Consider the following 61856-nt stretch of genomic DNA (forward strand, 5'->3'; position numbering starts at 1 on the left):
GTCCCAGCCTCCTGGGTACCATGTTCACCATGCCTCGGTTGATCTACGTAATGGCAGAGGATGGGCTCCTTTTCCGAGGACTTGCCCGACTCCATGGCCGCAGAGGAACCCCCATCTGGGCCATCTTGGTTTCTGGAATGCTTGCAGGTGTATAAACAAAATCACTCCTTCTCTGATCAATTTTCTTGACTTGTATGTATCCACAGTCTCACTCTCTTCTCCCACCTCGTTTGTGCCCTGATTTTAGCGGTCCTGGCTCTACTCTTGGAGCTGATCGATCTTGTGTACCTTGTGTCAATTGGGACCCTGCTTGCTTACACCCTGGTGGCCTTTTCAGTTCTTGTCCTCAGGTAAGGATTCTCTACACCTTGCCTGGGGGTCTTTGACTCATGGGGATTGATGCAGAGATAATTCTCTTCTTCCTTCCTGCTATCTTTAAATGTCCTGCTATCATTAAGTTGGCAAATGGACAGATTAGTCTGGGTAATGTTGGATGAGTAGGGCTATCATTAATACTGCCTTGATATTTCTAATTCAGGTATCAACCAGAACAGAATTTCAGCAAGAATGAGAAAAAAGATGATGAAATTGATATTTCACAGTGGGAAGCAAGTCCTTCGGAACCTGCATCAGAAGCAGGAACTTCAAGGACTCTAAAGACTCTGTGGTTCCCTACCAGCACTACCCCCACTGTGAAATCTGGCCAGATTGTCTATGGATGTGCCTCCCTGCTTGGTGAGCAGTGGGACTTCTCTTTGGCTGTATTCCGCAATTGACAGCATGGAGAAGGCAGTGTGTTTTGGGCAATTGAGGAGTCTTGGAGATACGATGGCCCTTCCTGAGGTGGGCAGCCTGGGGAGGGGTGTGGCACAAGGTCCTGACATCTTTGTCTTCTGGGTCCAGCCTGTTCTCCTCCTTGACCCTTGCAGTTCTCCTGCTGATAATCCTGAGCCTGGTCCTGGCCCAGTGGCCCAGCCAGGTGTTCTCTGGAGACCCCGTGCTCACAACAGTGGCTGTGCTGCTGCTGCTGCTCATCACTGGGGTCATGGCCATCATCTGGAGGCAGCCCCAGGACCCCACTCCTCTTCACTTCAAGGTAGGTGACCTCATGTGCCCACAGTGTCCACCTTGAGTGAAGGAGGTCTGCGTCCTTTGCGGTCTAAGCGTCCTTCGCTGGACCAGGAATGACAGGAATTGCTAAAACCACTGGACTCTTCCCTGATCCACACTCAGTGCTTTATGCACACAATCTCAGTAGGCACTGAACACACAGGCTGAGTAGAATGGGAGTCTTCTGACACATATGGGGTGCAGTCTCCTTCTCAGACATCTGGGGTGTGTCCAGGGATGAACTGACTCTGCCCACAGGTGCCTGCTCTGCCTGTCCTCCCACTGGTGAGCATCTTGTGAACATCTACTTGTTGATGCAGATGAACACTGGGACCTGGGTCCTATTTGGCATTTGGATGGTGATTGGTAAGTGCCTTCCTTGGAAAATGAGTGACTGAACCCAAGTGTCTTCCTACCACCTCTCCCAGAAACTGTGTCAGACACTGAAATAGGAGGGCTAATGGGATTTTTAAGTGAGGAGAGCACCTACTTTTCTTTCTCATCATCTCATTTCCCTCCTAGGATTTGCCATATACTTTGGATATGGGATCCGACACAGCTTGGAGGAGAACAATGATCAACAGCCACCAGACTCCACCTCCCAAATGCTGGACCAAAACATGCCCAATGATGAATCAGGTTAACCATAAGAAACTGATACCGTATGGAATCCTTTCACACACTGGAGGTATCTTCCCATTCAAGGGTGACTTTGAGCCTCTATGGAGTCTGAAGGTGAAATGCAGTGACAGCCATGTGCCACCATATAGAATGACTTTACTGTTGAATAATTTTTAAGTAAACTTTTCAAAACATCATATGTATACAGAAAAGCACATGCTTCATAAGTGGGCAGCAAGATTAATTTTCACAAAGAAAGTACAACTATTAACTAAAAGTGAAAGTGAAGTCGCTCAGTCCTGTCCGACTCTGCGATTTTCCAGGCAAGAATACTGGAGTGGGTTGCCATTTCCTTCTCCAGGAGATCTTCCCAACCCAGGGCTTGAACCCGAATTGTAAGCAGATGCTTTACCATCTAAGCCACCAGGGAAGTCCTAACTATTAACTAAAGGAAGTAATAAAATATCAATGGGCATATAGGAGGCAGCTTCTTATGCCTATTTCCAGTGAAAACACAGAGATTGTGACCTGGAAAGAAATACAGGTAACCATACTTTGTGTCTAGAGTTGTGGGAATGACCAACTAAAATAGAGTGAAATGTCTGAAATACCATGTGTTCAGTTATAGGAGATGAGACATATAATCAAAGAATCTCATGTATATGTAATGTTTTATGTGCCCCAAGAGGGAGAAAATTTTATTTAGCAGATCTTATCACAGTGAATGTACAGTATTCATATGGAAAAAAAAAATTTTCCCAACTAATTAAAATGGAAAATTGGACTTTAAAGCCATGTCTGATCTATGAGTGGTGCATGTTATGTTGCAGGAGAAGGTAAATACAGAGAGAAACTGGGAAGAGGAGAGAGAAGGCTGGGAGGTGGTGAAGGGGTTCTGTGAGATGAGAAGGAGTTCCCTTCATTGGATCTCACTTTCAAATGAAAATCATGAAGTGACGGATGTAGGTGGGCATCTCATGGAAAGCCATGAAGGATTTTTAAAATGATTATTCTTGGTGTAGATCAGCTAGGAGGATAAAACAGTTGGCTGAAGCAGGTCAGGAGACACAGCAAATCATTAACAGTTTATTCCTCTAATATTCAAGAAAATTAGAGATACCAAGGGAACATTTCATGCAAAGGTGGGCTCGATAAAGGACAGAAATGGTATGGACCTAACAGAAGCAGAAGATATTAAGAAGAGGTGGCAAGAATACACAGAAAAACTGTACCAAAAAGATCTTCACGACCCAGGTAATCATGATGGTGTGATCACTCACCTAGAGTCAGACATCCTGGAATGTGAAGTCAAGTGGGCCTTAGAAAGCATCACTACGAACAAAGCTAGTGGAGGTGATGGAATTCCAGCTGAGCTACTTCAAATCCTGAAAGATGATGCTGTGAAAGTGCTGCACTCAATATGCCAGCAATTTGGAAAACTCAGCAGTGGCCACAGAACTGGAAAAGGTCAGTTTTCATTCCAATCCCAAAGAAAGGCAATGCCAAAGAATGCTCAAACTGCTGCACAATTGCACTCATCTCACATGCTAGTAAAGTAATGTTCAAAATTCTGCAAGCCAGGCTTTAGCAATACGTGAACCATGAACTTCCAGATGTTCAAGCTGGTTTTAGAAAAGGCAGAGGAACCAGAGATCAAATTGCCAACATCCGCTGGATCATAGAAAAAGCAATAGAGTTCCAGAAAAACATCTATTTCTGCTTTATTGACTATGCCAAAGCCTTTGACTGTGTGGATCACAATAAACTGTGGAAAATTCTTCGAGATGGGAATACCAGACCATCTGACCTGCCTCTTGAGAAACCTGTATGCAGGTCAGGAAGCAACAGTTAGAATTGGACATGGAACAACAGACTGGTTCCAAATAGGAAAAGGAGTACATCAAGGCTGTATATTGTTACCCTGCTTATTTAACTTATATGCAGATTACATCATGAGAAACACTGGACTGGAAGAAGCACAAGCTGGAATGAAGATTTCTGGGAGAAATATCAATAACCTCAGATATGCAGATGACACCACCCTTATGGCAGAAAGTGAAGAGGAACTAAAGAGGCTCTTGATGAAGGTGAAAGAGGAGAGTGAAAAGGTTGGCTTAAAGGTCAACATTCAGAAAACTAAGATCATGGCATCTGGCCCCATCACTTCATGGGAAGTAGATAGGGAAACAGTGGAAACAGTGTCAGACTTTATTTTGGGGGTTTCCAAAATCACTGCAGATGGTGATTGCAGCAATGAAATTAAAAGACGTTTACTCCTTGGAAGGAAAGTTATGACCGACATAGATAGCATATTCAAAAGCAGAGACATTACTTTGCCAACAAAGGTCCGTCTAGTCAAGGCTATGGTTTTTCCAGTGGTCATGTATGGATGTGAGGGTTGGACTGTGAAGAAAGCTGAGTGCCGAAGAATTGATGCTTTTGTTTTTTTTTTGCTGTTGTTGTTGTTACTTTATTATTTTACTATTATTATTATTTACTTTACAATATTATATTGGTTTTGCCATACATCAACATGCATCTGCCATGGGTGTACACGTGTTCCCCATCCTGAACCCCCCTCCCTCCTCCCTCCCTATACCATCCTTCTGGGTTATCCCAGTGCACCAGCCCCAAGCTTCCTGTATCCTGCATCAAACCTGGACTGGCGATTTGTTTCTTATATGATATTATACATGTTTTAATGCCATTTTCCCAAATCATCCCCCGCTCCACACACACAGAGTCCAAAAGACTGTTCCATACATCTCTTTTGCTGTCTCCCATACAGGGTTGTCATTACCATCTTTCTAAATTCCATTTATATGCATTAGTATACTGTATTGGTGTTTTTCTTTCTGGCTTACTTCACTCTGTATAATAGCCTCCAGTTTCATCCACCTCATTAGAACTGATTCAAGTGTATTCTTTTTAATGGCTGAGTAATACTCCATTGTGTATATGTACCACAGCTTTCTCATCCATTCATCTGCTGATGGACATCTAGGTTGTTTCCATGCCCTGGCTATTATAAACAGTGCTGCAATGAACATTGGGGTACACGTGTTCTTTTCAATTCTGGTTTCCTCAGTGTGTATGCCCAGCAGTGGGATTGCTGGGTCGTATGGCAGTTCTATTTCCAGTGTTTTAAGGAATCTCCACACTGTTCTCCATAATGGCTGTACTAGTTTGCATTCCCACCAACAGTGTAAGAGGGTTCCCTTTTCTCCACACCCTCTCCAGCATTTATTGCTTGTAGACTTTTGGATCGCAGCCATTCTCACTGGTGTGAAATGGTACCTCATTGTGGTTTTGATTTGCATTTCTCTGATAATGAGTGATGTTGAGCATCTTTTCATGTGTTTGTTAGCCATCAGTATGTCTTCTTCAGAGAAATGTCTATTTAGTTCTTTGGCCCATTTTTTGATTGGGTCGTTTATTTTTCTGGAATTGAGCTGTAGGAGTTGCTTGTATATTTTTGAGATTAGTTGTTTGTCAGTTGCTTCATTTGCTATTATTTTCTCCCATTCTGAAGGCTGTCTTTTCACCTTGCTTATAGTCTCTTTTGTTGTGCAGAAGCTTTTAATTTTAATTAGGTCCCATTTGTTTATTTTTGCTTTTATTTCCAATATTCTGGGAGGTGGTTCATAGAGGATCCTGCTCTGATGTATGTCGGAGAGTGTTTTGCCTATGTTCTCTTCTAGGAGTTTTATAGTTTCTGGTCTTATGTTTAGATCTTTAATCCATTTTGAGTTTATTTTTGTGTATGGTGTTAGAAAGTGTTCTAGTTTCATTCTTTTACAAGTGGTTGACCAGTTTTCCCAGCACCACTTGTTAAAGAGATTGTCTTTTCTCCATTGTATATTCTTGCTTCCTTTGTCAAAGATAAGGTGTCCATAGGTGCGTGGGTTTATCTCTGGGCTTTCTATTTTGTTCCATTGATCTATATTTCTGTCTTTGTGCCAGTACCATGCTGTCTTGATGACTGTGGCTTTGTAGTAGAGCCTGAAGTCAGGCAGGTTGATTCCTCCAGTTCCATTCTTCTTTCTCAAGATTGCTTTGGCTATTCGAGGTTTTTTGTATTTCCATACAAATTGTGAATTTGTTCTCGCTCTGTAAAAAATACCGTTGGTAGCTTGATAGGGATTGCATTGAATCTATAGATTGCTTTGGGTGAATTTATGCTTTTGAACTGTGGTGTTGGAGAAGACTCTTGAGAGTCCCTTGGATGCAAGGAGATCCAACCAGTCTATTCTAAAGGAGATCAGTCCTGGGTGTTCATTGGGAGGACTGATGCTGAAGCTGAAATTCCAATACTTTGGCCACCTCAGGTGAAGAGGTGACTCATTGGAAAAGACCCTGATGCTGGGCAGGATTGGGGGCAGGAGGAGAAGGGGACGACAGAGGATGAGATGGCTGGATGGCATCACCGACTTGATGGACATGAGTTTGAGTAAACTCCAGGAGTTGGTGATGGACAGGGAGGCCTGGTGTGCTGCGATTCATGGGGTCGCAAAGAGTCGGACACGACTGAGTGACTGAACTGAAGTGAACTGAACTGATTCATAAAATGGGTGGTTCCCACAGGGCAGGGAGTCAGTGAGTGGTTGTGAGCAGGGCAACAAGATGAGGAAGGGGTTTGGGAGATGACTGAGGGTCTGCTGTCTTTCCAGGGACAGGGGTACAACGTGGACACCCTCCAGGCTTTACATATTCCTCTCCCACACCCCATGCCTCCTCACTTTACTGCCCACATGAGCCTGGAAAAGTCACCTAACCTTCCCTCTAACCCTCTAAAAGCTTAGCAAAGAAGTGGAGAAATAAGACACAGGATGACTCCTTACATAATCTATGTAAGATTGGAATTTCAGAGCTGAGGTGTTTGTCTCTGTTGATGGAAAATTAAATAACAACCATGGTAAGAAAAAAGAAAAGAGAATTTTGGTTATTTCCATAACACAGAATTTTAAGATAATGTATTAAATTTTAAGATAACTTATGACTGATAACAATTTACTGCTGCTGCTGCTGCTGCTAAGTCGCTTCAGTCGTGTCTGACTCTTCGACCTCATAGACAGCAGCCCACCAGGCTCCCCTGTCCCTGGGATTCTCCAGGCAAGAACACTGGAGTGGGTTGCCATTTCCTTCTCCAATTCATGAAAGTGAAAAGTGAAGTTGCTCGGTCGTGTCCGACTCTTAGTGACCCCATGGACTGTAGCCCACCAGGCTCCTCCGTCCATGGGGTTTTCCAGGCAAGAGTACTGGAGTGGTGTGCCACTGCCTTCTCCAGCTAGGATATATCAAATCACTGTGGACTGTGACCGCAGCCATGAAATTAAAAGATGCTTGCTCCTTGGAAGAAAGGCTATGACAAACCTAGACAGTGTATTAAAAAACAGAGACATTACTTTGCCAACAAAGGTCCATCTAGTCAAAGCTATGCTTGGCAAAGAAGTAGAGAGATAAAACACAGGATGAGTCCTTACATAACCTATGTAAGATGGGAATTCCAGAGGTGAGGTGTTTGGCTCTGTTGATAGAAAATTAAATGGCAATTGAGGTAAGAAAAAGGAGAGTTTTGGCTATTTCCATGACATTTAATATTTCAAGATAATAATTAGAATTATGACTGATAACAATATGCTGAGACATATTAGGCTTTTTACAATTTCATATAGTTTTTTAGGAAAAAAAGATCGATAACATTTATCCTTCCATTATCACCTTAGAAGGTTCATCATCACTTACTTGACTGTGATAGCTATGTAATGATATTTGCCAATTTTCCTAATTATAATGGGTTCAATATATTTCTCTGAGATGTTGTGGGGGCTCACTGAAAAATCCCCAAATTAGCTAGAGGTCAAAAAAATATTTCACTTATAGTATTATTTGGGAGTGACTTCCCTGGTGATCCAATGCTCTCAAAGCACAGGGTTCAAGTTTGATCCCTGGTCAGGAAATTAGATCCCACATCATAATGCAACTAAGATTTACCATGGCCAAATAATTTGTGTGTGTGTATGTGTGTGTGTGTGGTAAAGGAATTTGATTTGGGAAGATTTTCAAAGATAGCACAACTTCTTTTTTTTTTTTTTTTTTTTACCCTGTCTGCAACTTGCAGAATCTTAGTTCCCAGACCAGGGGTATATAACCCAGGCCCCCCTGCTGTGAACCCCTGGACCACCAGGGAAATCCTCCACAAATTTTCTATAACTTCCTTTATTACACTCAGATTTTCAGTGTTCTGCTTCTCCCCTCCCCCATTTTAATGTCACTTTAGGACAAAATTACTTCCTTTCCCTTTAACAAAATACACGTTCATCCTTATAACTTAAAAAAAATTTCCTTGAACACAAATATATTTTCCTTATTAATTTCAGTAGTTTTAATGACACATATTAATCAGACTTCTTAACATTTGTGCTTAGTTGCTCAGTCATGTTTGACTCTTTGCAACTCCATGGATGGTAGCCCGCCAGGCTCCTCTGTCCATGGGATTTCCCAGGCAAGAATACTGGAGTGGGTTGCCATTTCCTTACCCAGAGGATCATTCTCAACTCAGGGATCAAACCCCCATCTCTTGTGTCTCCTGCATTGCAGGCAGACTCCTTACGCAGTGAGCCATTCGTAAAACCCCATAGCAATTCTAATTACTAGTGAAAACTAAATAAGTAATTGTGAACTGTTGGTTATATCAGTATTTCTTTTTAATTGAAGTAGACTTGTTTTACAGTATTATATTAATAATAGTTTCAGGTGCGTAGTTTCACCAATTACACTCCGTCAAAAGTTATTACACAATAAGGGTGACAATTCTGTGTACTCTACGACCTATCCTTGCTGCTTATCTATTGTATACATGGTATAATAGTTTGTATCTCTGAATCCCGTATCCCTAATTTGATCCTGCCTCCTTTCCTCTCTTTGGCCACCTGATGCGAAGAACCGACTCATTGGAAAGACTTTGATGCTGGGAGAGATTGATGGCAAAAGGAGAAGGGAGTGACAGAGGATGAGATGGTTAGATAGCATCACCAACTCAATAGACACGAATTGGGAGCAAACTCCAGGAAATAGTGGAGGACAGAGATAGTGCTGCAGTCCATGGGGTCGCAAAGAGTCAGACGCGACTTAGCGACTGAACAAAAACAACCTTCCCTCGCACCACTGGTAACCACTAATTTGTTTTCTGGATCTGTGAGTCTGTTTCTCCTTTGATACATTTACTTGTATTATACAAATGACAGTAACTGTAAGAATATTGAATCACTATGCCATACACCTGAAACTAATATAAACCAACTATATTTCAACAACCAAAGAACAAATAGACATCCATTCAGGAAGAAAAGCACCTTTTGAAAAAGTTGGGGTGGTTTTTCTGCCATACAAAGAAGTGAACCAGCTACATGTATACATATGTCCCCTCCGCCTTGAACTCCCCCCTCCCCCCATCCCACCCTCCAGGTCATCACAGAGCACTGAGCCAAGCTCCCTGAGCTAGACAGCAGCTTCCCACTAGCTATCAGCCTTACACACACTAGTGTACATATGTCAGTGCTACTCTCTCAGTTCGTCTCACCCTCCCCTTCCCCCACCTGGGCTCATATGTCTGTTCTCTCGCCCTGCGTCTCTGTTCCTGCCCTGCACACGGGCTCATCTTTTCTTAATTCCATCCATATACATTAATATATGATATTTGTCTTTCTCTTCCTCACTTACTTCACTCTGTATGACAGACTCTAGGTCCATCCGTATCACTACAAATAACCCAGTCTCGTTTCTTTGTGTGGCTGAGTGATAGTGCATTGTACCTATGTGCCACATCTTCTCTACCCATCACAGTTAGGTTGCTTCCATGTGCTGGCGACCGCAAACAGTGCTGGAATAAACATTGGGGTACTTGTGTCTTTCTGAATTGTTTTTCTCGTGGTATGCACTCAGTAGTGGGATTGCTGGATCATGTGGTAGTTCTGTTTTTTACGGAACCTCCGTGCTTTCTCCGTCGTGGCTGTATCAGTTTACATTCCCACCAACAGCGCGAGAGGGTTCCCTTTTCTCCACATCCTCTCCAGCATTTACTGTTTGCAGACTTATGATGATGGCCATTCTGATTGGTGTGAGGTGATACCTCATTGTAGTTTTGATTTGCATTTCTCTGATAATGAGCGATGTTGAGCATCTTTTTTTTCATGTGTTTGTTGGCCATCTGTGTGTCTTCTTTGGAGAAATGTCTGTTTAGGTCTCCTGCCCATTTTCTGGATTGGGTTGGAAAAGTACCTCTGTGACTGTGGTGGGACTTAGCTCCATGTGCCCAAAGAGCCCTGGGGGAGTCTTGTCTGTCTGTGCATCTGGGTCACAGGCTGGCAGACCTCACTATGGGCTGCAGAACCTGCAGAGCCAGGGAACCTGCCCGGACCCCTCTGGGGGCGGAGGCGTAACCTGGAGAACAGTAACAAAAGAGAAAATTCGCGGAAGGTCAGCCTTCACTAGGGAAGAGACTGGCACTCCAAAAAAGGATCAAAGAAAAAGTAGCAGAACCACCGCCCCACAACCCCCCAAACACACACACACACACACACACAAGGAAACATCTCACGGGGCTGATCTCCCATCACAGAAAAGGAAAGAGCCCAGTGAGTGTCCAGTTAGCCTAGTTCTGAGGACACTGCTGGCGACATCTGTGTCTCTACAGCAGCCTCCACAGTGCTGAGAGGGGACCTCCATGAGGAAGGAGAGGAAGGCTACTGGCAAAGAGGCCGATCAACATTTCAAAGGGCGTGAAAGGGATTGCTCTCAACAGGGAACCCAAACACATGCCTCCTTGAGCACCACAGCCGGGAATCTACCTCCTGCGTCCACAGGCACCCTCAGTGCCCCGAGTGCTTGACCCACACTTTCCCCCACTCTCCAGGGGCTCCTTGTGGGACTCTCCCCCTGCAGCCCCTAGGGGAGCCCGGGGAGACAAGGAGCGGGCTCAGAAAACCGCGCCCCCCCCCCACCCGCTCTGGGCGAGGGCGCCCGCAAACTGGAGCCCTAGCGCCACCTTCTGGAAATCCAGACACAGCTTTCCAGGAGGCAGCCTGGTGGGTTGTCAGAACAGAGAGACAGAAAAGCTAAGAGTTCTCCCACAAGACGGAGCAAGAAAAGTGGAGTAGGTACACCGCCATCGTTAAAAGAATACCCCAGCTGAAGGTAACCAGCAAAGATTGAAGATGTCTGCTACTTCAAATGAGAGAGCGCCAATGGAAAACTACAAAAAAAAGCATGAAACGTTAAAGAAACACGCCATCACAAAAAGAATATAACCTGTTTCCAATAAGCTACAACATGGATGAACCTGTGGACATTTTACTAGGTGAAACAAGCCTGATAGAAAATGAAATATATTGAATGACTCCCCTGAAGTACCTAACAATGGTCAGAGCGATAGAGACAGGAAGTAGAGTGGTGATGGCCAACAACTGTGGAGGAGAAAGGGGGAATTTTTGTTGAATGTGTACAGTTTTGGTTTGCAAGATGAAAAAAAGTTCTGGAGTTTGGTTGCCCAAAATGTGAATGTTCTTAACACTTCTGAATTGGACACTTAAAATGGTTAAAATGCTAAATTATACATTAGGTGTAATTTACTATAATAAACACCATCTCGGAACCACCCCCTGCGGGTAACCGCAGAAGAGTCAAGGGCTGATAACAACACTGCAGGTGTTTCCCAGCCCACCCCCACCCCAACAACCCAGGGGTGAGGACCGTCTTCTGCGCTCAGGACTCCCGGCTTGGGTTCTTGGAGATGTCCCAGCTCCAGCCCCGCACGGCTTAACCTCAGCCTCCCTGACTGACCCAGTGCTCCAGGCTCTGCTCCAAGGATCCAGTAAGTCTCGGGTCACCCTCTTCTGTGGGAGACTGGGCGCTGAGTTCGCATCGTCCCAAAGAGACCTCTGCAACCCCAGAGTGCAAGGGGTCATAGTAGCTCCAGCCTAAGGGTGGAGAAACCCGTTTTACAGATGAAAGCAGGAGCTGGTGTCTGCGCTGTGTGTGTGTGTGTGTGTGTGTGTGTGTGTGTGTGTGTAAGGAAGGGTGGGGCGAGATTGGATCATTGCCTTGAGGCTCTAAGACAATTTTTACTGTTGTTCATATAATATTAGAGATCACCCTTATATAAGGTTTATGATGTAGGGTTGGTGATCATGCCCTAGAATAGGTTTTATGATTTCAATCTCTTTTTACTCTGGGCCCTTCGAATCTATGGGTTCTTCCTCTTCTGCAGATATTGGGGTAACTGTAAGGGACTTGAACACCCAGATTTAGGTATGTGTAAAGAATAAACGCATAATGACTTACATTCATTCACTTCTGGGTTTGCTATGCCCAAGTTTTATTATTTATCATGGGCAGTACTTTTTTTTAAATGGTGGTAAAATACACAGAGAGCTTCCCAGGCGGCTCAGTGCTAAAGAATCTGCCTGCCAATGCAGGGGAGGCAGGTTCAAGATCCTTGGCCTGGGAACTAAGGTCCTACATGCCCGCAGCTCCTGAGCCCACAGGGCCTGGAGCCCGCAGGCCACCACTGAAGGGAAGCCCACAGGGAGCCTGCCACAAACAGTCTGCACGCTGCAACTAGGATCAGGGCCTGCATGCTAACTCGCTGCAGTAGTGTCCGACTCTTTGCGACCCTGTGGACTCTAACTCTCCAGGTTCCTCTGTCCATGGGATTCTCCAGGCAAGAATACTGAGGGGATCTTCCTCACCCAGGTATCAAACACGGGTCTCCTGCATTGCAGGCAGGTTCTTTACTGACTGCCACCAGGGAAGCCCCTAGGCTCAGAGACAGTTTGGCAATTGAGGCTCAGACGCTCCCCTGAGCTAAGGATAAGGAGGTAGGGATCTGAGGCCTCAACGGGGAGGAAAACAACTTACAGGAGGTCAGGGAACAGCTGCTTGCTCCTCCAGGCAGGCAAGTCCTTTTGAGATTAAAAGCTGTTCTCTGGTAATAGCTCTCTTCCTGGCGTAGGTCCCCTAATATAATTATTTTGAGCAGTTAAAGGAGAGACAGAGAACTTCTCCTGAGTCCGCTGGGTCTGAATCGCCTTCAGCTCAAAACAACCCATATCCAAAGTAGGACATTTTGGGGAGATGTGTTCTCCTCCTCCTCACATCTCTTCAAGTAAGTCTCCCAGTAACTTTGAAATATGTTAAAAGTGTTGTTTATGTGTGAAGAAACCAAAGTTCAGAGACAGACAACTCGCCCAATGTGTCCTTATATCACCCTCTTCCCCTCGTTCCATTGCTTCATGGAATTGGACTCCCAAGGCCAAGGGCGGATGGATATTCTTTTTTTTTTTTTCTTTTATTGAAGTAAAGTTGATGTCTAATGTTGTGTTAATTTCAGCTGTACAGCAAAGTGATTCAGTTCTGTATACAGTTTTCATATTTTAAAAAATATTTATTTGTCTGAGCCAACGCTTAGTTGTGGTGTATGGAATCTAGTTCTCTGACCCGGGGTGGGACCTGGGCCCCTTGATTTGGAGCGTGGAGTCTTAGCTCCTGGCCCACCAGGGAAGTCCTTCTTTTTCATATTCTGTTCCTATGGTTTATCGCAGGATACTGAGTAGAGTTTCCTGGTCTCCACGGTAGGACTGTGTTGTTTAGGATGACATTCCTGAGGACTTTGTGTCTCGCTTTCTCAGCAGATCGTACCCTCCTCAGCTGTGTCTAGGATGCTGCATCCGTATGTTCACCAGTTTGTTCAGAAGCTGGTCACGGGCGGCCGCTGGAGCCCATAGAGAAGTCTGACAGTCCCATGGCTCATCAGAACACTCCACATTTTCAATACGGGATCCGACACAGCTTGGAGAACAATGGGAGGGCTGGTGCCTTATGGACGGTGCCAATAAATAATTTCTCTGAGAGATAAGGACTGATACAGAATGGATTGAGTCAGACGACCTGAAATCTACCTGGGCCACATCTAATGGAAGTTCTCGGCTTAATTCTCACTTATGATCTTACGAATTCTGCCAGCTTTGTTATTTGTGTTTCTCCTGTTTCGCAAAATTGTTGTTCTTCCACTACTGGCCTCTGATAAAATGATGATGTGTAGTTTCATATGAGATCAGTGCCGGTAACGATGTAACTCTAAATGTTGGGAGAAGCAACAAGAGAGAGTATTTTCCTGGACCTATTTTCCTGGACCATAATGGTCATGAATTGCCTCCCAATGGTCATGAACTGCCTCCCAAACCGTTGTTGAATTTATGACCATACAGGAGCCCTGCCGACTGGAAACTGGCACTTGCCATCTACCTCTACAAGGATTAAATCAGGAGCTGCTGCAGCTGCTGACTTTCAACACCCGCTGAGAGGAGTTTAGGGCAGAGATAAGGAATGAAGCAGTCTGTGCACTGGGAAAACTGGCAGAACAGGCCATCAGGGAGTTAGACACTTTCAGAAGACTTTTTAAAATTTATTTTCAATCATAAGATTGTTTCTTTACAATGTTCTGTTGGTTTCTGCCGTACAACAACGTGAACCAGCCATAGGTATACATGTGTCCCCTCCCTCTTGAACCTCCCTCTCACCCACCCCCCATCCCACCCCTCTAGGTTGTCACAGAGCGCCGGGTTGAGCTCCCTGTGTTACGCAGCAACTTCCCATTAACTGTCTATTTTGCATGTGGTAATGTATATGATTGGGGGCTTCCCTGGTGGCTCAGATGGTAAAGGATCCGCCTGCAATGCAGGAGACCCAGGTTCCATCTCTGGGTGGGGAAGATCCCCTGGAGAAGAGAATGACAACCCACTCCAGTATTCTTGCCTGGAGCATCCCAAGGACAGAGGAGCCTGGAGGGTTACAGTCCACAGGGTCACAAAGAGTTGGACACGACTGAAGTGACTTAGCACACACAGCGCATATATTTCAGTGCTACTCTATCAATTTGTCCCACCCTTTCCTTCCTCCACTGTGTCCACAAGTCAGGAGAAGATCTTATGAGCCCTGATTCTTCCATCTTTGCATACGTAGACAAACACTGACATCACTAATGGTGGCACCTGCTTGGCTATTGGGGAGAAAACTACAGTTAAAAGTCAAAATGAAGTAGCTGCAGTGCAGACATCTGAGGAAATAGCTAGGTGACACTGGCTGTGATCTCAGACAAGTCCTTGCATTGCCAAAAACGAGTTTTCTGAGTTGCATCAGACTAGGATGCCACATCCATTCACAGAACAATGTCTGCTGGCAGCTAGTAACTGCAACCTTACTTTTTCAAGGTCTCTTCTTGTACGTAGAACATTGTTAGACAAGGAAATTGCTTTGGCCCCTTTAATTTTGTCTCAGGTGGTTTCTCGGAAGCTCAGTCATTAGCAACTGCTTGAAACTGCACTTTGGAACTCAGGGAAGGTCGTGGAGACTGGAGTCTGCCTACAAGAAACAGGGGACAGAAATAACACCCAGGAGCCCCATATGGCCCTGAGGCAGGATCTAGGTAAGCTCCAGGCTGGGCATTCACAATTAGATTCCTGTTTACATTTCCTGAGGAAGGAGGCAGGTGGGCACTTGGCTAGACATTTACAACCAGCCTCCTGTTGGCAACTTCAAGATGGAAATGACAAGAACAGAGTAAGTAGCTGGACTTTGTCTCCTGTGGACACCTAAGATAACAATCAGGGCAGGGCTAAACTCTATTTGATTAAAAGATCAAGGGGTCACATATTTCTTACCCTTGGGACTGGGAGACGCTGCACATCCCCAGAAAGGCTCCTTGGAGGTCAAAAAGAAGGGGGCACCATCCCATAATAGGTGATGTCAAGGACCCCTTCACAGGGCTCTGGACTAGAATCCATCCTGGAAAGAAGTTGCACATGTGTTTTGGGGAGGATCCTAGGGCAGGGCAGGTGTGGAAAAAGAAACGAAACAATTGGCCAAAGGTGAACAAATCTGGAAGAAATGCCCTGTGTGAATGACTTAACTGCCATCTGATGGGGCTCCTCCTCCTCAGGGGAAGGCCCACATCTCTTCTCTCCAGGTGTGTAATTCTGCCTCACTTTGGTCTGAACTGAACAAGCAGTTTCTCTGTGCCCTCTGGCTTGTTGGGCTGTGTCTTTAATCTACTTCGTACACTTTTTTTTTTTTTCTTTTTTAACAGCTTTTGATTCTTGAGAAATGAATATATCAATGGGGACGAGAGCCAGGGGAATCTTGTCTGTAGCCTCTGTCCCTTGGTGGATGAGCGGCTAGGAGTCCTGGTTTTCCCCCAGGCCACCTGGGTCCAATTCCTGGGCAGAGAACTAAGCCACTGCTCACGCCTGACTCTATCCGAGAATGTCTGATGCTGAGACCCAGGATTTCAAGGTAAACTGCAGGTCTCCCCAGGCTGCTGGCTGGAGACCTCTGAATCTCTCTCTCTCCCATGAGAACTTGCTTGCAGGGGATCAGCCCGGCTCCAACTTGAGGGTGGAGAGACCTGTTTTCTAGATGAAAACAGGAACTGGGATATATGAGTCTGTGTGAGAAGAGGTATGTGGTGGAGAGGGGTGATTGGATCAATGTCCTGACGATATAGGACTATTTTTGACTCATGTACAACCAACAGTTGGACTTCCCTGATAGCTCAGATGGTAAAGAAACTACCTGCAATGTGGGAGCCCTGGGTTTGATCCCCGGGTTGGGAAGATATTCTGGAGAAGGGAATGGCAACCCACTCCAGTATTCTTGCCTGGAGAATTCCATGGATAGAGGAGCCTGGAGGGCTACAGTCCATGGGGTCGCAGAGAATTGAACTCAACTGAGCGGCTAACACACACAACCAATAATTACCCTTATATAGTGGATGTGACATGTGGACCACTGATTTCAGTCTTCATTACACTGTCTGCCCTCCGTATCTGTGGGTTCCTCATCTGTATCACAGGGCAACTATAAGGAATTTGAGCATCTGTGGATTTCGGTATTCATGAGGGAAGCCTGTTTGGTGATTTATATTAAATCACTTTAGAGTTTTCTATATCCAGCAACTGTGAAGTCGGCTCTATTATTTATCATTGGGAGCAATTTTAGAAATACTGGCAAAATACACATAACAGAACTGACCACCTTAACCATCTTTAAGTGTATAGTTCACTAAAATTAGGTATATTTACATTGCTCTGCAACCAATCTCCAGAACTCTTTTCATCTTGTAAGACTGAAACTGTGTCTGTATTTAATGATAACTCCCAATTCCTCCTTCATCACAGCCCCTGGAAAACCACCATTCTACTTTTTAGATTCTTTGGCTGGTCTAATAATTATATTGACATGAGACAGATTAACAGATTTAGTTTGTTATGTTTGGGAGCCCCATGAAAACCCTGAGGCTCAAGACAGTTAGACAGTTCTGCTCATAGAGGCTACTCTGAGCTAAGGAGAAGAGGGTAAGGATCTGGGGCTTTGAGGGGAAGGAAGACAATGCAAGGAAGATGGGACGAGCAAATGCTTGGTGAACAAATGTGCAGACAAATCTTTCTGAGATGAAAACTTATCTGGTGATAGCTCTCTTCCTAGTATAGACCTCCCCCATCTGAATTATTAATATTTCAATCAGTTAAGGGAGAGGCAAGGAGATCCTTCTGTGTCTGCTGTGTCTAAATTGCCTTTAGCCCAAAATCCATGAGCCAAAGTGGCATATTTTGGGAAAATGGATTTTGCTCCACCTCACTTCTCTTCAAGCAAACTTTCCAGTAACTGAAACATGTGAAAAATCCTATTTATGTTTGAAGAAACTAAAACTCAGAGATGCAGAACTTGCCCCATGTGTCCTTGTATCACCTGCCCCTCATCACCCCATTGCTTCATGGAATTGGACTCCCAGGGCCAAGGGAGGGATGGACATTCTAGATGACTTTGTGTCTTTCTTTCTCAGCAGATCTGAGCCTCCTCAACTATGTCGAGGCTACTGTATCAGTATGTTCACCAGTTTGGTCAGAAGTTGGTCCAAAGGCGGCTGCTGGAGCCCATAGCGGAGCCTGAGAGTCCCACAACTTATCTGGACGTTCTAGACCTGGTCATCTTGGGTGTGGGCAGAAGCCTGGGAGCTGGCATTTACATTGTGGCTGGTGCAGTGGCCAAATACATAGCTGGACCAGCTATCATCATCTCCTTCCTGGTGGCTGCCCTGTCTTCTCTGTTGTCTGGGCTCTGCTATGCCGAATTATGGGCTCAGGTACCACGTTCTGGTTCTGTGTATCTCTACAGCTATGTCACCATGGGACAACTGTATGCCTTCATCACTGGCTGGAACCTCGTTCTGTCCTTATTTATTGGTAAGAGGATGGGGAGTGGGAAAATATGGGCTTAACATCTGGAAACTGGGAGACAGGATTGGGGTCTTCACTCTTTCATGAGCACTTAGTTATTGAACTGCAGAGGTGAAGTGTGTAATAATGGCAGGAAAACCCCACAACGTCATTCTACTTAGCTCTGTCCTGTTTGCCTTAAATGATGGACCAAGAACCCAAAGGACAAGGAAATGTAGGGAGTTCCCTGGATAAGAGAGAGGCATATCCCCCAGGCTCATCCCCTCAACAGATTGAAATCTTTGGTCAGTTGTCCTTGTAGGATTTTCCTTTACCCCTATGTTTGAATTTTCAACCCTCATCTCGTAGTTCCTCTGTTCCTATTTCACTGTGTTCTTTCCTCACATAATATTTATTTCCTCCTAGCATACTGAGTAGTTGACCTACTTTGTGAATTATCTGGGCCTGCTCTTCTCACCTCAAAAAGAGAAAATCTTTGAGATTAAGTATTTGGTCTTTTTTTTTTTAAGATATCCCATGGTACTAGGTAGAGGAGTACTTAATTTTGTTAATGAATATGCCTTCTTCTTTCTCCATGCAGCCACTGTCTGTGTGGCTAAGGTCTGGAGCTACAGCCTTGACAGCCTGATTGGGAACCACATCTCTCAGGCATTAGAGGGGACTTTCTCTCCGTATATGCCCTCTTTCCTGGCCACGTTCCCAGACTTTGTCGCTCTGGCCCTGGTGCTGGTGATGATTGGTGAGAAGGGGACAGAGACAGGATGAGAAGAGTGGGGTGTGGAGCAGGAGCTGGGGAGGGAAAGGCTTGGGTGGCAGAATGTGGGGGGTTAGGACTAGAAACAAAGGTGGCAGGAGAGGAGGACATACACGGCTTCTATCCTTGGCACCACTGACAATTTGGGCTGGATCATTCTTGGTGTGGGGGGCTGTCCTGTGCATTGTAGGTTTTGAAAAATCATTGTTGGGCATTGAGTAGCATCCTTGGTACCTTCTGCCACCCAGTCCCTTGGCAACTACTGGTCTGCTTTCTGTGTCTATGGATTTGATTATTCTGGATGCTTCATATTCCATCTTTACTACAGGAGTACTGGTTCCAGGAGCTCGTGTGTCATCCCTGGTTATCAAAGTGTTCAGAGGCATGAATGTTTTTGTTCCAATCTTCATGATCATCTCTGCCTTCATTAAGGGAGACCTGCACAACTGGCAGCTCACAGAAGAGGACTACAGATCGAACACATCTGAATCCAGTGACATCTATAGGACTGGAGGGTACTCTTGGCCATCAAAATGCACTTGGGTGGAAGTGAGGGCTGTGGGTAGAGCTGGGAACATAATGGGGACTAAGAGAGCTGGGCTGGTGGATCAGATAATGGGGATCCTGGAACCCAGGACTTGTGGTCTTGAGGAAGGATCCAGTAGAGGTGGCTGAACTCACCTCACCCACCTTCTTCCTCATTCCTTCTCTCACCATAGCTTGGGGCCTCTAGGTTCTGGAGGGTTTGTGCCCTTTGGCCTTGATGGGATTCTTCAAGGAGCAGCTCTATGTTTCTACGCATATTTTGATTTTGAAGTCATTGTCACTACAGGTAACATGGTCATGACATGTCCCATCAGAGGTGTGGGCACAGTTTGGGCTGCCCCTGGGCATAGGAGTTGGTAGAAGGTGAACCCAGATTTTGGAGGTGCAAAAGGAAAGAGGATTTTCTGATTTCATTCCAGTATGTTTTTCTGATCCAGTATTTCCTTCCATCCCGCAGGCAAAGAAGCCCGAAATCCTCAGCGTTCCATCCCCTTGAGCATGGTGATCTCCACCTTCATCTGCTTTTTGACGTATTTTGATCTCTCAGCGGCACTCACCCTCATGGTGCCCTACTACCAGATTCATCATTACAGTCCTTTGCCACAGGCTTTTCTCCATGTTGGATGGGACCCTGCCAGATATATCATGGCTGTTGTCTTCCTGTGTGCTCTTTTATACAGGTCAGTATCATGGTTTTCTCCCTCTCTACTGTCAGATTCTTAGGTATCCTGTCCCTTGTCATTGAGAGACAAGAGAGCAAGATGCATTATGACATGTAGACAGGGAAGAGATGCCTCACTCTGTACTGATGCTCTACATCCTCACACATGTTCCCATTTTGCCTTCCAGCCTCCTGGGCACCATGTCTGTCATGTCTCAGTTGATCTGTGAAATGGCGGGTGACAGGCTCCTTTTCTGGGATCTTGCCCAGATCCACGCCAGTACAGGCACCCCTGTCATGGCCATAACGGCTTCTGGATTTCTTGCAGGTAAGTAAACAAAGCCCACTCCTCCTTCTGGTCAAATTTCTTACCTTGGATGTTTATACTGGTTTTCACTCCCTCCCCACCTTGTTTTGTGCCCTCATTCTAGGGGTTACGGCATTACTCTTTGACCTCCTTGATATCGTTGAACTCATGATAATTGGGGTCCTGCTTGCTTATACCCTCGGGACATTTTCTGTTCTCATCCTCAGGTGAGAATTCACTACATGTGGGCTCAGGGTTTTAGACTCATGGGGATTGATGAGGAGGTAATTGTCTTCTACCTTCATGCTGCCTTATAATTGTCCTGCTGGGCTGAAGTCCAGAAAGATTTTAATTAGACTGCATGATGTTCCATGAGTAGGAGCTGCTATTAATATTGCCTTCATATCTTTAATTAAGGTACCAACCACGTCAAAATTTTGTCAAGAATGAGAAAACAGAGGAAGAAACTGAGATGGAGCCTACACTTGAAGGAAATCCTTTGGACTCTGAACCTGAAGCAGGAACTTCAAACATTCTAAAGAGTCTGTGGTTCCCTCCCAGCACCATCCCCACCCGGAAATCTGGCCAGATTGTCTATGGATGTGCCTTCCTGCTTGGTGAGCAGTTGGATCTCACTTTGGTGGTATTCTGAAACTGACAAGATAGGTTGGGAGCATATATTTTATCAGTTGAGGAATCTTGGAGATATGATGGCCCTTCCTGAGGTGGGCAGTTTCGGGTGGAATATGATCCAAGTTCTTGATCTATTTGGCTTCTGGAGTTGAAATTGTTCTCCTCCACCTTAAGTTCTCCTGATGCTCATCCTGAGCCTGATCCTGGCCCAGTGGCCCAGCCAGGTGTTCTCTGGAGACCCCGTGCTCACAACAGTGGCTGTGCTGCTGCTGCTGCTCATCACTGGGGTCACGGTCATCATCTGGAGGCAGCCCCAGGACCCCATTCCTCTTATGTTCAGGGTAAGGTGACTTTATGTGCCCAAAGTGTCTACCTTGAGTGAATGAAGTCTGCATGCTTTGAGATCTAAACATTCTTTTCTGGACCAGAGAAGAAGGGGAATTTCTAAAACAAATGGATCTTTTGCTGATCCATGCTAAGTGTTTTAGATCCTCAATCTGAGTAGGCACTGAACACACAGCTGGAATCAGACTGGAGTCTTCTCACCCATGTTGGGTATGGCTCATGTTTCAGACACCCAGGGTGCGTTCAGGGATGGACTGACTCTGCCCACAGGTCCCTGCTGTGCCTGCCCTCCCACTGGTGAGCATCTTTATGAATGTCTACTTGATGACAAAAATAAACACTTGGACCTGGACTCAATTTGGCATCTCTAATGCCATTGGTAAGTGGTTTTCTGGGATAAAAACTACTATTGAGTGACTGAACCCAACCCTCTTCCTACTATGTCTGCCCCAAACTTTGTCAGAAGCCATAATAGGAGGTCTACTGGGCATTAGTAAGTGAGGAGAATGCCTACTTTCCCTTTTCATCATCTCATTTCTTTACTAGGATTTGTCATATACTTTGGATATGGGATCCGATACAGCTCAGGGTAGAACTGTGATCAACAGCCACCAGCTTCCATCTCCCAGACTCTTGATGACGATATCCCTAGTGCTTATTCACAATAGCCAAGACATGGAAGCAACTTAAATGTCCATCAGCAGAGGAATGGGTAAAGAAGATGTGGTACATACATACAATTGAATATTGCTCAGCTATTAAAAACAATGAAACAATGCCATTGACAGCAATGTGTATAGACCTAGAGATTGTCATACTGAGTGAAATAAATCAGTCAGAGAAAGACAAATATGATATGATATTGCTTAAATGAAAATCCTAAAAAAATGGTACAAATGAAATTATTTACAAAATAGAAATAGAGTCACAGATGTGGAAAACTAATTTGTGGTTACTAGAGGTGGAAGGGGTGAAATGATAAGCTAGGAGATTGGGATGAACATATACATACAGTAGTACATATACATACAAAAATAGATAACTAATAAGAACCTACTGTAGAACACAGGAAACTCTTGTCAATACTCTGTAATGGATGAAATGGAAAAGAATCTTTAAAAAATGTGGATAAATGTATATATATAACTGATTCACTTTGCTGTACAGCAGAAACTAGCACAACATTATACATCAACTATACTCCAATAAAAATTTTTTAAAAATAAAAATGACCAAGCATGGTAATGGCACTGCCTTCAGTCTCCTTTCTCCTTTCTGCCCTCCATGTCTGCTGATGCCTCATCTAGGAGCTGAGCATTCCGCTGGGGATGACTCACTGGTGTTTCATGTTAAGTTACCTTGGAGTTTTGTACCCTCAGCAACTCTGTGAAGCTGGCTCTCCTGTTTATCACTGGCATCATTCTTTTTTCCTTAATTGTGGCAAAATATACATAAATTTGCCATCTTCACCATTTTTAAATGAACGGTTCAGCAATATTGGGTAAATTGTAAATTTTACTGTGACACTGTGTGTGTTTACAGCTGTGACACTAATTTGCAGAACTCTTTTCGTCTTGTAAAACTGAAACCGCGTTCTCATTTAACAATGACTCCCTATTTTTCCTCTCACCCAGTCCCTAGTAAACCACTGATCTATTTCTGTCTGTGTAAATTTGACTATATCAGGTACTTCATTGAAGTGAACCATACAGTATATGTCTTTTGGAGACTGCCTTTTTATCATTTAGCATATTGTCCTCAAGTCTCTTGTCCACAAGGGTATTGTCCCTGTTGTAGCATGGGTCAGAATTTCCTGTCTTTTTATTGCTGAATAATATTCCTCTGTCAGCACACATCACTTTCTAGTCATCCATTTTTCGTGGATGGCCGTTTGGGCTGCTTTCATCTTTCAGCTATTGTGAACAATGCTGCTACAAACATGGGTGTGCAAATGTCTCCTGTGACCTCAGTTTCAGTTCTTTTGGGTGTATTCTGAGAAGTGGGATTGCCCAACCATGATGGTAATTTCAGTTTTGGTGTTTTGGAGGAACCATCATACTTTATCCATAGCAACTGCACCATTTTATGTTCTTAATGAGAGGTCTCAAAGGTTTATCAGCAGCGTTTGATCAAGAAGGAAACACAGGTCCAGAGAAGTATATGACTTGTTCAAGGGCAGAGAGGTGTTCGTGGGGCCAAGATGCTAATCATAGCTTCCTGACTCTTTGAATGCTTGCCCTCAACCATAATGCTCAACTTGGACCTTAGAGTAACATGGACAGAAGCCCCATGCCCTTAACTCGTGTTCACTGAGTCAACCTAGTCTTGCAGAGCAGTGTAATGGGGAGACATTGTATGTCCCAAAGGATTGAAAACACAGTTTCTCATTTCTGATTCAGAATGAAGATCAGTCCTCCCTCCCTCCAGGCACTTGGGAGGCCATCTGTTTTTCCTTTTTTTTTATTTCCAAAAATTTAATAATACTTTATTTTTTTAATGTTTACAATTTTTTTTTTAGTTGGAGGATAATTGCTTTACACTGTTGTGTTGGTTTCTGTGTAAAACAAGGAGGCTCAGTCATAATTATATGTATATGTCCCTATCACTCTAGGTCACCACAGAGCTCCGGACTGAGCTCCCCGTGTTCTACAGCAGCTTCCATGAGCTAACTGTTTCACACATAATCATGTATAAATGTCAGCGCTACTTTCTCAGTTCATCCCACCCTCTCCTCCCTCAACTGTGTCCACAAGTCTGTTCTTACATCTGCATCTCCATTCCTTCCCTACAAATAGGGTCATTTGTCCTATTATTTTAGATTCCATACATATGCATGATATACAATATGTGTTTTTCTCTTTCTGAGTTTCTTCACTCTGTATAACAGACTCTAGTTTATTTATCTCACTACAAGTGACTCACATTCATTCTTTTTTATGGCTGAGTAATACTTCATTGCCTATATGTACCACATCTTCTTTATCCATTCATCTGTCTATAGACATCCAGGTTGCTTCCATGTCCTGCCTGTTGTAAACCGGGCTGCAAAGAACATTCACGTACATGCACCTTTGTGATTTGGTTTGATTTGACTTTGGTTTTCTCAGGGTTTATGCCCAGTAGTGGGTTGCCGGGTCATATGGTAGTTTTATTCCTAGTTTGTTCAGGAATGTCCATCCTGTTCTCCATAGTGCCTGTGTCAGCTTACTTTCCCACCAAAAGTGCAGTAGAGTTCCCACCTCTCCACATCCTCTCCAGAATTTATTGTTTGTGGATTTTCCAATGGTGACCATTCTGACTTCTGTGAGGTGACAGCTCACTGACATATGGACCCAGTGGGGGAAGGAGAAGGTTGAACAAACTGGGGGATTAGGACTGACATGTATACACTACATGTGCAAAACAGAAAGCTAATAGGAACCTGCAGAGAGCACAGGAACCTCAGCTTGCAACTCTGTGATGCCCTAGAGGGTTGGGATGGGGGATGGGGTGGGAGGGACTCCCAGCAGGTAGGGGACATATGTATACATATAGCTATTCACTGGGCTTCCTTCCCTTGTGGCTCAGCAGTAAAGGATCCACCTGCCAATGCAGGAGATGCCAGTTTGATCCCTGGGTTGGGAAGATTCCTTGGAGAAGGAAATAACAACCCAGTCCAGTATTCTTACCTGGAGAATCCCATGGACAGAAGAGCCTGGTGGGCTACAGTTCATGGGGTGGCACAGAGTCAGACACGACTGAGTGACTGAACAGCAACAGAGCTGATTCACTTCTTTGTGTCATAGAAACTAACACAACATTGTGAAGCAATACACCCATGGCTGACTCATGTCAGTGTATGGCAAAAACCACTACAATACTGTAAAGTAATTAGCCTCCAATTAAAATAAATAATTTAAAATAATTTTTAAAAGAGAACACTCAAATGAATAAAATCAGAAAGGAGGAGATATTATAAATGGTACTTTAAATATAGACAGTCTTATAAGAAACTACTATGAAAAACTATATGCCAACAAATTGGATAACCTAGAAGAAACAGATCAAATTTTTAGAAGCATCCAACATATCAAGACAAAATCAGGATAAAATAAACAATACGAATAACAAACAAGTAAGGAGGTTAAATCAGTGATCAGAAACCTCTCAACACAAAAACAAGATAGTTTCACTGGCAAATTTTACAAAACATTTGATTTTTTAAAAACTGTTAAAATGTTGGCCACACTAGGTTTTAGTTGCTGCATGTGGGCTTTCTCTCTGGTTGTGGGTAGGGGGCTACTCTTTGCTTTGGTGTGCATGCTTCTTGCGGTGGCTTCTCTTATTGTGGAGCACAGACTCAGTAGTTGTGGAGCACAGGCTTAGTTGCTCCATGGCACGTGGGATCTTCCCAGACCAGGAATCGAATCTAGGTACCCTGCATTAGCTGGTGGATTCTCATCCACTGTGCCACCAGGGAAGTCCAAAAAGTAAGAATATCAACAAACACGAAAAAACTACATTTATTTCTAGACTCCTTTCGTTTACAAGACAATGGAGAAAACTCGCGGTGTGTGTGTGTATGCGTGTTCCCGAGAGGGTCCCCTCATAATGGAAGAATCTTTGACAATATTGAGATTGGGAATGTTTTCTTTTCTTTTTTTTTTTTTTTTATAGCGGGCTCCAGCGGGCACCGCAGAACGCGAATACAGACGAAAGGCGGCCAGCGCCTGTCTGGGTTTACTCGGGAATGTTTTCATCCTCTTCCCAGGTCACATGATTTTCTCTCGGCTCCCCTCTGATTTAGTTTCTATTCTGTCAGGGCTAGCCTGGCTTTGGTATTTGGATTGGTTTCCAAATGCAACCAAGAAAGGAAAGCCACTAGCCCAAGGCACAGTGATGAATTCATGTCAAAATCAGGATGCATGGGAAACGGGGCAGAAGGCAAGAGAGAGACAGAGTGAGACGAAGAAGTGTTTCCATCTGAGATAGAAAAGAGGCAGGAAGAGGAGGCACAGATGGGAGGACTAACATGCTGAACCCTGGAGGGGTGGGGTAGGCGTGAGGGGAGGCAGGTTATCAACTGTGAATCACAGGTCACAGTGAACTCAACATCAATGTAAAATATTCACATATAATGTAAACACAAAGTACCCAAACTCAGCAATGGTTATAGAATTGAGTAACAATTTCAGACTCTTTTGGAAGTACATAAAAATGAAAAGATGTTAGTATTTGAGAGATAGAGGTCAGACAGCAGGGAAGTTGGGGAGGGATAATGATCAGGACACTCACTTGGAAACACAGGGTAACTGTTGAATGAAAAAGGAAAAAGAACAGGAATGTGAGTGTACCTCTGACAGTTACTGCAGTCACCGTGAGATGAATTAAAAACATGGGAAATTATGTTGAAAAGATGAGAGGGTGGGGAGAAAGCAGCAGAGTTGGACCTGAGTGACTCTCATGAATCATAACAGGAAGAGACTGCCTGTCAGTTGGGGTTGTCTACTGGGCTTCCCTGGTGCATCAGTGGTAAAGAACCTGCCTGCCAAAGCAGGAGATGTGGGTTTGACCCCTGGGACTGGAAGATACCCTAAAGGAGGAAATAGCAACCCTCTCCAGTATTCTTGCCTGGGAAACCCCATGGACAGAGGAACTTGGCATGTTACAGTCCATGGGGCCACAAAAGAGTCAGACATGACTGAGTGACTAAACAAGAAGAAAATTCTATACCATGTGATATCAGACATGCCATTCTCATGGCTTAAGTCTCTGTCCTTATATTATTTTAAACTCTGTATGTTTTCTCCTTTTATATTACAGTTGTTTAAAAAGTCAGATGTTTTAAAACCAATGTGGAATTTTTTTCAATATAATATATGTAGGTTGGATTCCAAATGTCCTGCTATTGTTTAAGAGGGGAGTGCTCCTTACTACTAAATCCCTAATGTGTATTTTAGATGTCTTTTTTTTTTTTAATTTAGACTCTCACTTCTTGGCTGCTTCAATGTGAACTATTTTCTTTTCATTTTATTGCAGTATAGTTGATGTGCAGTGTTAAGATAATTTCTTCTGTACAGCAAAGTGACTCAGATATACAAATATAATGATATATTCTTTTCAATGACATTTATCACAAGATATTGATTATAGTTCCCTGTGCTATACAGTAGGATCTTGTTGTTTATATATATAGAATAGTTTGCATGTGCTAATCCCAAACTCCCAATCCTTCCTTCTCCCTCTCCCTTGGCCATCATATGTCTGGTCTCTATATCTGTGAGTCTCTTTCTGTCTCATAGATAGGTTCATTTGGGTTGTATTTTAGATTCCACATATAAGTGATATCATATGATATTTGTCTTTCTCTTTCTGACTTACTTCAGTAATTATGATAAGCTCTAGGTCCATACTGCTGCAAGTATCATTGTTATATGTTTCATGGCTGAGTTTCATTCCATTGTATGCATGTATGAATATATATGTATGTGTGTATATATATATATATATATATATATATATATATATATATTTGTTGTTGGTTAGTCACTCAGTTGTGTCTGGCTCTTTTGTGACCCCACGGACTATATCCTGTGAGGCTCCTCTGTCCATGGGATTACTCAGGTGAGAATACTGGAGTGGGTTGCCATTCTTTTCTCCAGGAGATCTTCCTGACCCAGAGATGGAACTGGGAACTCGTGCATTGCAGGCAGATTCTTTACATCTGAGCCACCAGGGAAGCCCTCATCATATTGTAGAAGCATTTAAACTTTATTGTTCTTGGGGCAGATAATCTTGTCCTCTGTCCTCCTAGGTTCTCTGTCTAGAGCCTGCAAAGAAGACACAGGAAGGGTAGATGAACAGGAGAAAGAACTCCATCTACAACTAGCCTTCTGTTTACATTTCCTGAGGAACGAGGCAGGTGAGGTCCAGGCTAGGTATTTACACTAGACTTCTGTTTGCACTTGGAGATGGAAATGCCAGGAACAGAGTAAATAGCTGGACTTTGCCTGCTGTGGACATTTTACTATAACAATCATGGCAGGGACAGAAAGGGGCTAAACCCTGTGTGTGTAAAAGATCAAGAGGTCACATATTTTCTATCTTTGGGGCACAACACATGTGCAGAAAGACTCCTTGGGGTGTAAAAAGGAGGGGGTGCCATCTCGTAATAGGTGATGTCCAGGCCCTCACAGGCCTGTGTGCTGGAATCCATCTAGAAAAATAGCTGCACACACCTGTCAGGGAGGGTCCTAGGGCAGGTCAGGTGTGGAAAAAGAAACCAGGTAATTGGCCAAGGTAAACAAAGACGGGAAGAACTGCCTTGCATAGACGATTTAACAGTCTCTTTATGGGGTTCCTCCTCCTTCGGGAGGACTCCCACAGCCTTTCTCTTGGGTGTGAGCTCTGCCTGGCTTCTGTCTTAACTAAACAAACTGTTCCTCTGTGTGCTCCCTCACGACTGTGCTATGTCTCTAGTAATACACTTTTACTATATTTTTAGTTTTTGCCTCCTGGAGAAATGCCTTTTTTTTTTTTTTTTAACTCGATACTAGAACCAGGAGAACCTTGTTTCTAGTTTCTAGTCCCCGATGTACTGGCAACTAGGGGTCCTGGTTTTCATACTGCGTACTCGAGCCCAATTCTTGGGCAGAGAACTTAGCCAGCACTCACGGCTCTCTCTCTCTCCGAGATCATTTGCGGGTGAAACCCAGGATTTCAAGGTAAACTGCAGGTCTCCCCAAACTGCTGGCTGGAGATTTCTGACTCTGTCTCACAGGAGAACTTGTTCTCACTCTCTGCTTTGTTCTCTTTCCAAACCTGTTGGGGTTAATCTAGGTCTGCTCAATGAAGGAGCCCCAGTTATCTTTTTCTTGCCCCTCTCCCCATTTCTCCCATTCTGCCTAAACGCAACTCCCAGCCTGTCCCTCACCCAAGCAGAGCTTCCTCATCAACTTTGGGAGAACCACGCCTGGAATCAAGGCACAGCACCTACCACCACAGCCACCAAATTGCTCCCACTTTGTTGTAGCTGTTGTTTAGTCACTAAGTCATGTGCAACTCTTTGCAACCCTGTGGACTGTTGCCTACCAGGCTCCTCTGTCCATGGGATTCTCCAGGCAAGGATACTAGAGTGGGTTTCCATTCCCTTCTCCAGGGCATCTTCCCCACCCAGGGATCGAATCTGTGTCTCTTGCACTGCAGGAAGATTCTTTACTGCCTGAGCCCCCAGGGAAGCTCAACCCGGGAGGATTCCCTTCAAAAGCCAGATGGGCCAAAAAAGGAAAACTCGGGTTTGTTTTGACCATGTCTGGCCTTTATTTAAGTTGGGGGTTGGAAAGTGGCCTAAAACTTGGGTTTCTAGATTATAATGCTATCTTATAATTAGATCTTTGTTGCCACAAAATAGGTAAATGGACTGAGGTTAACTCTCCTGACATTCTAAATGACCCCTTTCTAACTTCTCCCAACTCTCGGGGGAACCCAAGCTTCGCCAATCCTGTTGTTCTTGTTTAGTCACTCAGTCTTGTCTGACTCTTTACAATACCTTTGACTGTAGCCTTCCAGGCTCCAGGTTTCCTTATTCCTTCAGATTCTATAATTTTAGGACACTGTATTTGTAAAAAGAAAAATTGATAACCATCATCTGAAAACATACAGTTGCCATAAACCTTCAATTTTTAAAAAAAGTCTATATATTGTGGAACAATAAGTGGATGTATGTTTGTGCTTGTACATGTATATTTGAGCAGTTAAGGGAGAGACAGAAAGCATTTCCTGAGTCTGCAGGTCTTAATTGCCTTCAGCTCAAGACAATTCAAGGATTTCCCAGGGGTCTCAGTGGTAAGGAGTCCACCTGCCAATGCAGGAGACACAGGAGACTCAGGTTTGATCCCTGGGTCAGGAAGATCACCTGGGAGAGATCATGGCAACCCACTCCAGCATTCTTGCCTGGAGAATCTCACAACAGGGGAGCCTGGTGGGCTGCAGTCCATGGGGTCTCAAAGAGTCATAGAGGAGTGAGCATATACACACACCAAACAATCCATATTTCAAGTGGCAATTTTGGGGGAGACCTGATCCTCTCCACCTCACTTCTTTTTAAAAAGCCTTTCCAGTAACTTTGAAACATGTGAGAAGATTTCTTTGTGTTTGAAGAAACCAAAGCTCAGAGATGGAGACCTTGTCCCAAATGTCCTTTTACCACCTGCCCCTCATCGCTCCACTGCTCCATGGACTTGGACTCCCAGGGCCAAGGGCGGGTGGACCTTGCTGATGGCTTTGTGTCTTGTTTCCTCAGCAGATCACGGCTCCTCAACTCCATCCAGGATGTGGTGTCAGGATCTCCACCACTTTGGTCAGAAGCTGGTCTGCAGGTGGCTGCTGGAGCCCACTGAGATTTCTGAGAGTCCCACGGCTCCTCTGAACACCCTGAAGCTGGTGGCCTTCGGTTTGGCCAGCACCCTGGGGGCTGGCATGTACATCCTGGTGGGAGAAGTGGCCATGTTCATCGCTGGACCAGCGATCCTCGTCTCCTTCTTGGTGGCTGCTGTGTCTTCTGTGTTGTCTGGGCTCTGCTATGCCGAGTTTGGGACATGGGTCCCGTGGACCGGTTCTGCGTATCTCTACAGCTATATCAGCATGGGAGAACTGTGGGCTTTCGTCATTGCCTGTAACTTCATACTGTCCTATGTCGTTGGTGAGGGGATGGGTGTGGGGTAGGTGTGGGGCTGAAGTTCTGGAGACCAGGAGCAGGCGTTTGGGTCTTCGGTCCTGCATGAGAACTGTGTCATCCACTCTGTGAGGGGAGGAGGGAAATAACATCAGGAAAAGTCCACAACTTCATTCTTCTCAGCTCTCCCCTACTTTCCTTAAATGATGGACCAAGAACCCAGAGGAAAGGGCACTGTAGGGAGTGGGTGAGAGGGAGGCATGGCCCACAGGCTTATCCCCTCACCATACTGAAGTCTCTGCTTAGCGGTTGCCTTCATAGAGTTTCCATTAGCATTTGAACTAAAATTTTAATCCTCATCACCCAGACCTCTTGCTCCCACTTCCCTGTTTTCTTGCATAACTTTGATCTCCCACTAACATTAAATAGTTTATCTATTTTAGAATTATCTGGGTCTATTTCCCCCACCCCATGAAAAGAAGCTCTCTGAGATTTGGTATTTTGTATTTGTTTCCTAACATACATGACTTTGTGTATTTGTTGTTGTTCCATCACTAAACTGTGTCCAAGTCTTTGCAACCCCATGGGCTACAGCACACCAGGCTCCTCTGTCCTCCACTCTCTCCTGGAATTTGCTCAAACTCATGTTCACTGAGTCATTGATGCTGTCCAATCATCTCATCCTCTGCCACTCCCTTCTCCTTTTACCTTCAACCTTTCCCATGTTGGACACCTTCTGACCTGGGGGCCTCCTCTTTGGGCATCATAACTTTTTGCCTTTTCATGCTGTCCATGGGGTCCTCCTGGCAAGAATACTGGAGTGGGTTGCCATTTCCTTCTCCAGTGGCCCATGTTTTGTCAGAACTCTTCACTGTGACCCGTCCGTCTTGAGTGGTCCTGCATGGCATGGCTCATAGTTTTATTGAGCTATGCTAGCCCTTCACCACGACAAGGCTGTGATCCACGAAGGGGTCTTGGTTTATACGGGGGTCCAATTTATATTTGTCAATGAATGTTCCTTCTTATTCTGCTGCAGTCACGGGCAGCGTGGCCAGGGCCTGGAGCATCGCTTTCGACAGCCATATCAGGAACTACATCTTTCAGGCCTTAGAAGGAACTTTCTCTCCATATATGCCCTACTATCTGACCAAGTATCCAGACTTTGTCACCCTGTCCCTGGTGCTGTTGCTCAGAGATGAGAAGGGATCCAAGTTAGGATGGGAAAACTGGGATGTGGGGCGGTGGGGGAACTAGGGTGGGAAAGGTGTGAGGTGGAGGAACTGTGGGAACTAGAAATTAAGGTCTGGGATACGAAAGACAGGAAGTCAAGATGTAGAGCGTTGTTTCCCACCCTTGGCATTACTGACCTTCCAGGCTGAAACAGCCTTTGGTGTTGGAGGCTGATGCAGGCACTGCAGGATTTTCGTAATCAACCACTGTCAGGTGTGTAGAACCTTTGGACTTCATTCACTAAACACCTGTGATTCATATTTCCCAAATTGTGACAATCGGGATGTCTCCAGACATTGCCAAATGTCCCCTGGGGACCCAAATCACCCCCAGCTGAGAATCATTTACTTAGAGTGACAAGTTTCTTCCTCTCTACTGAGACTTTTTTCAATTGGGAGGAAATTAACATAGCATAAGATTAGCCATTTTATTATTTTTCCTTAGCCTTATTGATATATAATTGACATACAATATTATGTAAGCTGAAGGTGAACATCATGATGATTTGATAAATGTGTATATTATGTGCTGGAGTAGGAAATGGCAACCCATTACAGTAATCTTGCCTGGAAAATTCCATGGACAGAGGAACCTGGCAGGCCACAATCCATGGGTCAAGGGGTCTGACACGACTGAGTGACTGAGCCCATATTATATGATAATGGCCACAGTAAGAAACTAACCATGTTAAAGTATGCAATTCAGTGGTACTTAGGGCATTCAAGACATACAACAATCACCTTCATCTAGCTTCAAAATCCTTCATTATAGCAAAATGAAACCCAGTACCCAGCGAGCAAAGACAGACTATCCATCTTAATCTCACAGCCCCCTAACCTCTGGCAACTACTAGTCTGCTTTCTATGTCTATGGATTTGATTTGGCTATCTTGGAATGTCTCATATTCCATCTTTCCCACAGGAGTACTGGTTCTGGGAGTTCGTGAATCAGTCCTGGTTGGAAAAATATCCACAGGCATCAACCTTTTGGTTCTCAGCTTCATCATCCTCTCTGGCTTCATTAAGGGAGACCTGCACAACTGGAAGCTCATGGAACAGGACTACACATTGAACACGTCTGAATCCGGTGACATCTATAAGTCAGGAAGGTGCTCTCGGTCCTTGTCATGCTTGTTGGGGCTGGTGCAGAGCTGGGAATCTGGCAGGGACTAAAGAGATCTGGGCTGGTGGATCTGGATAACGAGGTCCTGGAGCCCAGGGCTGGTGGCATTAACTCTGAAGTCCCGTAGAGATGACTGAACGCACCCCCCTCATGGTCTTTCTTGCTTCTTCTCTCACTGTAGCTTGGGCCCTCTGGGTTCTGGAGGGTTTGTGCCCTTCGACTATGATGGAATTCTCCATGGAGCAGCTCTATGTTTCTACTCGTTTGTGGGTTTTGATGACATTGTCACTAAATGTAACTGGGTCATTGTGTGTCCCATCAGGGGATTGGGCTGCCCTTGGGCATAGGGGTTGATAGAAGATTTTGAAAACCTTTTGAAAGTTCAAGAGGAAAGTGGATTTTGTGCTGTGCCATCAGTGTTTTCCTAACCCGAGATATTTGCCCACCCTGCAGGGGAAGAAGCCCCAAATCCTCATCGCTCCATCCCCATCAGCATCGCGACCACAGTCTTCACCTGGTTTTTGGCGTATTTTGGTGTCTCAGCGACTCTCACTCTCATGGTGCCCTACTACCAAATTCAACCTGACAGCCCCTTTCCGCAGGCTTTCCTCCATGTTGGGTGGGGCCCTGCCAGATATGTCGTGGCAGTTGGCATCCTGTTTTCTTTTATACATGTCAGTGTCAAGGCCTTCTCTCCATGAACTGTCAGATGCTCAGGTGTTTCAGCCCTTGGCATTGAGGGACGAGAGGGAAAGACCCCTTACCGAGGTAGACTAGGGAGCCAGAGCCCTGGTCTCTCCTCCTTCTCAACATCCCCACCCGTGTTCCCACCGTCCCTTCCAGACTGCAGAGCTCCTTGTTCCCTGTGCCTCAGGTGATCCAGGAAATGGCAGAGGACGGGCTCCTTTTCCGAGGACTTGCCCGGACCCATGCCCTCATGAAGACCCCTGTCATGGCTGTCGTTTCCTCTGGAATTCTCGCAGGTGAGCAACAGAACCCACTCCTCCTTTGATCCCGTTCCTTATCTGGGTACGTCCAGTGGTTTTTCACTGCCGACCCCCACCTCGTTCGTGCCCTCATTCTAGGGATCATGGCGTTGCTCTTTGAGTTCAGTAATCTGGCGGAGCTCATGTCGGTTGGACACCTGATGGTTTACTCCTTGGTGGCGTTTTTTGTCCTTGTCCTCAGGTGAGACTCCACTGCACCCTGACTGGGTCTCTTATGTTCCTAAAGACTCAATGGCAGTTCATCCTCTTCAGGTTGTTTTTTTGGGGGGGGGAGGCTAATTACTTTACAATATTGGAGTGGTTTTTGCCATACATTGACATGAATAAGCCATGGGTTTACACGTACTCCCTATCCTGAACACCCTTCCCACTTCCCTTCCCATCCCATCCCTCTGGGTCATCCCAGTCTACCAGCCCTGAGCACCCTGTCTCATGCATCGAACCTAGACTGGTGATCTGTTTCACATATGATAATATACATGTTTCAATGCTATTCCCTCAGATCATCCCACGCTCGTCTTCTCCCACAGAGTCCAAAAGATTGTACTATACATCCGTGTCTCTTTTGCTGTCTCACATATAGGGTTATTGTTACCATCTTTCTAAATTCCATATATATGTATTAGTATACTATATTGCTGTTTTTCTTTCTGCCTTACTTCACTCTGTATAATAGGCTCCAGCTTCACCCTCCTTATTAGAACCGATTCAAACGTATTCTTTTTAATGGCTGAGTAATATTCCATTGTGTATATGTACCACAGCTTTCTTATCCATTTGTCTGTTGATGGACATCTAGGTTGCTTCCATGTCCTGGGTATTGTAAACAGTGCTGTGATGAACATTGGGGTACACATGTCTCTTTCAATTCTGGTTTCCTCGGTATGCATGTCCAACAGTGGGATTTCTGGGTCATATGGCAGTTCTATTTCCAGTGTTTTAAGGAACCTCCACACTGTTCTCCATAGTGGCTGTACTAGTTTGCATTCCCACCAACATTGTACGAGGGTTCCCTTTTCTCTACACCCTCTCCAGCATTAATTGTTTGTAGATTTTTGGATAGCAGCCATTCTGACCAGCGTGAGTTGGTACCTCATTGTGGTTTTGGTTTGCATTTCTCTGATAATGAGTGATGTTGAGCATCTTTTCATGTGTTTGTTAGCCATCTGTATGTCTTCTTTGGAGAAATGTCTGTTTAGTTTTTTGATCCATTTTTTGATTGGGTCATTTATTTTTCTGGAATTGAGCTGCAGGAGCTGCTTGTACATTTTTGAGATTAATTCTTTATCAGTTGCTTTGTTTGCTATTCTTTTCTCCCATTCTGAAGGCTGTCTTTTCACCTTGTTTATGGTTTCTTTTGTTGTGCAAAGCTTTTCAGTTTAATTCGGTCCCATTTGTTTATTTTAGCTTTTATTTCCATTACTCTGGGAGTTGGGTCATAGAGGATCTTTCTGAGATTTATGTCAGAGAGTGTTTTGCTTATGTTTTCCTCTAGGAGTTTTATAGTTTCTGGTCCTACATTTAGATATTTAATCCATTTTGAGTTTAACTTTGTGTATGGTCTTAGAAAGTGTTCCAGTTTCATTCTTTTACTGGTGGTTGACCAGTTTTCCCAGCACCACTTGTTAAAGAGATCGTCTTTTCTTTATTGTATATTCTTACCTTCTTTGTCAAAGATAAGGTGTCCATATGTGCATGGATTTATCTCTGGCCTTTCTATTTTGTTCCATTGATCTATATTTCTGTCTTTGTGCCAGTACCATACTGTCTTGATAACTGTAGCTTTGTAGTATAGTCTGAAATCAGGCAGGTTGATTCCTCCATTTCCATTCTTCTTTTTGAGGGTTGCTTTGGCTATTTGAGGTTTTTGTATTTCCATACAAATTGTGAAATCATTTGTTCTAGGTCTCTGAAAAATACCATTGCTAGCTTGATTAGGATTGCATTGAATCTATAGATTGCTTTGGGTAGTATACTCATTTTCACTATATTGATTCTTGCAATCCATGAACAAGGAATATTTCTCCATCTGTTTGTGTCCTTTTTGATTTCTTTCAGCAGTGTTTTATAGTTTTCTATATATAGGTCTTTTGTTTCTTTAGGTAGATATATTCCTAAGTATTTTATTCTTTTCATTGCAATGGTGAATGGAATTGTTTCCTTAACTTCTCTTTCTGTTTTCTCATTGTTAGTGTATAGGAATCCAAGGGATTTCTGTGTGTCAATTTTATATCCTGCAACTTTACTATATTCATTGATTAGCTCTAGTAATTTTCTGATAGAGTCTTTAGGGTTTTCTATGTAGAGGATCATGTCATCTGCAAACAGTGAGAGTTTTAATTCTTTTCCAATCTGGATTCCTTTTATTTCTTTTTCTGCTGTGATTGCCATGGCCAAAACTTCCAAAACTATGTTGAATAGTAGTGGTGAGAATGGGCATCTTTGCCTTGTTCCTGACTTTAGGGAAAATGCTTTCAATTTTTCCCCATTGAGCATAATGTTTGCTGTGGGTTTGTCATATACAGCTTTTATTATGTTGAGGTATGTTCCTTCTATGCCTGTTTTCTGGAGACTTTGTATCATAAATGTATGTTGAATTTTGTCAAATGCTTTCTCTGCATCTATTGAGAGAATCATATGTTTTTTATCTTTCAATTTGTTAATGTGGTCTATTACATTGATTGATTTGTGGATATTAAAGAATCCATGCATCCCTGGGATAAGTCCCACTTGGTCATGATGTGTGATCTTTTTAATATGTTGTTGGATTCTGTTTGCTAGCATTTTGTTAAGAATTTTTGCATCTATGTTCATCAGTGATATTGGCCTGTAGTTTTCTTTTTCTGTGGCATCTTTGTCTGGTTTTGGTATTAGAGTGATGGTGGCCTCATAGAATGAGTTTGGAAGTTTACCTTCCTCTGCACTTTTCTGGAAGAGTTTGAGTAGGATAGGTGTTAGCTCTTCTTTAAATTTTTGGTAGAATTCAGCTGTGAAGCCATCTGGGCTTTTTTTTGCTGGAAGATTTCTGAATATATTTTCAATTTCCATGCTTGTGATGGGTCTGTTAAGATTTTCTACTTCTTCCAGGTTCAGTTTTGGAAAGTTATACTTTTCTAAGAATTTGCCCATTTCTTCCAAGCTGTCCATCTTATTGGTATATAGTTGCTGATAGTAGTCTCTTATGATCCTTTGTATTTCTGTATTGTCTACAGTGATTCTCCATTTTCATTTCTAATTTTGTTGATTGGATACTTCCCCCTTTGTTTCTTGTTGAGTCTGGCTAATGTTTTGTCAATGTTATTTACCTTCTCAAAGAAGCAGCTTTTAGCTTTGTTGATTTTGGCTATGGTCTCTTTTGTTTCTTTTGCATTTATTTCTGCCCTAATTTTTAAGATTTCTTTGCTTAACTAACCCTGGAGTTCTTCATTTCTTCCTTTTCTAGTTGCTTTAGGTGTAGAGTTAGGTTATTTATTTGACTTCTTTCTTGTGTCTTGAGGTGAGCCTGTATTGCTATGAACCTTCCCCTTACCACTGCTTTTACAGTGTCCCATAGGTTTGGGGTTGTTGTGATTTCATTTTCAGTCATTTCTATGTATATTTTGATTTCTTTTTTATTTTTTCTATGATTTGTTGGTTATTCAGAAGCATATTGTTTAACCTCCATATGTTGGAATTTTAAAATTTTTTTCCTCTGTATTTGATATCTAATCTTACTTCATTGTGGTCAGAAAAGATGCTTAGAATAATTTCAATTTTTTTGAATTTACCAAGGCTAGATTTATGGCCCAGGATGTGATCTATCCTCAAGAACGTTCCTTGTGAACTTGAGAAAAGGGTGAAATCCATTGTTTTGGGGTGAAATGTCCTACAGATATGAATTAGGTCTAACTAGTCCATTGTGTTATTTAAAGTTTGTGTTTCCTTGTTAATTTTCTGTTTAGTTAATCTATCCATAGGTGTGAGGGGGGTATTAAAGTCTCCCACTATTACTGTGTTACTGTTAATTTCCCCTTTCATACTTGTTAGCATTTGCCTTACATATTGCGGTGCTCCTGTGTTGAATGCATATATATTTATAATTGTTATATTTTCTTCTTGCATTGATCGTTTGATCATTATATAGTGTTCTTCTTTGTCTCTTTTCACAGCCTTTGTTTTAAAGTCTTTTTTATCTGATATGAATATTGCTACTCCTGAATTTTTTTTTTTTTTTTTTTTGGTTTCCATTTGTGTGAAATATCTTTTTCCAGCCCTTCACTTTCAGTCTGTATGTGTCCCTTGTTTTTAGGTGGGTCTATTGTACACAGCAGCAGCAGCAGCAGCAGCAGCAGCATTGTAGACAGCATATATAGGGGTCTTCCTTTTGTATCCGTTCAGCCAGTCTTTGTATTTTGGTTGGGACATTCAACCCATTTACATTTAAGGTAATTATGATAAGTATGATCCCGTTGCCATTTACTTTGTTGTTTTGGGTTCGAGTTTATAAACTGTTTCTGTGTTTCCTATCTAGAGAAGATCGTTTAGCATTTGTTGAAGAGATGGTTTGGTGGTGCTGAATTTCTCAGCTTTTGCTTGTCTGTAAAGCTTTTGATTTCTCTTTAATATTTGAATGAGATCTTTGCTGGGTACAGTTATCTGGGTTTTAGGTTTTTCTCTTTCATCAGTTTAAGTATGTCCTGCCATTCCCTTCTGGCCTGAAGAGTTTCTACTGAAAGATCAGCTGTTATTCTTATGGGAGTCCCCTTGTGTGTTATTTGTTGTTTTTCCCTTGTTGCTTTTAATATTTATTTCTTGTGTTTGATCTTTGCTAATTTGATTAATATGTGTCTTGGGGTGTTTCGCCTTGGGTTTATCCTGTTTGAGACTCTCTGGGTTTCTTGGACTTGGGTCACTATTTCTTTCTCCATTTTAGGAAAGTTTTCAACTATTATCTTTTTAAGTATTTTCTCACGGCCTTTCTTTTTGCCTTCTTCTGGGACTCCTATGATTCGAATGTTGGGGAGTTTCACATTGTCCCAGAGGTCCCTGAGGTTGTCCTCGTTTCTTTTAATTCTTTTTTCCTCTGTGCTTCCTTTATTTCTACCATTCTATCTTCTACCTCACTTATCCTATCTTCTGCCTCCGTTAAACTACTGTCGGTTCCCTCCAAAGTGTTTTTTTATCTCATTTATTGCATTATTAATTATTGATTGACTCTTTTTTATTTCTTCTAGGTCCTTGTTCAACATTTCTTGGATCTTCTCAATCCTTGTCTCCAGGCTATTTATCTGTAACTTCACTTTGTTTTCAAGATTTTGGTTCATTTATTTTATTTTTTTTTTTACCTCAGGCTTTTTTTTTTTTTTTTAACTTTACAATATTGTATTAGTTTTGCCAAACATCGAAATGAATCCACCACAGGCACACCCGCGCTCCCCATCCTGAACCCTCCACCCTCCTCCCTCCCCTCCCCTCCCTCTGGGTCGTCCCAGTGCACCAGCCCCAAGCATCCAGTACCGTGCATCGAACCTGGACTGGCGACTCGTTTCATACATGTTATTATACATGTTTCAATGCTATTTTCCCAAAACTCCCCACCCTCTCCCTCTCCCACAGAGTCCATAAGATTGATCTATACATCGGTGTCTCTTTTGCTGTCTCGTACACAGGGTTATTGTTTCCATCTTTCTAAATTCCATATGCTATCACTTTTCTGAATTCTTTTTCAGGTAGACTCCCTATTTCCTCCTCTGTGGTTTGGTTTGGTGGGCTTTTATCATGTTCCTTTACCTGCTGAGTATTTCTCTGCCTTTTCATCTTATTTAGATTGCTGTGTTTGTGGTGGCCTTTCTGTATTCTGGCAGTTTGTTGTTCCTCTTTATTGTGGAGGTTCCTCTCTGTGGGTAGGGTTGGACAGGCAACTTCTCAAGGTTTCCTGGTTAGGGAAGCTTGTGTCAGTGTTCTGGTGGGTGGAGCTGGATTTCTTCTGTCTGGAGTGTAATGAAGTGTCCAGTAGTGAGTTTTGAGATGTCTATGGGTTTGGTGTGACTTTGGGCAGCCTGTATACTGATGCTCAGGGCTATATTCCTGCATTGCTGGAGAATATGCATGGTATGTCTCGCTCTGGAACTTATTGGCTCTTGGGTGGTGCTTGGTTTCAGTGTAGGTATGGAGGCTTTTGGATGATCTCTTATCAATGAATGTTCCCTGGAGTCAGGAGTTCTCTGGTGTTCTCAGGTTTTGGGCTTAAGCCTCCTGCCTCTGGTTTTCAGTCTTATTCTTACAGTAGCCTCAAGACTTCTCCATCCATACAGCACTGATGATAAAACTTCTAGGTTAATGGTGAAAACATTCTCCACAGTGAGGGACACCCAGACAGGTTCACAGAGTTACATGGAGAAGAGAAAAGGGAGGACGGAGATAGAGGTGACCAGGAGGAGAAGAGGGGGAATCAAAAGGGGAGAGAGCAAGCTAGCCAGTAAACAATTCCCTATGTGTTCTCCACAGTCTGGAACTCTCAGAGAGGTTCACAGAGTTACACAGAGAAGAGAAGAGGGAGGAAGGAAATAGAGGTGAGCAGGAGGAGAAAGGGGGAAATCAAAAGGAGAGATAGATTTAGGCCGTATTCTGTTCAATAAGTGTTCTCAACAGCCTGGAACACACACAGAGATTTACAGAGTTGGGTTGAGGAGAGAAACGGGAGAGAGGAGATAGAGATGACCTAGGGGAGAAAAAGGAGAGTCAAAAGGGGGAGAAAGTAATCAAGCCAGTAATTACACTCCTAAGTAAAAATGGGTACTGAAGATTAGATTCTTAAATGTACAAAATTGATAACAAATACCATAAAGCAAAGATTAAAAGGCTAGAGTAGAGGTTAGACTCTCAAGAATACAATGTTATTTTTAAAAAATCACAAAATGTATGAGAAATGTATATGAAGTTTGCTTAAAAATAGGATCTCTTTTTGCGATGTAATAGTTGGTTATAAAAATAAAAATTAAAGGAGTAATAGAGGAATTTTAAAAAAGGGGGGAATTTTTAATTAAAAAAATGATAATAGTAATAGTAAAAATATATCTAGGAGTTTCTCTGGAGCTGTTGTGGGCAGTGTGGGGTCAGTTCAGTTCCAGATAGTTCTTTGTTCCATTATACTTCTCAAGACCTATGGGCCTCTTCCAGTGTAGTTGGTGTTAACTACAGGGATTTTAATCTGTTGCACCTGTCACTTCCAAAGTGGTTCCCTGTGTTTATTTGGCTTCTTGTGTTTGCAGGTCTCTTCAGTGTCTAATTTCTGACCTGACACAAGGGGGTGAAGGTGGTTTCTTGTTTAGGCTCACTTGTTCAGTCGTGCTGTGGGGAGGGAGGAACACTGCAAACAAATATCACTGGCGTGTGTGGGGAGTGCTCACAGTGTCCCAGCCACACTGGGTTTGCCCCTGCTCACAGCGTGTGTGCTTTCCCAGTCTACACTGCTCAGGCTTCAGGTTGCTGTGCAGGGAGCGGGCCCCGGATTGCAGGCACTTCCCAGGTCTAAGCTGCTCAGGTTCAGGTTCTCGTGTACTCTGCAAAGGCAGACTCGGTTGGGCCCACGTTTTGTGCCCTTCTGTGATCCGAGCAGCTCAGGTGACCAAGTGCTTGGCAAGCACACTCTCCTAAGGTGTGGTGCATCTTATCACCTCCCAGGTCCTAGCCTCTCGGTTTCTGGGGCACGCTAGTCTCTGGTGTGTGGTATGTCTTTTCTGGGGAGCTGATCTCTGGCTGCGACCCTCCCGGTGGATGTTAACCTCCAAGAATCTCAGGAAGTCTTGGTTAGACTGGAAGCCTTTTCGCAGTTTGGTAGGGGATACTCTCTCTGGGGCCGAGATTGCCCCTTTCCGGCTCTGGCTGCCCCCCACCTGCCTCCAGCTGGGGATGGCCTGGACCACAGCCAGCTAGCTATCCTCTGGTATTTGCTCAGTCCTTTATTCTGTGCTCAGGCCGGCAGTGCCTTAGGTTCCGGCTTTTCACGGGATAGTTCTCTTTCTCTCTCTTTTTCCCTCTGTCTCTCTGGCTATCCCACAGTTTAGGTTACTATCTCACGTTAGCTCCCTCAGATTGCCCTCAAGGCATTCAGGCCTGGTCCTTACCCTAAACAATGCAGCCCGCTCCTCCCCATTCACCGCCCCCCCACCCCCCCCCACCCCCTTGCTGGTGGCAGAGGAAAGCATCTGGGGTACTTCTTTGCTGGGAGTTGCCATTAGGGACGTAACATGTGGGTTTTATTTATTTTTCCTCCAGGTTTTGTTGCCCTCTGAGATTCCAAAACTCCCCCAAAGACCCACCGGTGAGAGGGTTTCCTGGTGTTTGGAAACTTCTCTTTTAAGAATCCCTTCCTGGGACGGATCTCTGTCCCTAACTATTTTGTCTCTCTTTTTATCTTTTATATTTGGTCCTACCTCCCTTTGAAGACAAAGAGCTGCTTTTCTGGGTGGCTGATGTCCTCTGCCAGCATTCAGAATTTGTTTTGTGGAGTTTGCTCAGTGTTCAAATGTTCTTTCAATTAATTTGTGGCAGAGAAAGTGGTCTCCCCATCCTATTCCTCTGCCATCTTGGCCTCACCCCGCCAGCCCTGACCGGCCACCTCCTTCGGCCTTCTAAACTCCTGCTCTGCTTAAAGCAGAAAAGTGGTGCGTTAGGATGCCTGTTTTTGAATGAGTAGGGACTGCTGTTAATATTCCTATAATATCTCGAATTCAGGTACCAGCCAGACTGGAATTTTAGCAAGAATGAGAAAATAGAAGACAAAATTCAGATGAAGCCTCTAGTCATGGAAAATCCTTTGGACTCTGAACCTGAAGCAGGAAGCTCAAACACTCTAAAGAGTCTGTGGTTGCCTATCAGCACCACCCCCACCCAGAAATCTGCCCAGATTGTCTATGGATGTGCCTTCCTGCTTGGTGAGCACTGGGAAGTCTCTTTGGTCATATTTTGAAATTGACAGGATGGAGTGAGTGTGTGTATTTTGTCACTGGAGGAGTCTTGAAGATACGATGGCCCTTCCTGATATTGGTGGTTTCAGGGAGGGATGTGACCCGAGGTCCCCACATCTTTGTTTTCTGGGTCCAGCCTGTTCTTCTCCTCCTTGATCTTTGCAGTTCTTCTGCTGACCATCCTGAGCCTGATCCTGGCCCAGTGGCCCAGCCAGGTGTTCTCTGGAGACCCCGTGCTCACAACAGTGGCTGTGCTGCTCCTGCTGCTCACCACTGGGGTCATGATCATCATCTGGAGGCAGCCCCAGGACCCCTCTCCTCTTCCATTCAGGGTAAGTGAGCTTATGTGTCCAAAGTGTCCACCTTGAGTGAATGAAGTCTGTGTCCTTTGATGGCAAAATATCCTTTCCTAGACAGGGAATGAGGGGAGTTACTGAAACCAATGGACTTTTCCCTGATTCACACTCAGGGCTTTGCATACATAATCTCAGCAGGAACTGAATGCACAGCCTGAGGAGGACAGGAGTCTCCCACCCACGTGGGGTAGGGTCTCCACTTCAGACATCTGGGCTGTGTTCAGTGATGAACTGACTCTGCCCACAGGTCCCTGCTCTGCCTCTCCTCCCACTGGTCAGCATCTTCGTGAATGTTTACCTGATGATGCAGACGACCTCTGGGGCCTGGGCCCTGTTTGGCATCTGGAATGCCATTGGTAAGTTGCTTTCTGGGATAAAGAGGTTTCTTGAATGACTGAACCCAACGTCTTCCTACGATTTCTCCCCACACTGTATCAGAACCCATAGAAGGTCTACTAGGCATTTGTAAATGAGGTGAGCACCTACATTTCCTTCTTATCGTCTCATTTCCCTACTAGGATTTCTCATATACTTTGGATATGGGATCCGACACAGCCTGTCAGGGAACAATCATCAACAGCCACCAGCCACCAGCCTCCACCTCCCAGACTCTTGACAAAAACATCCCTGGTGCTGAGTCATCTTAACCACAGGAGGTAGATGCTGCCTGGAATCCCTCCATGCCCTGGAGGATCTGCTGGTGCAAGGGACACTGTGAGCCTCAGTGGAGTGTGAAGGTGGAGGCATCTAAAGCCCTGTATTTGTTGCTCGTGGAGAAAGTGACTGGACCATTATGTAGTTTTCGGTAAACTTTTAAAAGCATACTATACATACTTGTAAGTGCATACTTCATAAGTGTGCAGCAAGATGAATTTTCACGAAGTGCCACAATGTAAGCAGCAACTAGAGGAATAAATAAATTATTATGGGCACATTAGAAGCACCTTCTTGTACTTATTTCTAACAAGAACACAGAGACTGCCCCATTGGAGAAAACTCAGTTGAGGACGAATTATATGAAGAGTTATACTCCAGAGACTTCCCTGGCAGTCCAGTGGCTAAGACTCCACGCTCCCAGTGCAGAGGGCATGGGTTCAACCCCTGGTTGGGGAACAAAACCCTGCATGCCCAATGGTGTAGCAAAAAAAAAAAGAAGAAGAAATTTGTTTAAGAATGACTGACTTCCTCCCCTCGCTTCCCCTTATTAAAATGCAGGTGGACCACACAAGCAAGAGAATCTCCGATTGCAGGTGGGTCACTCGAGCAAGACAGTGTCCTGGAGAAAATAGGAAGTCAGCAGGCTTGCAGCAATGGAAAAATGACCGTGACTTCCTCCCTTAATGATTAACTGAGATTGTTTCCCTTTAAAGATAGTCATGCTGAGCAGAACTCTCATGGATGCAAGTCCACCTTTTCCTCAGATCACTGGCTTTTTGGAATAAAGCATCTTTCTTCTCAATGAAAGCTTGCCCCGTGATTTATTGTAAGTTGAGCAACAAGAGGCTGAACCTGTATTTGGTTACAAATCTAACTCCAGGTGCAGAATAGCCAATGGGTCCATATGGGTCACCATGTCTCTGAGTTAATATGCTCAGGGGGAATCTTCTATCTTCAAGAGCAAAGAGTGAAAATGGTAATTTATAGTTAGGATAGCCTAATGTTGGACCCTGGGCTATTGCATATTTTAAAGCATTTATACCTTTATGGCTTTTGTCATTTGTTCAATAGGTCTGATTGGGTGGACTTTATTAAGGCACAGAGAGATTGGACAATGTAGAGAAAACTAGGTACCGAATTTCTGTAGAATCGTGTTGTTGTTGTTCAATTGCCAAGTCATGTCAGACTCTTTGTGACCTCATGGACTGTGGCACATCAGGCTTCCCTGTCCTTCACTATCTCCTGGAGTTTGTTCAAACTCATGTCCACTTAGTTGGAACCCCCCTGAGAGATTTCTTTATTCTTAGAATTGAAAAAGCCAAGATTCTCTCAATTCTGTCAGAATCAATCAGTAAGCCTGTCTTAGTGGTGTGTGTGTTTACAAAATCAAGTCTCACCCTTTGCGACCCCATGGACTGTAGCCTGCCAGGCTCCCCTGTCCATGGGATTCTCCAGGTAAGAATACTGGAGTGGGTTGCCATATCCTCCTCCAGGGGATCTTCCTGACTCAGGGATCAAACTGGTGTCTTCTGCTTGGCAGGCGGATTCTTTACCACTGAGCCACCTGGGAAGCCCATGAGAAGGGAGTTACTCATCCTTATCTTCAAAACAGATGTTCTTTACCCCAAGGGTTAAATTAGATGAGCTGTGAGGGTTGGACAATGCAGCCTTGGTTCACACACAGTTCAGGCTGAACCATGTATAAGCCAAATTGACCTCCCCTCAATATGTGAACATTTTCTCCATCACCAGCAGATAAAAATCTTAGAACCCCATGATCCAGCAATTCTACCTCTGAAGATATACCCAGAAGAATTTAAAGCATGCCCTGAAAGAGGTATTTGCACACCCATGTTCACAGCAGTGTTATTCACAATAACTAAAGCATGAGAGCAATCCAAGTGCCCACTGACTGAGAAATTGATGAACCGATGTGGCAAGCACAAATAATCGAGTATTATTTATCATTAAAAAGGAAGGGGATTCTGACACATACTACAACATGAAGGAACCTCAGGAACTCATTCTTCTAAGTGAAATAAACCTGACAGGAAAGGACAAATATTCTGTGATTCCACTTAAATGGAGTATCTGGAGTGGTCACATTCATCAAGACAGAGAGGAGAAGGGTAATTTCCAGGAACTGGTGGAGGAGAAAAGCTCAGCTGGAATTCCATCATCTCCACTAGCCTTGTTCGTAGTGCTGCTTCCTAAGTCCCACTTCACTTCACACTCCAGGATGTCTGGCTCTAGGTGAGTGATTACACCATCGTGGTTATCTGGGTCATGAAGATCTTTTTTGTATAGTTCTTCTGTGTATTCTTGTCACCTCCTCTTAATATCTTCTGCTTCTGTTAGGTCCATACCATTTTTGTCCTTTATTGTGTCCATCTTTGCATGAAATATTCCCTTGGTATCTCTAATTTTCTAGACGAGATCTCTGATCTTTCCCATTCTATTGTTTTCCTCTATTTCTTTGCGTTGAACACTTCGGTAGGCTTTCCTATTTCTCCTTGCTATTCTTTGGAACTCTGCATTCAGATGGATATATCTTTCCTCTTCTCCTTTGCCTTTCTCTTGGTTTCTCAGCTATTGGTAAGGCCTCCTCAGACAACCATTTTGCCTTTTTGCATTTCTTTTTCTTGAGGATACTTTTGATCACAGTTGTGAACGTGCTGCACTTAATATGCCAGCAAATTTGGAAAACTCAGCAGTGGCCACAGGACTGGAAAAGATCAGTTTTCATTGCAATCTCAAAGAAAGGCACAGCCAAAGAATGTTCAAACTACTGCACCATTGCACTGATTTCACATACTAGCAAAGTAATGCTCAAAATTCTCCAATGTAGGCTTCAACAGTGTGTGAAACAAGAACTTCCAGATGTTCAAGTTTGATTTAGAAAAGGCAGGGGAACCAGAGATCAAATTGCCAACATTCATTGGATCATAGAAAAAGCAAGAGAATTCCAGAAAACATTTACTACTGTTTCATTGACTACCTAAAGTCTTTGACTATGTGAATCACTACAAACTGTGGAAAATTCTTAAAGAGATGGGAATACTAGGCCAACTGACTTGCCTCTTGAGAAATCTGTATGCAGGTCAAGAAGCAACAGTTAGAATCATACATGGATAAACAGACAAGTTCCAATTTAGGAAAGAAGTATATCAAGGCTGTATATTATCACCCTGCTTATTTAACTTATATGCAGAGTACATCATGTGAAATGCAGAGCTGGATGAAGCACAAGCTGGAATCAAGATTGCTGGGAGAAATATCCATAACCTCAGATATGTAGATGAGACTACCCTTATGGCAGAAAGTGAAAAGGAATAAGGAGCCTCTTGATGAAGGTGAAAGAGGAGAGTGAAAAACCTGGCTTCAAACTCAGCATTCAAAAAAGGAAGATCCTGGCATCCGCCCCATCACTTCCTGGCAAACAGATGCGGAAACAATGGAAACAGTGAAAGAGTTTATTTTCTTGGTCTCCAAAATCACTGCACATGGTTATGGCAGCCAGGAAAGTAAAAGATGCTTGCTCCTTGGATGAACCTGTATGACCAACCTAGACAGCATATTATGAAGCAGAGACATTATTTTACTGACAAAGGTCCATCTAGTCAAATCTATGGTTTTTCCAGTAGTCATGTATGTGTGTGAGAGCTGGACCATAAAAAAGCTGAGTGCCAAAGAATTGATGCTTTTGAACTGTGGTGTTGGAGAAGACTCTTGAGAGTCCCTTGGACTGCAAGGAGGTCCAACCAGTCCATCCTAAAGGAAATCAGTCCTGAATATTCATTGCAAGGACTGATGCTGAAGCTGAAGTTCCAATACTTTGGCCACCTGATGCAAAGAAATGACTCATTGGAAAAGACTGTGATTCTGGGAAAGCATGAAGGCAGGAGGAGGAGGGGATGACAGAGGAGGAGATGGTTGGTTGGCATCCCCAGTTCAGTGGACATGAGTTTGAGCAAGCTCCAGGAGTTGGTGATGGACAGGGAAGCCTGGTGTGTTGCAGTCCACAGGGTCACAAAGAATTGGACACGCCTGAGCAAACTGAACTGAACTGGTGCAGGAGAAAGAGGGAGTTGCTGATGAATGGGTACAGAGCTGAAGTTCTGCAAGGTGAAAAAAGTCCTGGGCTTTGGTTGTACAAAGTGTGTATGCACTTACTACTACTGATATGGAGACTTAATGATGGTTAAAATGGTCAACTTTAAGTTATGTGTGTTTTACCACAATAATAAAAAAAAAAAAGCCCTCTCAGAATCCCCCCAAGGGTAACCACATAAGGGTCAAGGGCTGATAACAACACTGCAGTTGCTCCACACCCGCCCAACCCCATCTCCACCCCAACAACCCAGGGGTGAGGACTGTCTTCTGTGCTCAGGACTCCCCACTTCGGTTCTTGGAGATGTCTTAGCTCCAGCCCTGCACAGCTTACCCTCAGCCTCCCTGACTGACCCAGTGCTCCAGGCACTGCTCCAAGGATCCAGTAAGTCTTGGGTCACCGTCTTCTGTGGGAGACTGAGCGCTGAGTTCACATGCTCCCACAGAGACCTCTGCAACCCCAGAGTACGGGGTGGGGGTGGGGTATCAGACCGATTTTCCAGATGAAAGCAGGAGCTGGGACCTACTGATGCAGGTGAAAAGAGAAGTGTATGTGTGTGCCGGGGATGGGGAGTGACTGGATCAGTGTCCTTACATATAAGACTACTTTGACTCATGTACAAACAGTAATTATGCTCGCACAGTGAATGTGACATGTGCACCACTGACTTCACTCCTCACTGTACTGTCTGCTCTTTGTGTCTGCAGATGTAGGGGTGATTAGGAGGAACTCGAGCACCCACGGATGTGGGTATTCCTGAGGGGCGACTGTTCAGTAATTTATATTATATCATGTTGAGGTTTGCTACTAACAGCAACACTGTGAAGCCGGCTTTATTATTTACCATGGGCAGCAGTTTAGGAAAGTGGTGGTAAAACACACATAACATAAAATTTACCATCTTAACCATTTTAAGTGTACAGTTAAGCAATGTTGAATATATTTAAATTGTTGTGCATCCAATCTCAAACACTCTTCTCATCTTGTAAACTTGAAACTGTGTCCGCATTTAGCAATAACTCTCTGTTTTTCCCTTCACCCCAGCCCTGGAGAAACAACTATTTTTTCCTTTCTACCTCTAAATTTGACTACTTTAGGAACTTCACACAGGAAGAAATAGACATATTTGTCATTCTGTGACTGTGAAATCACTTATCATAATGTCCCAATGGTCCTTCCACATTGTAGCATGGCCCAGAATTTCCTGCCTTTTTTGTGCTGAATAATATCCCGATATTTATAGACAACATTGTGTATATTGTTTCTTCCTATATGTACCCTGGGCTGATTCCAACTTCCAATAATGCTGCTATGAGTATGGGTGTACAAATATTTCTTTGAGATCCTATTTTCAGTTCTCTTGGCTGTACACCCACAGGAGAAATTGCTGGATCACATAGTAAATGCATTTTTAGTTTTTGGAGGAACCACCATAGCAGCTGCACCATTTTACATTCCTACTAACTGTGCACCATGGTTCATCAGCCAATTTAAACAAGAGGGAAACAGAGGACCAGAGAAGTAAATGAATTGTTCAAAGGCACAGGTGGTATCAAGATTCCAACCATACTTTCCTGGCTCTTTGAATGTTTATTCTTAACCAAAATGCTAAACTTGGACTTTGGAGTATCACAGGCAGAAATCCCATGGCAGTAACTTGTGGTCACTGGGTCATCCTAGCCCTGCAGACCAGTGTAGTGAGGGGACACTTCATGCCCCAAAGGAGCAGGAAACAGAGTCCTGTCATTTCTGATTCAGAATGAAGGTTAGTCCCTCCCTCCAGTTGGGACGCCACTCTGGTTTGATGCTTTGACTGAGCTGGGCCACAATCTGTCCCTCCTACAAATTCCATCTCCTTCGGCAGCAAAGCCGAGTTCCTATTCCATGTCACTCTGTGACTGATGAAACAGGAAGATAACAAGTTTCAGGATCCTTGTTGAAGATACGTGTGGAGTCTGAGCTCTGATCATCAGGCTCCTAAAGGATCACTTCAAGCATATCAAAGAAGGGAGGGAATAATGATGATAATAAAGTTCCCTGTTTTATGGCGTGAAAGTGAAAGTGTTAGTCGATCAGTTCAGTTCAGTTCAGTCCCTCAGTCATGTCCACCTCTTTGTGACCCCATGAATTGCAGCACGCCAGGCTTCCCTGTCCATCACCATCTCCCGGAGTTCACTCAAACTCATGTCCATCGAGTCGGTGATGCCATCCAGCCATCTCATCCTCTGTCGTCCCCTTCTCCTCCTGTCCCTAATCCCTCCCAGCATCAGAGTCTTTTCCAATGAGTCAACTCTTCGCATGAGGTGGCCAAAGTACTGGAGTTTCAGCTTTAGCATCATTCCTTCCAAAGAAATCCCAGGGCTGATCTCCTTCAGAATGGACTGGTTGGATCTCCTTGCAGTCCAAGGGACTCTCAAGAGTCTTCTCCAACACCACAGTTCAAGAGCATCAATTCTTCGGCACTCAGCTTTCTTCACTGTCCAACTCTCACATCCATACATGACCACTGGAAAAACCATAGCCTAGACTAGATGGACCTTTGTTGGCAAAGTAATGTCTCTGCTTTTGAATATGTTATCTAGGTTGGTCATAACTTTCCTTCCAAGGAGTAAGCGTCTTTTAATTTCATGGCTGCAATCACTATCTGCAGTGATTTTGAAGCCCCCCCAAAATAAAGTCTGACAGTGTTTCCACTGTTTCCCCATCTATTTCCCATGAAGTGATGGGACCGGATGCCATGATCTTCGTTTTCTGAATGTTGAGCTTTAAGCCAACTTTTTCACTCTCCTCTTTCACTTTCATCAAGAGGCTTTTTAGTTACTCTTCACTTTCTGCCATAAAAGTGGTATCATCTGCATATCGGAGGTTATTGGGTTTCTCCCGGCAATCTTGATTCCAGCTTGTGCTTCTTCCAGCCCAGCATTTCTCATGATGTACTCTGCATAGAAGTTAAATAAGCAGGGTGACAGTATACAGCCTTGACGAACTCCTTTTCCTATTTGGAACCAGTCTGTTGTTCTATGTCCAGTTATAACTGTTGCTTCCTGACCTGCATACAGATTTCTCAAGAGGCAGGTCAGGTGGTCTGGTATTCCCAGGTGTTTCAGAATTTTCCACAGTTTATTGTGATCCACACAGACAAAGGCTTTTGCATAGTCAATAAAGCAGAAGTAGATATTTTTCCGGAACTCTCTTGCTTTTTGATGATCCAGTGGATGTTGGCAATTTGATCTCTGGCTCCTCTGCCTTTTCTAAAATCAGCTTGAACATCTGGAAGTTCATTGCTGAAGCCTGGCTTGGAGAATTTTGAGCATTACTTTACTAATGTGTGAGATGAGTGCAATTGTGTGGTAATTTGAGCATTCTTTGGCATTGCCTTTTTTTGGGATTGGAATGAAAACTGACATTTTCCAGTCCTGTGGCCACTGCTGAGTTTTCTAAATTTGCTGGCATATTGAGTGCAGCACTTTCACAGCATCATCTTTCAGGATTTGAAATAGCTCAACTGTAATTCCATCACCTCCACTAGCTTTGTTTTTAGTGATGCTTTCTAATGCCCACTTGACTTCACATTCCAGGATGTCTGGCTCTAGGTGAGTGATCACACCATCGTGATTATATGGGGTGTGAAGTTCTTTTTTGCACAGCTCTTCTGTGTATTCTTGCCACCTCTTCTTAATATCTTCTGCTTCTATTAGATCCATACCATTTCTGTCCTTTATTGAGCCCATCTTTGCATGAAATGTTTCCTTGGTATCTCTAATTTTCTTGAAGTGTTCTCTAGTCTTTCCCATCCTGTCTCTCAGTATTGTCCAACTCTTTATGACCCCATGGACACTTCCTCTTCTGCCTATGGAATTCTCCAGGCAACTCTACTGGAGTGGGTTTTCATTCCCTTCTCCTGGGGAACTTCCTGACCCAGAGATTGAGTACAGGAAGACAAACAGTGGTATGTAGCTTGTGCAGAATCAGATAAGCTAATATGTAGCAGAGTGAAATTTGAACCAACCGACAGATTTCTATTCAAAAGTCAGCATTCTTATCCACTCAACTCGTACCAACTAAGCAGCTGCTCTGTGCCTGGCACTTTGCTGGAAGCCTTTGCTTCTGTAGGAGCAGAAAACTTTCCTTTATCAGGTGCTTTGACTGGTCTAATAATTAAATTGTCATAAGTTAGATTAACAAGTTTAACTTGTTATGTATTGGAGCTCCATGAAAACTCAGAGGCTCAAAGACAGGCATTTGAGGCTTATATGCCCTCCCCCCCACCCCCGCCGAGCTAAGGAGAAGGGGTTAAGGATCTGAGGCGTCAAAAGGGAGGAAGACAACCCATAGGAGGATGGGAAGAGCTAGTGCTTGGGAAGCAAACATTTGCTGCTCCAAACAGGTAAGTCTTTCTGAGATAAAAGGCTATCCCTGGTAAATGACTCTCTTCCTGGCATAAGTCTCCTAATCTACATTATTTAAGCAGTTAAAGGAGAGACAAAGAACTACTCCTGAGTCTGTTGGGTCTTAATTGACTGTAGCTCAAAGCAACCTGTGTGCCAAAGTGGGACATTTGGGGGAGACATAATCTGCTCACCTTCACTTCTCTTTAAGCAAACTTTCTAGTAACTTTGAATCATATTAAGAGCCTTCTTTATGTTTAAGAAACCAAAGCTCACAGATGGAGAACTTGGCCAATTGTCCTTTGACCACCTGGTCCCCATCACACTGTTCATCTGTGAAACTCCCAGGACCAAGGGTGGATAACATTCTTGATGGCTTTGTGTCTTGTTTTCTCAGCAGATCTTACTTCCTCAACTCTGTCTAGGATGCGATGTCAGGATGTTCACCAGTTTGGTCAGAAGCTGGTTCGAAGGTGACAGTTGAAGCCCACTAAGGGGTCTGAGAGTCCCAAGGCCCCTCACCTGAACACCCTTGACCTGGTGGTCTTGGGTGTGGCCAGCACCCTGGGGGCTGGCGTGTACATCCTCGTGGGAGAAGTGGCCATGTTCATCGCTGGACCAGCGATCGTCATCTCCTTCTTGGTGGCCGCCCTGTCTTCTGTGTTGTCCGGGCTCTGCTATGCCGAGTTTGGGACACGGGTCTCATGGACCGGTTCTGCGCATCTCTACAGCTACATCAGTGTGGGAGAACTGTGGGCTTTTGTCACTGGTTGGAACCTCATACTAGCTTATGTGATTGGTGAGATGATGAGTGGAAAAGGTGTGGGGCTTGAGATCAGAAATTTGGAGTCAGGATTGGGTCTTCGGGCATTCAGGAGCACTTTGTGAAAGTGCTTTCACTTTATTAGAGGAGGAGGAGGGTAATAGTGTCAGGAAAACTCCACAACTTCATTCTACTCAGCTTTGTCCTGCTTCCTTAAATGATGGACCAAGAACCCAGAGGAAAGGGAACTGTTGGGGGTGGGTGAGAGGGAGGGGTGTCCCACAGGCTCCTCCCCTCACTATATTGACATCTCTGCTCAGTTGTTGCATTCATGGGATTTCCCTTTACCACTTCATTTAAGATTTCAACCCTTGTCTCCCATCTTTCCTGTTCCCACTTCACTGTTTTCTTATGTAACATTGATCACCTGCTAATGTGTTAATAGTTGACCTATTTGGTGATCATTTGTACCTACTCCCCCCACCTCATGAAGAACTCTTTGAGAGTAGGTATTGATGCAAAATCTTGGCTCTCTGTGCACCAACACCAAACAGAAATACAGAGAGAGTCATGAAGGAGAAGGAGAGAATGGCTTTATTTCTTTGCCAAGCAAAGGGGGAACACAGTAGGATAGTGCCTTAATAACAGTGTCCCCACTTCCCGTGGAATAGGGAGAGACTATATAGTCAGGGCTCCTGGTCAGAGCTATCCTGACAAGCTCACGGTATGTACAGAGTCTCAGGTGGTCAGGTCTCCTAATTTTTTTTGAAGTTTTTCCTTCTTTCTTTCTTTTCTTGAATATTTATTTATTTGACTGTGTCAGGTCTTAGCTACAGCACACAGGATCTTTCACTGTGGGGCATGGACTCTAGTAGTGATGCTTGCGTTTAGTTGCTCTGTGCCACATGGGATCTTAGTTCCCTGACCAGGAATTGAACATGAATCCCTTCATTGCAAGGCAGATTCTTAACCACTGGACCATCAGGAAAGCAACCAACAAACCACCTAATATTGATGAGCTTCCATGTTCCCTTTAATCTTGCCTCAGATGGTTTCTTGGCCTCCCTGCCTTGATTAGCAACTCTTTGAATCTGTCCTTTGGAACTCAGGGAAGGTCATGGAGGCTGGAGTTTTGCCTACAAGAAATGGGGGACAAAAAGGCCTCTGTGCCCAGAGTCCCACAGAGCCCTGCTCAGCATCAGTATTTTGTAATTTTCCCCCAAAATATATCCTATGGCACATGAGGGCTTCAATTTAGGTTTGTTAACAAATGTTCCTTCTGCTGCTGCTGCAGCCGTTGCAAGTGTGGCCAAGGCCTGGAGCCACACCTTCGACAGCCTGATTGGGAACCACATCTCTCAGGCGTTAGAGGGAATTTTCTCTCCATATATGCCCTACTTCCTGGCCACGTACCCAGATTTTGTTGCACTGGCCATGTTGCTGCTTCTCACTGGTAAGCTGGGGATTTTCATGATAGGACGGGAAGGGTGGGTGTGGAGGGGGAAAAGGGGTGTGGAAGGCTTGGGGTAGCAGCATGGTAGGGGATTAGAGCTGGGAAGAATGGTCTGTGGTATGAGAGACAGGAAGGCAAGACATAGACCGTTATTGCCCACCCTTGGCATTACTGATCTTCTAGGCTGGAACAGCCTGGGTGTGGGGGCTAACCTGTGACTGCAGGGTTTTCTTAATTTAATCATTGTTGCATGTGTAGCATCTATGAACTATGTTCAGTAGATATGGGTGACACCAACCCCCCAAACTGTGACAATCAGAATGTCTCCAGGGAGTTTCTTGGTGGCTTCACCTCAGATCAGTTTCTCAGTCATGTCCAACTCTTTGCAACCCCATGGAGTGCAGAACGCCAGGCTTCCCTGTCCATCACCAACTCCCGGAGCATGGTCAAACTCATGTCTATTGAGTCAGTCATGCCATCCAACCATCTCATCCTCTGTCATCCCCTTCTCCTCCTGCTTTCAATCTTTCCAAGCATCAGGGTCTTTTCCAGTGAGTCAGTTCTTTGCATCATGTGACCAAAATATCGGAGTTTCAGCTTCAGCATCAGTCCTTCCAGTGAATATTTAGGACTGATTTCCTTTAGGATGGACTGATTGGATCTCCTTGCAGTCCAAGGGACTCTCTAGAGTCTTCTCCAACACAGCAGGTCAAAAGCAGCAATTCTTGAGTGCTCAGCTTTCTTTATAGTCCAACTCTCACATCCATACATGACTACTGGAAAAACCATAGCTTAGACTAGATGGGCCTTTGTTGGCAAAGTAATGTCTCTGCTTTTTAATATGCTATCTAGGTTGGTCATAACTTTCCTTCCAAGGAGTAAGCATCTTTTAATTTTATGGCTGCAGTCACCATCTGCAGTGATTTTGGAGCCCAAAAGAATAAAGTCTGACACTCTTTCCACTGTTTCCCCATCTATTTCCCATGAAGTGATGGGACCAGATGCCATGATCTTAGTTTTTTGAATGTTGAGTTTTAAGCCAGCCTTTTCACTCTCCTCTTTGACTTTCATCAAGAGGCTCTTCAGTTCCTCTTCACCCTCTGTTGTAAGGGTGGTGTCATTTGTGTATCTGATGGTTTAGTGGTTAGGATTCTGGGTTTTCACTGCCAAGGCCCGGGTTCATCCGTGGCAAGGGAATGGACATCCTACAAACCATGGCATGGCCAAAAAATGAACCCAAAACAACAAAAAGAGAATGTCTCCAGACGTTGCCAACAGTCCCTTGGGGAACAAAACCACTCCCAGCTGAGAAGTATTTACTTAGACTGACAAGTTTCTTCCTCTGTACTGAGACCACACTTTTTTTTTAATTGAGAGAAAATTTACATAGCATAAAATTAACCATTTAATTATTTCTCCCAAATTAGTTAACTGGCATCCAACATTGTATAAGTTTAAAGTGTACCACATGATGATTTGATAGACATGTCTACTGTGAGATGACTGCCGCAGTAAGAAACAAGCTACCTTAAAGTGTATTTAGTGGGACTTCGTACCTTCACATTGTTGTATAACCATCACCCCTATCTAGTTCTGAACAGTTGCATCACAACCAAAGGAAACCCTGCACCCACTGAGCAGTCACTGTCTATCTATCCACCACCATCAGCCCTCCTGACACTGTAGCCACTGGTCTGCTTTCTGTCTCTAGGGATTTGGTTATTCTGGATGTCTCATATTCCATCTTTCCCACAGGACTACTGGTTCTGGGAGCTCCTGAGTCAACCCTGCTGTACAGAGTGTTCACAGGCATCAACGTTTGGTTCTCAGCTTCGTCATCATCTCTGGTTTTGTTAAGGGAGACCTGCACAACTGGAAGCTCACGGAACAGGACTACACATTGAACACATCTGAATCCATTGGCACCTCTAGGTTAGGAGGGTTCTCTTGTCCATAGCGACACTTGTGTGAAAGTGGGTGCAAGCCTGGAAATCTGGTGGGGACTAAAGTGTGGCAACCCACTCCAGCATTCTTACCTGGATAATCCCATGGACAGAGGAGCCTGGCAGGCTACAGCCCATGGGGTCGAAAGAGTCACTCATGACTAAATGAGTAAACCACCACCAAAGAGACCTGGGCTGATGGATCTCAGTGATGGGGGTCCTGGAGTCCAGCACTTGGGGTATGAAGGGAAGAGTCCAGTAGAGATGGCTGAACTCACCTCACCCATGTTCTTCCTCATTCCTTCTCTCACCATAGGTTGGGCCCTCTGGGTTCCGGAGGGTTTGTACCTTTTGGTTTTGATGGGATTCTCCAGGGAGCAGCTATGTGTTTCTACATGTTTATTGGTTTTGATGCCATTGTCACTAAAGGTAATATAGTCACTGTGCTTCTCATCAGAGGTTTGGCCACAGATTAGGCTGCCCTTGGGCACAGGGGTCGGAAGAAGGATAAGCTGCTTTTGATGGTGCAAGAGGAAAGGGGATATTGTGCTTTCGCTCCCTGTGTTTTCCTAACCTAGTACATCTACGCATCCTGCAGGGGAAGAAGCCCTAAATCCTCAGCGGTCCATCCCCGTGAGCACCATGATCACGATCTTCATCTGCTTTTTGGTGTGCTTTGGTGTCTCAGCAGCACTCACCCTCATGGTGCCCTACTACCAGATTCATCCTGAGAACCCCTTGCCAGAGGCTTTCCTCCTTGTTGGGTGGGGCCCTGCCAGATATGTTGTGGCTGTTGGCACCCTCTGTGCTCTTACATCCAGGTCAGTATCATGGCTTTCCCCCCACTGACTGTCAGATGCTCTGGTATCCCAGCCCTTCGGATTTAGAGACGAGAAGGAAGGACACCTGGCACCATGTAGACTACATCATGGAAGCCCCGGTCCTCCCTTCCTGTCTCTCCATGTCCTTATCTACATTTCCATTTTCCTTTCCAGTCTCCTAGGTGATATGTTCCCCATGCCTCAGGTGATATACGTGATGGCAGAGGATGGACTCCTTTTTCGGGGACTTGCCCAGATCCATGCCCACACAGGCACCCCTGTCATGGCCATCATGTCTTCTGGAAACCTTGCAGGTGAATAAACAAAAACCCATCCCTTGTTTGATCATTTCCTTACCTTTGATATTTCCGGCTGTTTCTCACTCCCTTCCCCACCTTGTCTGTGCCCTCATCCTAGCGGTCATGGCGTTACTCTTCAAGTTCAGCGATCTGGTGGACCTCCTATCAATCGGGACCCTGCTTGCTTACTCCCTGGTGGCTCTCTCTGTGCTTGCCCTCAGGTGAGATTCCGCTACACCTTGGCTGGGGGTCGTGGACTCAAGGGGACCTAAGATTCTTCTAGCTTTATGTCCTGCTCTGCTGAAGTCGGGAAAGAGTTGGATTAAACTCTCTGATGATGGATGAGTATATGGTCTGTTGTTAATATTGCCTTAATATCCTCTCACTCAGGTACCAGCCGGATCAGAAGTTCAGCAAGGAGAAAACAGAGGAGGAAATTGAGATGAAACTTAAAGTTGAAGAAAACATTTCAGAGCTTGTATCTGAAGCAGGAAACTCAAACATTCTGAAGAGTCTGTGGTTCCCTACCAGCACCATCCCCACCCGGAAATCTGGCCAGATTGTCTATGGATGTGCCTTCCTGCTTGGTGAGCAATGGGACTTCTCTTTGGTGGTATTCTGAAATTGACAGGACAGGCTGGAAATATGTGTCTTTTTCAGTTACGAAGTAGTAGAAAAATGATGCCCCTTCCTGATGTGGGCAGCCTGGGGAGGGGTGTGGCCCGAGGTCCTGATATCTTTGTCTTCTGGGTCCAGCCTGTTCTCCTCCACCTTGACCCTTGCAGTTTCTCCTGCTGATCATCCTGAGCCTGATCCTGGCCCAGTGGCCCAGCCAGTTGTTCTCTGGAGACCCCGTGCTCACAACAGTGGCTGTGCTGCTGCTGCTGCTCATCATTGGGGTCACGATCATCATCTGGAGGCAGCGCCAGAGCCCCTCTCCTCTTCCATTCAGGGTAGGTGAGGGACTTCCCTGGTGGTCCAGTGGTTAAAAATATACCTAGCCATGCAGGGGATGTAGGTTGGATTCCTTGTGGGGGAACAAAATACCCAATATGCTGCAGGGCAAATAAGCCCATGACCCACAACTAGAGAAGCCTTTGGGCCACAAATCAGTTCTGACACAGCCAAATTAATTCGTTAATTAATTTTTTAAAAGTAGGTGACCTTTTGTGCCCAACTATCCACCTTGAGTGAATGAAGTCTATCTGTTTTGAGGTCTAAACACCCTTTACTGAACGTGGGAAGATAGGAAATTGCTTAAATCAATGGACCCTTCCCTGATCCACACTCAGTGCTTCACATACCCAGTTTCAGTAGGCACTGAACACACAGCTTCAATAGGACTGGAGTCTTCCTGCCCACATGTGGGTTGCAGGCTCCTTTTCCAACATCTGGGCTGTGTTCAGGGATGAACTGACTCTGCCCACAGGTCCCTGCTCTGCCTGTCCTCCCACTGGTGAGCATATTTCTGAATGTTTATCTGATGATGCAGATGACTTCTGGGGCCTGGATCCAATTCACTGTCTGGAATGCCATTGGTAAGTGGTTTTCTGGGATTAAGAGTTCTCTCAGTTGACTGATCCCCATCCTCTTCCTAACATCACTCCCCTATTCTGTGTCAGACACCCTCATAGGAGACCTAGTGAGCAAGTGTGGGGTTCCCTGGTGTCTCAGTGGTAAAAAATCCACCTGCCAATGCAGGAAATGTAAGAGACATGGGCTCGATCCCTGGGTCAGGAGGATCCCCTGGAGGAGGAAATAGCAACCCACTCCAGTACGCTTCATTGGAGAATCTCATGGACAGAGGAGCCTGGAGGGCTATGGTCCATGGGGTCACAAAAGAGTCAGTCACGACTGAGGGACTGAGCATGCACACGAGCATGTACACGACTGTGTATCAGTAAGGAGAGTACCTACTTTCCCTTCTCATCGTCTCATTTCCCTACTAGGATTTGCCATATACTTTGGCTATGGGATCCGACATAGCCTGGAGGAGAACTAGAAGCAACAGCCTCCACCTCCCAAACTCTTCACTCAAGCATCCCTGCTGCTGAATCATCTTAACCACAGGACATAAATGCCATGTGGAATCTCTTCATATGCTAGAGGAATCTTCTGGTTAAAGGGGCATTTTAAGGCTCTATGGACTTGAAGGTGCAATGCATTTCAGTTCAGTTCAGTTCAGTCGCTCAGTCATGTCCGACTCTTCCGACTTATGCACTGCAGCACACCAGGCTTCCCTGTCCATCACCAGCTCCTAGAGTCTACCCAAACTCATGTCCATTGAGTCGGTGATGCCATGCAACCATATCATCTTCTGTCATCCCCTTCTCCTCCTGCCCTCAATCTTCCTAGCATCAGGGTCTTTTCAAATAAGTCAGCTCTTCGAATAAGGTGGCCAAAGTATTGCAGTTTCAGCTTCAACATTACTCCTTCCAATGAAGACCCAGGACTGATCTCCTTTAGGATGGATTGGTTGGATCTCCTTGCAATCCAAGGGACTCTTGAGAATATTCTCCAACACCACAGTTCAAAAGCATCAATTCTTCTGCGTTAGCTTTCTTTATAGTCCAATTCTCTCATCCATACATGACTACTGGAAAAACCATAGCCTTGACTAGATGGACCTTTGTTGATCAAATAATGTTTCTGCTTTTTAATATGCTGTCTAGGTTGGTCATAATTTCATTCCAAGGAGTAAGCATCTTTTAATTTCATGGCTGCAATCACCATCTGCAGTGATTCTGGAGCCCAAAAAAAATAAAGTCAGTCACTGTTCCATTGTTTGCCCATCTATTTGCCATGAAGTGACAGGACCAGATGCCATGATCTTCGTTTTCTGAATGTTGAGCTTTAAGCCAACTTTTTCACTCTCCTCTTTTCACTTTTCATCAAGAGGCTTTTTAGTTCTTCTTCAATTTCTGCCCTACGGTGGTGTGATCTGCATATCTGAGATTATTGATATTCCTCCCAGCAATCTTAATCCAGCTTGTGCTCTTCCAGCCCAGCGTTTCTCATGATGTACTCTGCATAGAAGTTAAATAACCAGGGTGACAATATACAGCCCTGACATAACTCGTTTCCCTATTTGGAACCAGTCTGTTGTTCCATGTCCAGTCTAACTATGCTTCCTGACCTGCATACAGGTTTCTCAAGAGGCAGATCAGGTGGCCTGCTATTCCCATCTCTTTCAGAATTTTCCACAGTTTATTGTGATCCACACCGTCAAGGCTTTGGCATAGTCAATAAAGAAGAAATAGATGTTTTTCTGGAACTCTCTTGCTTTTTCAGTGATCCACCAGATGTTGGCAATTTGATCTCCAGTTCCTCTACCTTTTCTTAAACCAGCTTGAACATCTGGAAGTTCGCGTTCATGTTTTGCTGAAGCCTCCGGGCTTGCAGAGTTTTGAGCATTACTTCATATTGTGTGAGATGAGTGCAATTGTGCAGTAGTTTGAACATTCTTGGCATTGCCTTTCTTTTGGGATTGGAATGAAAACTGACCTTTTCCAGTCCTGTGGCCATTACTGAGTTTTCCAAATTTGCTGGCATATTGTGCAGCACTTTCACAGCATCATCTTTCAGGATTTGAATAGCTCCACTGGAATTCCATCACCTCTGCTAGCTTTGTTCATAGTGATGCTTCCTAAGGCCCACTTGACTTCATATTCCGGACATCTGGATCTAGGTGAGTGATCACACCATCGTGATTATCTGGGTCATGAAGTCTTTTTGTACAGTCTTTCTGTGTATTCTTACCACCTCTTCTTAACATCTTTGTCTCTTTAGGTCCCATACCATTTCTGTCCTTTATTGAACCCATCTTTGCATGAAATG

The 61856-nt window shown here is 44.3% G+C and overlaps 3 protein-coding genes and 1 pseudogene across 3 annotated transcripts; all 4 read left to right on the forward strand.

Annotated features, from left to right (window-relative positions):
* LOC113889103 overlaps positions 1 to 2522 on the forward strand; it is a 7124-nt pseudogene extending 4602 nt beyond the window's left edge.
* Positions 2523 to 11502: 8980 nt separating this feature from the next.
* Positions 11503 to 45032, forward strand: LOC113889099 (cationic amino acid transporter 3-like). Its single transcript, XM_027535950.1, has 12 exons — positions 11503 to 11602; positions 30550 to 30948; positions 33073 to 33316; positions 33455 to 33567; positions 33727 to 33887; positions 34046 to 34256; positions 34359 to 34461; positions 42996 to 43195; positions 43394 to 43560; positions 43832 to 43940; positions 44103 to 44389; positions 44800 to 45032. Exons 2-11 carry the CDS (start codon positions 30579 to 30581, stop codon positions 44198 to 44200), a joined length of 1776 nt encoding a protein of 591 aa, XP_027391751.1. The 5' UTR covers positions 11503 to 11602; positions 30550 to 30578; the 3' UTR covers positions 44201 to 44389; positions 44800 to 45032.
* Positions 17627 to 21989, forward strand: LOC113889102 (cationic amino acid transporter 3-like). The gene is given in 11 exon segments (XM_027535952.1): positions 17627 to 18029; positions 18604 to 18762; positions 19106 to 19292; positions 19497 to 19609; positions 19781 to 20003; positions 20173 to 20312; positions 20416 to 20518; positions 20709 to 20908; positions 21099 to 21265; positions 21540 to 21648; positions 21816 to 21989. Coding segments are annotated over 11 exon segments (1902 nt in total). The 5' UTR covers positions 17627 to 17650; the 3' UTR covers positions 21938 to 21989.
* A 3602-nt stretch (positions 45033 to 48634) lies between the features above and the next one.
* Positions 48635 to 58641, forward strand: LOC113889100 (cationic amino acid transporter 3-like). The gene is given in 10 exon segments (XM_027535951.1): positions 48635 to 48736; positions 53138 to 53539; positions 54798 to 54956; positions 56712 to 56771; positions 56774 to 56888; positions 57216 to 57328; positions 57498 to 57720; positions 57895 to 58034; positions 58138 to 58240; positions 58410 to 58641. Coding segments are annotated over 9 exon segments (1518 nt in total). The 5' UTR covers positions 48635 to 48736; positions 53138 to 53166.
* Positions 58642 to 61856: the final 3215 nt, after the last annotated feature.

This window comes from Bos indicus x Bos taurus, unplaced genomic scaffold (assembly GCF_003369695.1).
Source record: "Bos indicus x Bos taurus breed Angus x Brahman F1 hybrid unplaced genomic scaffold, Bos_hybrid_MaternalHap_v2.0 tig00003518_arrow_arrow_obj, whole genome shotgun sequence".
NCBI classification, from domain to species: Eukaryota; Metazoa; Chordata; class Mammalia; order Artiodactyla; family Bovidae; genus Bos; species Bos indicus x Bos taurus.

Excerpts from the sequence above, each read along its gene's own strand:
- LOC113889099 (XM_027535950.1), top strand. The coding sequence starts at position 30,579 with ATGTGGTGTCAGGATCTCCACCACTTTGGTCAGAAGCTGGTCTGCAGG. Across the intron at positions 33,568-33,726 it reads TGATGACATTGTCACTAAAT|GGGAAGAAGCCCCAAATCCT; the intron begins GTAACTGGGTCA and ends CCCACCCTGCAG. Across the intron at positions 33,888-34,045 it reads TTCCGCAGGCTTTCCTCCAT|ACTAGGGAGCCAGAGCCCTG; the intron begins GTTGGGTGGGGC and ends TTACCGAGGTAG.